This window comes from Acinonyx jubatus, chromosome F2, assembly GCF_027475565.1.
Source record: "Acinonyx jubatus isolate Ajub_Pintada_27869175 chromosome F2, VMU_Ajub_asm_v1.0, whole genome shotgun sequence".
In the NCBI taxonomy this organism is placed as follows: domain Eukaryota; kingdom Metazoa; phylum Chordata; class Mammalia; order Carnivora; family Felidae; genus Acinonyx; species Acinonyx jubatus.
The window spans coordinates 10,077,036-10,149,124 of NC_069394.1; the positions used below are offsets into that span (position 1 = coordinate 10,077,036).

At 44.9% G+C, this 72,089-nt stretch overlaps 1 long non-coding RNA gene and 1 pseudogene across 1 annotated transcript; both read left to right on the plus strand.

Annotated features, from left to right (window-relative positions):
• The first annotated feature begins 16,436 nt into the window (after window positions 1–16,436).
• LOC128312906 (60S ribosomal protein L12-like) lies at window positions 16,437–20,489 on the plus strand (annotated as a pseudogene).
• A 506-nt stretch (window positions 20,490–20,995) lies between these two features.
• Window positions 20,996–42,430, plus strand: LOC106976884 (uncharacterized). Its single transcript, XR_008292602.1, has 4 exons — window positions 20,996–21,789; window positions 25,863–25,940; window positions 32,120–40,984; window positions 41,071–42,430. It is a non-coding gene; the product is annotated as an uncharacterized LOC106976884 (long non-coding RNA).
• The last annotated feature ends 29,659 nt before the right edge of the window (window positions 42,431–72,089 follow it).

Consider the following 72,089-nt stretch of genomic DNA (forward strand, 5'->3'; position numbering starts at 1 on the left):
TCTCTCTTTCCCTCAAAATAAATAAGTACATTTTTTAAAAAACGCCTTTTTACGGTTCCTCTTACTGTCCTGTCCTCTATTCTTAGGCGGTTGCTTCATGCGCCCAGTGTCATCATGAACAACTCAAAATGATTTGGCACTTACTGCGAGCAGAAAATGTGAGTGGCAAGTGACTAAGGCATTGTCCTTGCCTTCTGAAACATTCAGCCCAGTGGGAAAGGCACAGGTCTCGAAGAAGGGAACCAGTGGTCCCTGTTGGCTAGCTCTGTGCCTGGCCTGGGCTACGTATGGTGTCTTCACTCTTCACCAGAGTGCTCTCGGGTCTGATTGTTGCCCTGATGCAGACGAATAGCTGCATTTACTTGTTCAAGGTCACGAATATGGAAAATAGGGTGCTGGGATTCAAAATCTGGTCCTTACATGTCACGCAGTTTCAGTTCAAATAAGCTGGGCTGGTTGAGAAGTCTACTGTGGTCTCGCCTGACTTGAACTCGTGCTGGTCGATTCAAGTCGAGCGGACGGATGCTACAAGTCGGGCAGACGGATGACCTCCAGTCATGAGCAGCAAGTCCAATTTTATCAGAAGGCTATTTTCCTGGGCATCCAAAGGTGGTCCTCTCGCCTCCCTGATAATTAGTAGCGGTCACTGCATCAGGAGGTGCCGTCACGTTATGCCCACTTGAGGACTTTGTCTCTCCCGTGACCTTGTGATCTGCAACGTCAGTGAACAGAACCTGAGGCCCAGCGGTGCAAAAAGAAGGCTTCCTCCCGTTCTCCTTCCCTTCTCTACCTCCTCCCCTGTTACCTCCCGTGACCGTCAAGTCCTAGTCACCGGGTATCCTACTCCAGTTATTTCTTCCTTCCATTTCATGGCCACTGGACTCATTCTTCCAAGGCTTATCTTTCTGGAGAAAGCACCCTCAGTGTGCACAGTCAGCCTTCCTCTGGATACTTTAGGCCAATGCATTATCTTGTAACACTTTTTGGAATCTGCTTTCTACCCAGGCTTTGTGTTTGACCACCAGCCTGGATGATCAGTCCGTCTTTTTTTTTCTATATTAAATATAATTTATTGTCAAATTGGTTTCCATACAACACCCAGGGCTCCTCCCAACAGGTGCCCTCCTCGATGCCCATCACCCACTTTCCCCTCTCCCCCACCCGCCATCAGCCCTCAGTTTGTTCTCAGTATTTAAGACTCTCTTCTGGTTTGCCTCCTTCCCTCTCTGTAATATCCCCCCCCCCCCTTCCCCATGGTCTTCAGTTAAGTTTCTCAGGATCCACATAGGAGTGAAAACATATGGTATCTGTCTTTCTCTCCCTGACTTATTTCACTTAGCATAACACTGTCCAGTTCCATCCATGTTGCTACAAATGGCAGGATTTCATTCCTTCTTTCGGTCCTTCTTATTCTCGGTTCAGCTTCCATCTCCTGAAACCATCTGGTCAACCCATAGTCTTCCATATCTACCCTTTCCCATTTATACAGAGGAGAACACATATCTGTACTACCTCTATCTCTATATCTACGGCTCTACCTATCCTCTATCTACCTGAAGCAGAACACCTGTGGACATACAGAGGTAAAGTTCCGCACTTCATAGAGAGGTATTGAGGGAACAGAAGAAACAGAATTCTGTGCATGATGATGCCTAAAAGTGCATCTGATAGTGGCCCCATACTTTAGGGACTCCAGCAAGATAATTCGCTCACGCCCTCATTGTTCTTCTCTCCTTCTCCAACTATCCCCTCCCTTATGGGGGGAAGTCACCTACTAGAAAACCTCGTTTCATATATTACCAGTTTTGTGACCTGAAAAGCTAGGCCTCATTTCTTCCAGTTCCAAACCAAAGGTTTGACTCTGGGCAACCCTAAGGAATGACTCTGATTAACTTTGCTTAAGTTACGTGTTTGCTCCTAGGCCCAAAACGGTGCTCAGGTGAACTGGGTCCTCTGCTTGGCTGCCCAAGCTCACGTGTCCTCCCTCGTACCCTCCTGGGTGCCAGGGAGTTAGAATGTTTCAGCGGGGATTGCAAGACTGGAAGGGTGGGGGGAGCAAAATGCCAAAGGAAGCCAGCCTCCTGAAAGTGGGACGAAAACAATTGCCACCCAGTGTCACACAACCGAGTGCGTCCGATTTTTGAAACGTAGGTATATTCGACTGCATCTCACTGCAGCCCTGTCCCCAAGAGACGAGGAATGTGACTGGAAGGTCTACAGGGCAGCTGTTAATGAAACCCTGGGCAAACACATTTCTCCTTCTTAAGAGATTTGAACTTTTCACTTGCATGGTTTGTTTTTGTTTAATTCGATAAAAAACCCGGTCACCTTAGCGTAGGTTGGAGGGTTGAATGCACTAATGGCCTATAGGGTTTCTTTTACACTTGTTGCACGAAGGTCTTCTAGGTTTGGGGGAAGCTGCCAATTTCTCTAGGTCGCCCCACCAGAGGTACAATTTTGTGTACATTTTCAGAGGTCACACCAATGTCACTGGCTACTTATCTGCTTAAACTTTTAAGGAATTTAGTGCCAGTGCCTGGGGCTTGAATGCCCTTCTCACCCAAGTGTGTTGGTGAGACTCTTTGGGTTGCCAGCCACACTCTTCCTTGGGCCACCATAAGAAAACGAGACCATTGAATGGGTTCCTGAAGGTTGGAAATTTGCCCACGTGCAATGGATGCTGCCGGGAGCCACCTGGATGCAGTGATTCCTATTTCTGTCTTGCTCATGAAGTAGATGGTCTGTCTCTAGGCACCTCCATGGCTCTTCCAGTCCTGCTCCATTCTCCTTTCTTTGGTGGCTGGCCAGTTCTCTCAATCACCTCCACCCTGAATTTCACAGGGGAGTTTTACTGTGGTTTTGCTAATGATTCTCCCTCTCGTTCAGTACTTTGCTCCGGGTGCCCCCAAGGATCGCTGACCAGGCTACTGATGGACTCTCTTGGGCCGGATTTCCTTCTTGATTCAATCAGAAGCCTTCCCTTATCAAAGACTCTGGAAGTGCTGCTTCCCTGAGCAGAGGATTACAGGCAGGCCAGTAGTTGAAGCCAGAAGGGGCTGACACCATGATTGGTGCATTTAGCACGCTGAAACAGAGACAAAGCAGAAATCTGAAGCCATGCTTTGTAGATCAAGTATCTGTGAAGCACAAAGAAGATATCTGTAGCCCCTGCCTCTTAGGTAGCTTACTTAGGTTTCTTTGTAAGAATGAAGGAATACGTGTCTTTTCACAACTCTGCTCCCTCTCATCGTTTATTTCTTGCTTGGCTCCCTCATCCTAAGGAAAGGCAGTATAATTGCTTATGGATAGGTGGCAGAAACTAAATTACAGGGAAACAAAATTGGCCAAATCCCTTTGCAACAACCTTACAATTAAAGCAACTCTAGAATTAGTTAATGGGATTTGTGCTTCTCCCTTTATAGATGAGAACATGGTGGCCCAGAAAGGAGAAATGGCCTACCCAAGGTCACAGTCAATTAGTGGCGAAGCTGTGAATCAAATCCAGGTCTGCTGACTCTTCAGGGTCCTTCGAACCTCACACTGTAGGCATATTTGGAGGGTTGGATGGCAGAGGTGAGGGAAGAATCCTGGCTCGAGCTATTTGCATTTGGCAGACTCTCTTGGTGTTTTCTGTTGACTCAGTTCCGGGACAAATTTCCTCCTGCCTTTCCTCAGCATTGGTTTGGGCCAGCTGCGGGTCCCCACTGTGAGGTGGCCACGTGGAGCAGGTGGGCCAGGCATTTTCATTTCATAGTCCATTAGCTCTTGGCAGAGTAACTTTTTTTTGTATCCTTGGCCTCCCAGGTCTTATATCACCTGCTAGGTTGGCGGAGGAGGCTATGGTCTGGGAATCTGATGCACAGATCCAGCTAATGGGGCTGGATTTGGCTTCGTAAAACTTTCCATCAGCTGCTGAGAACCTCACTCAAAGATACTTTGTCCTGGTTTTGATATTTTTCCCTCCTACAAGTTCTTGTTCACACACTATTCTTCAAGGTGAGAAAGATACAGGAGACAGAGGTAGACCGAGAGACGGGAAGGAGGTAGAGTTAGGGAAATATAGGGAGACAAAGAGAAACAGAATCAGTGAAACACAGGGACCGTGCAAGATGAGAGAAGAGCCAGAGGGGCCAGAAAGGCAGGGAAAAAAAAAAAAAAACCAGAACAATTCAGAGGGAAGAGAAAAGGAGAAGGAGGCATCAGTGGGAGAAATGCAGAAGAGAAGATGATGTTATAGAACACAGCTAAGAGAATCTAAGCAAACCCTTTCATGGTGTCGATAGGAGATAAATTTCCCCAAGGGACACACTGAGCTAAGTCTCAGAGCCAGTATCAGAACTCAAGCTGCCTAGTTCTTTCTCTGGAATGCACTTGGTTCCTTGCAACCAAAGATGCCCAACAAATATTGTATTGGCTAAATAAATGAGAGCTGAGATGGTCAAGGGACTGTAGCCATGTCAAATGAGACATATTTAAAATTGGTAATAGGCTGGAGGAGAGAAGTTTCCAGACCCCATGACCAGTGACATCAAATGTTTGAAGGGCTGCCATTTGAATAATGATTAGATTGGATATGTGTGTGCTTTCGGGATCAAACCAGGACCAGCGGGTGAAAGCCGCAGGTACATGGATTTGGGATCAAAATAAATGGTCTACGCCTCCAGAGAAGCACATGCTTCCTAGCGGAAGGCTTGTAAGAAACATCTGAACTACCATGTGGCAGGAATGTTACAGCTGGAATCGAAGCAGTAATATGCAGCGAAGGCAAATGGTTTTGTTGGGCAATTTCTACCCAATTCTGAAGACTCCAAATCAGTGATCATCTATGGACAGGCCCTCTGTACGTCTCCTGAAACGGGATACGGAAGGGTGTGTGTGTGTGTGTGTGTGTGTTGGACTGTGTGTGGTCAATGTGGCAGGCATCACAATCTCCTTCCTTGCACAGTTCTGGGTAGGTTTTTACCGGTGAGAGGAACTTGGGCAGCATTTGGAAGGCGGAAATGAAAAGGGCGTTGTTTTCTGGAGGCTGTGGTGGTCGTATTTGCTGGTTGTGCAGACTTCTGCAAGATCTCCCACTTCATAGCTCTGGGATAAAATGCAGATTCCTGAGCCCCACTCCAAACCTATTAAATCAGAATCTTAAAGTCTGAGAATTTCTTGGAAGGGAAGAGTCTAGATCCGGAATAGAATTCTGTTGTCTAGACCTTCTGTATTTAAGGTGTGGGAGAAAAGGCAACTCAGGAGTGGCTCAGGAGAATACTGATGGGCACCAGGTGCCTAAATTCTGGTGCAAAACAATCATCAGTCCTGACAAGAACCCCCCAGGCAGGGATGTCAGCCTATGAGGCCTAGGTTTGAATCCCGGATCCTCTGTTTGCTGTGTAAACTCGCACAATTCCTTAACCTCTCTGATCTTGTTTTCTCTGTAAAGTGAGGAGAGTAGTGTCCAGCTCATGGGATTGTTTACTCTGCCCCATTTATTCATCCATCAAACATTCATGGAGTACCTATGATGTGCCAGGCCCTGCAGTCTAAATTACAGGTACCATTGCCTTTTCATTTGGTCTACCATGGAGTGGTTCTAAAGTTGAAATATAACAGTATTTGTGTATTTCCAAATTCAGAATGCTATTCAGAATGATGAGCACTACAGATTGTTCGGCACATTTTCACATCCCCTTTCTTTTGGACATAGGTCCTGCACCCTGCAACCCAAGGGTAGGCGCATGATTCAGCCTTGGCTAATCCTCAGGTACCATTCCCTTGGTCGTAGTGATCGGGATTAGGGTGGACAGGTGACTCAAGCAAGACCAGTCAGATATATTCTCTGGGGTTGTTACATGGACATTGGGAGAAAGATGTTTCCATTCTCTTAGAGTTGCCAAGCTGTGAAGAAAGAAGTCTGGGATGTTAGTGCCATATTGTCACCACATAAAAAAAAAAAAGCTGGACCGTAGGATGTGTTGGAGGAAGGAATTTCCCCTGAATGTATGCGTGGCCTTTCTCCACCCTTTACTCATTCTGCTAGACTGAGTCATGTGACTGGTAGGTGTGGGAAGACTGAGCAAAAGAAATCCCGTTTTGAGGATAATTTTTTTTAAATTTTACTTATTTTGAGAGAGCGCACACACGCATGCACTCAAGAGCAGAGGAGGGGCAGAAAGGAGAGAAAGAGAGAGAATCCCACGGAGGCTCCTCGTGGTCAGTGGGGAGACCGACACGGGGCTCGAATCCAGAACAGTGAGATTGTGACCTGAGCCGAAACCGAGTGGGACGCTTACCCAACTGAGCCACCCAGGTGCCCCAGGCATAATTTTTTAACTCAGAGGCAGTTTTTAAAAAAGTATTTGCTAGTAAAAATTGATATGAAGTTTTTGGCGGACATTTAAATATAAAAGCTAGACATATTTTCTTTTATTTAAAAAGTTTTTTTAATGTTTATTTTTGAGAGAGAGAATGTGAGCAGGGGAGGGGAAAAGAGAGGGACACAGAGAATCCCAAGCACACTCCATGCTCAGTGAGGAGCCCAACACGAGGCTCGATCTCATGAACCATGAGATCATGACCTGAGCCAAAATGAAGAGTCTGACCCTTAGCCAATGAGCCATCCAGAAATTTGTGTTATAAAACAAATGCATGAAATTACATATGCACAACATTACCCTAAAATATTCAGAGTTCCAAAATTAAATCTTGTACGCCACTGGAGTTCTCATGATACAGTTTGCTCAGTTCCTTCTGTGCTTTATTCTACATAAACATCAAGGTCTTGATGCTTGTAAGCTCTGTTCTCAGCAATTACCTACCACTCTGAAATATGGACGTTTGGGCCCCCCATTTGTTAATGCTTGGACTGAACATTGCCAGGTTATTTTGAACAAAATCAACCAAAATTTAAAGGTCTTTCAAATTGCACAAAATCCAATTGATTGCACAAATAGTTCTGCTGAATTATTTTCCTTTTACATTTAATATTAACTCATGAAAAAAGCCCCTCTATCCTGGTCACTCTTCTTGTGGGTCTCTCAATTTTCTTAATTACAAAAGAAATTAAAGCCTTGTTGCATCACTATGTTGCACACCTGAAACTAAGGTAACATTGTGTGTCTACTATACTTCCGTTAAAAAAAAGACCTTGAAAGAATTCCAAGGTTTTTTTGTTGTGAAAACGTCTAAAAAGGAACACTGAGTTGAAAAAAAATGCATTATTTGGAAAAAACTGATTAAAGTACATGCGTATACATGAAATTATTTACTCTTTATCTGAATTTTCAACGTTTACATAATAGAGAAGTGATTTTAATGGACACGGTATAAATTACCTTATAAACTTATAAACTTATTTTCTGCAAATGAGTTTTCAAATAGAATCATTTAATGTCTAACGTTTTTTAATTCCTTTTTTTAAAAGTTTATTTATTTATTTTGAGAGAGAGCACATGAGTGGGGAGGGGCAGAGAAAGAAGGAGGGAGAGAATCCCAACCAGGCTCCACGCTATCAGCGCAGAGCCCGATGTGCCGCAGGTCTAACCTACGAACCCTGAGGTTATGACCTGAGCCAGAATCACGAGTCTGATGCTTAGGGGCACCTGGGTGGCTCACGGGGTTAAGCATCCGACTTTGGCAAAGTCACGAGTCAGGTCCCTGACTCAGAAGGCTAGGGAACTGACTTTGGAGCAGGAACGAGAACGACCCACATCTTCCCATTCATCCACCCAGTAAACATTATGGAATCCCCATGGTGATGGCGCGCTGTTGGAAAAGCTAAAGAAAGTAGCACAGAGGTTGCAAACTAGCAAGCCCCATGTTGTTTGTTCTGTAGGTTTGTTTTCCCTGGGCTACAGGGTGTTTTTTGTTTTGTTTTGTTTTGTTTAAATGCAAGCCAGTCTTTAGAACCAGACCAACTTTACATGCGAATACAGATGCCCAACTTCTTTTGAGGATTGAGGAATCGGGAGCCCTGGCAATGCTGGTCATAACTTCCCAGGAGATAGCAGTTGGCTGTTGTGGAGTAAGGCTACCCTGTGGAGTGTCAGTTTCACTGTGTTTCCCCCACATTCGATTGCTCCCAGGACTTAGGTCGAATATCAGCAGCCATTTGTCATTACATGTATATAGTTCATTTTATCAAAGAGAACTCATTCTGTATACCCATATCTCTGGGATAAGTGGGGAATGAAAGATAGTATGGGGACTCTGGACTTCCTTAGGGTCCCCTGCCTGGTCCCAGCATTTGACTTTCTGACCACGGAAATAGAAGCTGTGATTCCTGTCCTCTGATATTCTGAACGGAGCAAAAGATGGAGTTGGCCCCCAATTTGCCTGTGTCGCGAACGAAAGCATCAGGATGAAAGTCAGATTCTCGGCGGGAGGTCCGTCATCTCTCTTCCAGGTGCACCCTGACCCAGCCCCTTCTGATGCTGAGCGCCATCTTGGATTTCTAGTTCTAGCAAAATGGAGCTTCTTCTGCTGTCCCTCCAGCTGCAATGCCTGAGGCCTTATTGGATGATAGCCTTCATCCTTTAAGAGTAAACAGAGGTGTTACTACCTGGAGGGAAACTCCGACTCTCTCCCTCTTAATTCTTTGAAGTCTGACTTTAGAGGATCTGTCCTTTCTCCTGGAGGAGGGGTTATTACTCTGTAAACAAATGTGTTCTACAGAAAGGGAAAGGCAATAAGGCTAGTTGGTAGGGGAAAAAAAGTAGTTAAATTATTCAGAAAAAAAGACTGTGAAATAGCCAAACCTAAGAAAGGCAGAGCCCAACCAGGAGAGAAAGTGGCAGAACTATGGAATGCTTGACATTCCTTTGAACCCTAAGAGCGAAGACAGTCAAGATCACAATGGGGTCAGAACAAGTACAGGTAAGAGTTGTATTTTGTGGGGCGCCTGGGTGGCTCAGTGGGTTAAGCATCCGACTTTGGCTCAGGGCATGATCTCACAGTGTGAGTTCGAGACCCGCGTCAGGCTCTGTGCTGACAGCTCAGAGCCTGGAGCCTGCTTCCGATTCTGTGTCTCCCTCTCTCTGTGCCCTTCCCCTGCTCATGCTCTGTCTCTCTCTGTCTCAAAAATAAAAACAAAAACATTAAAAAAAAAAGTTGTATTTTGTGTGTGCATGTGTCACTCTTTCACTCCGTGTTGCCCTGACCATAAGGGGTCCACCTCATGTAATGATACTATGTGAGAAAAGCCAGGAAAAAAACACTTGCAAATGAACAAACTGGTAATTCAAGATGGAGATGCCTGTGGTCTAATTAGCCTTCTCTTGGGGGAAGGTCTGGGGAGGGGTTTGGAAAGGTCGTAGACAAAGAGCGAGATCATAGAGAAGAGACGATGACTTATGTGCCGAAGGGTCAAATGGGAAAGGGAGATGGGGGAGAGAGGGAAATAGACATACCAATATACTGTAAATCCGTGGGTTTTAATCTAGATTCCGGTCAGATTCAGTGTTAGTCCAAACCGTGTGGCCTAGCTCCTTCACTAGCCTCACTGCTTGGAAGGAAGAGCGTCACTACTGATCCCCAGCGGACGCTCATTTTCCTGGTATCAGAGCTCAGGACCAGGGGGACAGACTCTTTTGTGGATCGCTTGCTCCGCCTCCCTGCTGCAGAGGGGCGGGCCTACCAGAAAGGGGGAAGATCGGGGTTCTCCCTCCTATGCGCCTCTGCTACTTTGCAGCTCAGGCAGAAACCTCTGAGTAAGTGGTTACCTGGGGCTGGAGAGAGAAAAATTCAGACCTCAAGGAAATCACACTGGAAAATGTGCTTTGAAATTAATTTTGAGGGGCGCCTGGGTGGCGCAGTCAGTTCAGCGTCTGACTTGGGCTCGGGTCACGATCTCATGGTTGGTGAGTTCGGGCCCTGCATCAGGCTCTGTGTGGACAGCTCAGAGCCTGGAGCCTGCTTGGGATTCTGTGTCTGCCCCTCTCCCGCCGGCACTCTGTCTCTCTCAAAAGTCAGTAAACATGAAAATCAGAATAAAATTAATTTTGAAAAAAAAAAATTTCTTCCTTGGCTCGTGGGGACTCATTCTTCTATGAGTTAAATAAGTTAAAAAATATATGTGTATACAGTGCTTTCGAGTTGGTGACGCACTTACACGCATTTCGTTTTTATAAAATCCTTATGAGAAGCACATTATTTTGTAAGATGGAAGAGGAACCGAAGGCAAACGTTGCTCGACCCACTCCCACTGCTCTGCTTCTGACAGTTCTTTGTCCTTTTTCTCTTTTTTCCTAAAAGCAATTGCAATCTCCTTCCATCTCAAACCTTTGGCTCTCCTGTCCTCCCTTCGCATTCAACGATGGCCTTGTCTTCGCCTGTAGGAGACACGAGTGGATATCCGAGAAGGTCTTTAACTTCTTGCCACTGAGCTTGCACATTTCTCCTTGTCGGTGTGTCCCTTCCCTGACGTGTGGCCTCGGGGAGGACTCAGGCTTCTCTGTGTTCAGTTTCTTCACCTGTAAAAGTGGGCCGTAGGGGTAGTTACTTTGTGGAGTTTATTGGGACCAGATTAGTTAATTCGGATAATTCCTTTGTAGTTAATTGTTGCCCAATTATATCGCCTGCGAATTATTCTTCATGGAGATACGATTTGCATAGGGTACCCGGAACAAAATTGTGGAGGGGAACAATCTGATTAAGTCTGGCAAATGTATGTATCCAGGTAGCCATCACCCACGTCAAGATAAAGAATGTTCATTTGTTCCCCTTCAAAGTCACTTTTCCTCTGCCACACCCCCTCCCCTTCTTTAACCTGGTCCTCAGGCTGCCTCAGGCACCTGCTATCCTGCTTTCTATGCGCAGATGAGTTGTGTCTGTTTGTGAACTTCGTGTAAGTGGAATCACACAGCACACAATCTTTTGTGTCTGGTTTCTTTTGCTGAAGTGTAATCTTTGTAAGACTCATCCCTGTTGCTGCATGGGGCCGTGGTTCATCCGTTTTAATTGCCATGTAGCATTCTTTTATACAGATACGCCAAAGTTCACGTCCCATTCTGCTGGCTGACATTTAAGTTATTTTCAGGTTTTGGCTGTTACGAAAAATGTGGTCGTGGACATTCTTGAATAGGTCTTTTGTGGATCGTATTCATTCATTTCTCCTGAGTGTGTCCCCGGGAGAGGAACTGTCTGGCCAAGGTAAATGTCTTAATTCAGGCTGTTATAACAAAGTACTATGGGCAGGGGGCTTATCAACAAAATAACCTATATTTCTCACAGTTCTGGAAGCTGGGAGTCAGGGTGCCCATTCTGGGGAGGTCCCTCTTACATGGTGCAGATGGCCAACACCTCACTGTGTCCTCCCAGGGAGAAGGGGAGGGATCTCTCTGGGGTCTCGCTGGCAAGGGCACTCATCCTGTGCATGGGGGCTCCGCCCCCTACCCCCGACCATCTCCCAGAGGCCCCACCTCCAAATGCTGCCACCTTGAGGATTAGGTTTCAACAAAAGAAATTTGGGGGATACAGGCATTCAGTCTACAGCAGTCCGGGTATGATCACTTCATTGGAATTCCCAAATAGCTTTTTTTTCTTTTTAAATTAATCTATTTATTTTGAGAGAGAGAGAGAGAGAGAGAGAGAGAGAGAGAATCCCAGGCAGGCTCTGCACTGTCAGTGCAGAGCCCGACACGGGGCTCAAACCCATGAACTGTGAGATGACATGAGCCGAAACCAAGAGTCGGACGCTTAACTGACTGAGTCACCCAGGCGCCCTTTCCCAAATGGCTTTTCTAAAGTGGCTGCACCTCAGTAAGTTTTAGCCACTGTCAGCCCCCGCCTTTCTCTGTTCCCTTCTCTAAGAGTGGATGGAACGACTCTCCCTTTTGTGGTCATTCCTGTCTCCCCAGGACTCTGCCTCCCCAGTTCCTTGGGACTTCACCATCAGAAAATCATACATTCTCTGCTGTGTCACTGCCTCATTTCTTTATCTCTACCCAAGCCACACCGATCTGGGTTTCTCTTTTGCTACTTCTCCAAAAGTCCCCTTTCCAAGGCTAGCAGTGACTGCGGTAGGTACTAAGTCTCGACCTTTTATCAACGTTTGATGCTGACCATCATCCTCTCCTGGTTTTTTGACATCTTGGTTTTCTTCCTATCACACTCCTCCTCCTCCTCCTCCGCAGCTCCTCCCCCTCCTCCCCCTCTTCCATTTCTGTCCTCAAAATTGTCTTTGTCTTTTTCCCTCTTCTGTTCCATCTGCCTGCCAGCTGAATATTGCTGTTCCCATGTTCTGCTTTGGGCCTTTTTCTCCTTTGCTGGTGAGCTCCTCCTTGCTGCTGACTCCTAAGTCCGTGTCTCCAGCTGTCTCTTTCCCCGAGTACCAGATGTGCTGCTTACGAATCTGCAGGTGCTGTTTCACAGGCACCTGGAACCAAGCAGTATTGAGTCGTATTGTGAAGTATTGAGCACAGTGATGATTCATGAAGATTGTGGAAGGGTCAAGTTGCCCAGAGATGAATCCTAGCTCTTTCTCTCTCTCCCTTGCTGTTTAACCACGGTAAGTGACCGACAACATAACAATGAAACCGTGCGCTCTGAAGCCAGATCGCCAAGGTTCAAATCTCAGTTCTGTCCATTTGTCATGGTTTACCAGATTAAAGCCTTTGTCATGCTTCCTTATAATTCCTTATTTAATTAGTTTCCTAGCTACTTTGTTGGGAATGAAGATCAGTGAGGGAAGGGATCAGAACGGCCTGTTTACCATTATATTCCCAAGGTCAAGCAGAGTGTCTCTCACATAATAAGCTTTGAAATGTACTCGGTTGATGGAAAGGCTGAATGAACAAATAAATGGCTTGGGCTGGCAACAATGGACGTGCCGTGGAGATTTAGACAGTGACCCTTCTGCAAGTGACCTGACTGCTAATGAATATGCATCTACAGTGATATATTAATACTAGGTACTTGAATTATTTCCAGGTCTCTACAAATATAGAATAAGCTGATAGGGGCGTCTTTCTACCACGTTCAAACATTTTCCTTTTTTATTTCTTCTTTGGCATGGCGTCACCACGGTAGAATACTCAGCCAAGAATTCTAGGGTAATTTTAACCTCTGGTTATATAACAAAATACTTTTATGACAAGAAATGAGCCCATTTTTTCCCATGGACATTTGGGCCTTTGCCTCTAAGTAAGCATTGGCCTCCAAGGCCCATAGTCTCTTCCTTCAAGAACATGGAGATTTACACGCACGACCCTGAGAGTCTTTTTGTCCTTGTTGTCTCCAAGAATAAAAAGAAGGCCTTAAATTAAAGTGGTAGACATCTCTTTTGAACCAGAGGAGTACCGGCTTGATTGTAAAGGAAATAAAATATTAGATTTGTAGTTTGAGACCCCTAGAGAGAACTGAAATAATGAAAAGGAGATTACCGGGAAGTCTTCTGTATGAAAAAGCAGAACCGGATGCATTTTTAAGGTTCCTGAGAGTGACTTTGGGAAGATAAGGATAATGACTATAATTGATTGCCACTTATTATGTCCCAGGCACTGTGGTAAGTGCTTCTCATGCACTATTTTCTTAGTCCTCACAAAATGCAGCTGAAGTCAAGAGCATCAGCCAGCCATGTCTATCCACCTGGCTCTGCAGACCCTGTCCTGCCCATCTCTGTCTCCTGAAGGCACCCACCAGCACGTGGGCACCCATATTTGGATTATGGATGGGGGTAGGGAGTCCCTCTTCAGTCATAAGCCTACATCTCTTTCTGCAGTCCAGCTTTCACCAACACCTTGTTCAAGTTCCAGGCCTTTGTGTGGCCAGTAGTAATGTTTTCCGAATATACGGTTTTCCATTTGACTATATTTGCAAGTGTGCTCTCAGCATGGAACTCTGGGGAAAGTGGGTGAATGGCACGTTTTAGGCCTCAAAACCACACCCCGTCCCCCTCATATCCCTGGGAAGTTAGTTCTTTGACTGGGTACCTGTAGTTTGGTTGTTGGTTCCCAATTTAAAAATCAATTCAAAAAATGGGAAAAAAAACATCGAAGACAGTCCACCCCTAATTTCCTATTTTATGAGATGTGGAGATGTGCTTGAGACCATGCTCGTGGGTCCTCAGCAAAGCAGGGACCAGGTCACAAGCCCCCCACCTCAAATGCAGTATTCTTCCGGTCAAGTTCAGTCTTCTCAAGACCTCAGCCTTCCCAAGATTCTCAGTGCCCAGGCACCTCCCTCTCTTCCCCACGTGTCTAATCAGAAGCCAGTTCTGAGTGCGGAAGCAGCAAAGAATCTTTGTAAAGCATCTTGGACCACACCCTTGTTACATTAAACAGACACATAAGGTATTGCAGTGCTCCATGTACTGTTCTAAGCACATCGCAAAGGCTACTTTCTTAAATTCCCAAATAAGCCTCATGGAATAGACTTTATTATTGTCTCTGTTTTACAGATTAGGAAACTGAGGCACGGAGAGACTGAGTGTTGGCTCAGGGTTGTAGAGCTGGTAAGCAATGGAGTCAGGATATGTACCCCGAGACCGGTGACACCAGAACCCCTCAGCTGGATCACGGATTCTGCTGCTCTCATGTTATAGGTTAGGAAACACTTCCAGGCTGTGGAAGTGGCTTCCAGAATCCATTGGTGAGTTGGGGGCACGGCAGAACCCTCACCTCCTGATCCAGAGCTCTATCTTTGCAGACCTTCTCAGGTTATCTTCTCTGACTGTTCTGTTTCTATTGTTTAAATTTTTTTTTTAATGTTTTTCTTTATTTATTTTTTTTGGAAGAGAGAGACAAAGCATGAGCAGGGGAGGGGCAGAGAGAGAGGGAGACACAGAATCCAAAGCAGCCTCCGGGCTCCGAGCTGTCAGCACAGGGCCCGACGCAGGGCTCGAACTCACGGACCGTGAGATCGTGACCTGAGCCGAAGTTGGATGCTAACCGACTGAGCCACCCGGGCACCCCAGTGTTTTTATTCTTTAAATTACAAGTGGGATTCAACCACCAGGAAACTCAGGATCGTTTTTCAATGTCTCACCTTTATTTATGTTTTTAGGGAAGGAGAGTTAAAAAGAAAGTCAGCAGTTTGCAAAATGAAACATTCTGCCCTTGCCTCCCGAACACGACCAGGCCGAGCTGTAACTCAAATCACTCTTTGTACTGCTTGGTCATCAATCCCTCCCAACTGAGTTTGTGTTAAAATTAATGGGAGAGCGGCATCTGGTCTTGAACCACAGCGAACCAACCAATCTGACCGCTGAAAGCACCTCCCGCCCTTCATCTCTGATGCTGACACAGAGAGAGATGATTTATTGCCGCCGAGAGGTCCTATACATCCCGCGCCATGCAGCAGGCTCCTTTGCTCCAGAACGTTAACAGGTTGTTTTGCCTTCCTTATTCTTTGCTTCCTTCTGATGCCGTGGGTCAAACAGAGAAGGGCATCCTGCATATGAAGGAGAGGGAGAGGGCCTGGACCGAGAGGCCAAAGGCCCACGCTCTCCCCTGGGCTCTGCCACTAACTTACTGTGTAACCAGAGCTGAGGCATTTTATCACCTGCAGCCTTGGTTTTCTCACTCATAAACCCAGGAGTATAACACTGCAGCCACATTTACGGGCACCCTTAGGATTGCTCCCTTGGTGTTTCCTGAGGTATGGCTCAGGTCTCGCTATTTCCACAACCCACAGACTCAAGGCTAATATGTGCTCTGACTGACCGCTGGAGCATAGCATACAAAGGCCTGTTGAAGCATCTTGGCCAAATCTACTAAGTGATATGGTGGTGGGGCTGGCAATGAATTGTGAGTTCCTAGGACGGCTGAAACATACTAACACGGACGGAGAGGCTTAAGACAACAGACACTTATGCTTTCACAGTTTGGATGTTAGACGTCTAAACTCAAGATCTGGGGAAGGCTACATTCTCTCCAAAGGCTCTGGGGGAGGATCTTTCCTTCCTCTTCCTCACTTCTGGTGGTTGCTGGCGATCACTGGTGTTCCTTGGCTTGTCGATACATCGCTTCGATCTCTTCCTCCAACGTCCGTGACTTTGTCCCTGCGTGTCTCCTCTTTGTCCGAATTTCCTCTATTAGGGGGACATCAGTCATCAGAATCGGGCACATCCCAATCCGGCATGATCTCATTTGATCTTTTTTACATCTGCAAAGAAAGTATTCATTTCCAAATAAGGTCACGTTCACAAGTACCAGGGCTGGGAGTTGAGTCTGTCTTTTCTGAGTGGTACAGTTTAACTCACAACAGAGGAGGACCCAGCGTTCCTGCTCCAGTATTTGTCAGGAGGGATGAAAAGGACGGCACAGAAACCTAAAACAAATACGTTAGAAGCGGTTTTGGGCCGAAAAGCAATCACAATGAATAATGTAGCTGATACTTACATGGTGCTTCTGATGGGTGTTTTTAAGGCATCTTTTCTTGTTGTTCTTTTTCCTTTTCGAAACCAAAACGAGGTCAGCAAGGCAGGTGTTATTGTATCCATTTTACAGGTGCGTGGATTTACTACGGACGTCTTCCGGGCACGTTTCTGCGTGGAGCTACTGGTGGGGAGAGCGAGAGTGAGAGGAGACGTGAGTGAGAGCTGAGGGAAAAATATAAAGTGATACCAGCGAAGGTCCTTGCCTGGACTAAAGATAAGGTATCCCCGGGGCTTTGGAATTATCCAGGAACCCAATGAGGTCAAGGGCAGTGTTGCCGCACCTGCACTTTTGCCTGCAGAGAGCTCGTGAGGTTTTTGAGACAAGTCTTCTGTGTCTGAGGCCGGTCCTCAGCCATTGCCACCAGCTTCTCTCTTGTACGGACTCCTATGCGGAAAAGATGAGATGCTATCTGTAGAGACATAGCTTGCAACGTTGCCCCTCCGTTGGTGTCTTGGAACATAGCTGGTAAACAGTCTCTACGTGGATAGGAAACTTTCCAGAAAGGAAAGAATGGCTCATTGTGCCTAACTGGTCTGTACAGGAAGTGGGTTTATGCTGAACACCTGCTTGCTTTCTGGGAGTCTGGAATTCTGGGATGTGCCGGGCAGAGGATGCCTGTGTGACCAACGTTGGTCACTGAACTTCCAATGAGCGTCCGTGGAAGACAGCGCTTCTCATGTGTTGTCACATGCCTCCTACTTGTCTCTGGAGAAATTAAGCATGTCTTGTGCCACCCCACTGGGAAAGGGCTCTTGGAGGCTTGCAAGGGATTTTCCTTTTGACTTTGCACCGTGCGCTTTCTCTTTTTTTGGCCAGCTTTGCGTTGTATCCTTTCACTGTAATAAATCTTCGACGGGAGTACACTTTTGGCCTTCGGCTTGGAGGAGGTGAAGGTGCAACTGTCTTCGGTCGTCCAGAATCTGGGTTCATCCGACACCAGCGGCCTCCACCATGCCGCCTGAGTTCGACCCCGATGAAATCAAAGTTGTTTACCTGATGTGCACTGGTGGTGAAGTAGGTGCTGCATCTGCCCTGGCTCTGAAGATCGATCGGCTCACTGGTTCTGTCTCCAAAAAAGGTTGGTGATGACACCGCCAAGGCAACCGGCGATTGGGAGGGTCTGAGGATTATGGTAAAACTGACCATTCAGCACAGGCCGGCTTGGATTGAAGTGGTGCCTTCTGCCTCTGCCCTGATTGTCAAAGCCCTCAAGTTACCGCCGAGAGACAGAAAGAAGCAGAAAAACATTAAGGCAGTGGAAATACTGCTTTTGATGAGATTGTCAACATTGCCCAACAGAGGCAGCACTGATCTCTAGCCAGGGAACTCTCTGGAAACATTAAAGAGTTCCGGGGCACCGCCCAGTCTGTGGGCTGCAACGTTGATGGCCGCCCCCCTCATGACATCACAGATGACATCAGTAGTGGTGCCGTGGAATGCTCAGCTAGTGAAGGAAAATATTTCGGTAAAGGATCATTTGGCAAGAAAAGAAAAGAAAAAGAAAAAGAAAAGAAAAGAAAAGAAAAGAAAAGAAAAGAAAAGAAAAGAAAAGAAAAGAAAGAAAAGAAAAGAGAAGAGAAAAGAAAAGAAAAAAGAAAAGAAAAGAAAAGAAGAGAAGAGAAGGAAGAAAGGAAGGAAAGAGAAAGAAAGAAAGAAAGAAAGAAAGAAAGAAAGAAAGAAAGAAAGAAAGAAAGAAAGAAAGAAAGAGGAAGGAAAGGAAAGGAAAGGGAAGGGAAGGGAAGGGAAGGAAAAGGAAAAGGAAAAGGAATTATACCTGTTTGCTGAGTCTGCGGGTCTTTTCAGTCAATCGCTGAACCTAGGCATAGCCTTGGGATCTCCAACACAATTCCCTCCATCTTCGTGCCTAGGACAGTCTCTTCTCCCTCCCTACCACTCTGTCTTTCTGCAAGATCTTTGAGGAAAAAATGGCTCCAGCTGGAAGTCCGTCACTACAGATGGTACCTGACAAACACTAGCTTGTTAGCTCTTCTGGCCAACGATGCATCCAGGGTTTGGGGTGGTTTTGTCACGTGTTTTGTTTTTTTATGAATTAATGCAGGGAAATGTCTTTCTGAGGAAAGACGAGCTGCTCTTTGCTCTGGTTTTAGTTTGGCTGAGAAGAAATCTTTCTATTTTTTTTTTAAGCTTATTTATTTATTTTGAGAGAGAGAGAGCAAGAGAGGGGCAGAGAGAGAGAGAAATTGAGAATCCCAAGCAGGCTCTGCGTTGTCGGGAGTATGGAGCCGGATGCAGGGCTCAAACTCACGAACCACGAGATCATGACCTGAGCCGAAATCAAGAGCTGGATGCTTCACCGACTGAGCCACCCAGGCACCCCCGAGAAGAGAAGTCTTAAAACGGTTTGGTGAACAAAATTGTGTGAGAAACATTATATGCGTGTGTGTGCGCACAGACGGGCACACACAGGCTTATAGACGTGTGTATATTTCACGTACATTTCTCTATCACCACCTATGTGTCTCCCCACTGCTACACTTGCCACCATCTCTGCATTCATGACCGACCATCACTTGCACCAACAAACTGGCTCCATCATCAGCCTCCGGCTCTCAGGGCCAAGGTCTCACATCGTTCCTGCTGTGCAATCTCCCCCACAGCTGCCGCCATGTCCGTTAACACAACCGATACCCCTCCCCCTGCCACCGTCATTGCCAGGGCCATCTCCCCCACGTGCCCCCACTGTCACCACCTGTGCCAACGCCCCTCTTCAGCCGCAGCATTTCCTCTGCCACTGTCTTGTCGCCACCACCCCCCTCCCTGGCCCTCCGGTAGCACGGTTCACGCCGCATTGTTCTTGCTCACTCCTTCGGCCACTATTTAACAATCGAATCGCCACTACCACCTTTGCGAACAAAGCCACCGCCATGACAACCGTAAAAACCGTTCACAAAAGTACCAGCAGGGTTTTATTCTCAGAAAAAATTGTGAATTCTTTATGGTGATCACAACTGGGCCAGTGCTTCTGTGTGATAGTAGGGGCAAGCTGGCCTCCGGTAACTGGTGCAGGAATGGAAAAGTACTGGAGGAAACAGAAAGAAGGAATTAACAGTTTCTCTCAGAATAGAAATCAGGCCCCATAATCAGCACAGTGTCCCTGTACTTGGACGTCAAAGGCACTGGTCGGGAATGTGTTGAAAATCTCGTAACAGCTGGCAGGGAATTTAAATCAAAACTCCTTTCATTCCCCAGACCTTGTTGGGTTTTCATGAAAACCTACACGTGTGAAGGAAACTTTAGCACTGTTGCTATTAAAAGGCAGTTTGGGACGCCTGGGTGGCTCGGTCGGTTAAGCGTCTGACTTCTTGATTTCAGCTCAGGTCGTGATCTCGCGGTCCGTGAGTTCGAGCCCCGTGTCGGGCTCTGTGCTGGCAGCATGGAGCCTGCTTGGGATTCTCTCTCTCTCTCTCTCTGTCTCTCCCCCCACTCTCAAAATGAATAAATAAACTTTAAAAAAAAAACATAAAAAAATTAAAAGGCGATTTAGCCAGTAGATGGGGAGGTAGGGTCCTGGAGGGAATGGTAGCTGTGGGACAGCTTCTGGCTAACACACACCTGTCAGGCAAATAACATGCCTTGGCTCTAGCTTTCTCCCTGGCTGGACGGCCCCCTTTAGATAAGGGTGGTCCTTTGCTTTCCTGAGACAGACAGAGCAGGTCTGGTGTCCAGAATCTATTTAATTATTTAATTAATTTTAATTATTAAATTTAATTATCCCTGTTCCCACTAACATAGCGGACTCAGCCTTGCCTACAGCTCCAAGAAGCATTTACAAGGGTCTCGGGCAGGCCACGCCCTTTTCCACCACACAACGTCCACTCGGTTCTACTTACCCCGTTCTTCCCCATCCCACAAAGAAGCAGCTGGTTGTTCTTGGGAGACAGGAGCTGAGAGGAGACGGCTGCAGGGGTGGGCAGTGCTCCAAAATCCAGAGATGTTTCTTCCAGGGCTCTTGTCTGGATTTACAGCTGCTTCTGCAGACTATGAGAACCTCAGCCCAGGGCCACTGGAGCCTCGTTCCAAAGAGATCAAAAAGATCCATCTGGCATGCTACCCTTCCCCATCCCCTTTCACCTTCCTTCCCCTCTTCATGCTGCAGGATCTTGAGTGTTGGATTGTCAAGAGGGGAGGTTTTGGTTTTTTTTTAAGTTTATTTATTTATTGTGAGAGAGTGAGAGCAGGGGAGGGGCAAAGAGAGAAGAGAGAGAGAATCCCAAGCAGGCTCCACACTGTCGGCATGGAGCCCGACGTGGGGCTCGAGCCCGTGAACTGTGAGATCATGACCCGAGCCGAAATCAAGACTCAGACGCTTCACCAACTGAGCCACCCAGGTGCCCCAGGAGGAGAGGTTTTAGGAGAAACTCTTTGGCTTCCAGGTTCCCAGGGGACTGAGTTTAAGATTCCAGGTTTGACCGACATTTGTCCTGACTGCTCAGGCCCAGACTCCCTCTTGTGCATCATTTCACACCCTCGTGGGGACCTGAGTCCCGATGCGGCTACCAAACCACACTTTCAATCATTTTCATACCGGTGATGGCTCATCTCTTCAAGATTCCGGGTCTTACCCTCTACCAGGATGCATTAGTTGGGTAACACGTTAAGCTATTTAAAAAAATAAATAAATAAAACGCAAAGGATTTAAAACAAGACAAGACATTTATTCTTTTCTTATGGAACAGACAGAGGTGCGTGGTCCTGAGTCAGTGGGCAGTTCGGCTCCACAGGAACCTCTGCTCCCAGGGAACCTTCTGCCCTACCGACCTGCGGTTTCCCAGCTGCTGTCATTGCCCGGGGTGGACGTCGTCTCCTCCTCCTCCTCCTCCTCCTCCTCTACGTTCCAGTTCAAGGGCTTTTGTCTTCCAGGAGATGACCTGGAAGTTGTGCACATCACTTGGGCTCCCCTCTTGTTGTCACAGGGCCACACCTCGTTGCCAGGGAGGCGGGGAACGTAAACTTCCGGGTAGTCCTATTCCCAGCGGGGACCTAGGAGGTCCTCTCCCGAAGAGGAAGGGAAGGAGAATGCGCACAGACCAGGGGGTGCGGGTGCTACTTGGCAGAATCTGCCCCATCACAGGGGTCTTTCCTCCATCTCTCTCTCTTGCTTTCCATCCTGCTGAGATGTCGCTTTGATCAAATGAAGCTTCCTCCGACCACTCCCAGGCAGACCTTCCACCCCCCACCCCCTCGCTACCTCCGCTCCTGCGCTGCTCTGGTTCTACCCCTGAGACAGCAGTTTCTAAACCGGCTCAGAACTCATCTGTCTGTTGCCTCGCTCTCCCTCTGCACCGTGAACAGCTTTGAGAACAGAGACCTCGCCTGATTCATCTCCGTGTTCCTATTCCTCTCACAGCGCTTGGCTTCTGGACGTGGTCAGCGGATTTATACGAGACAGAATGAATAATTCAAGGTGAGCCGAGGAACATCATTAAACAATACCACTGTAGGATTGCAAACAATAAAATGTTCGTTCAGATGGACTTGGGATAATTACCACTCACATCCATACAGTGTTTCAGTGGTTACCAGGCAATTGCCTCCAAGTGGTGTTTCATTTGGATTCCCATCTTCCTATCAATCACACGGTGAGGCTGACAGAGCATGTAATATTTCTGCCAATGTACAGCTCAAGGAACCAAGGGTTGGAAAGTTCGAGACAGGTCTGTGCAAGCCACACATCCAGCAAGCGGTGGGCCTAGAGGAGGAGCCAGATTTTCGCATTCGTAACCCAGTGTCTTTTATCGCTGAGGGTCACTTTCTTGCCTAGGTCCATGGGACCCCAAGGCCCAGAGAGTTTCAGTCACCTCGGCAAGGCCAAAAGGCTCCCAGAACAATGCTTCGCATTCCTCCGAGGCACTATGGATAGCTGTGGACTTTCAATGGAAGCGCTCTGGATTCAAGATCGTTAGCTTTGTGTCCTTAGGTCGGCTCTGTCATCTGACCCTGAATTCACTTTTCTCTAAAGTAAGGATAGGATTCTCAATTATTGCGAGGATGAAGTGGGATTGAGGGAAGTGCCTTGGCATGCATAGTGTATTCAATTAAGGACTGGCTATCCATCACATAAGTACTGTTTTCCGAGAGCTGCAATCCAATTTTGATTCTCTTCAAAATAGTAATAATCTCTTGTATAGACAATTATAAGCCAGGCATTTTACATGCCCCATTATAACAGCCTTTCCACTGGTGTACTTGGAAGATAGATTGTGTGGTTCCTTCCACACCCACATTTCCTGAGGAAGGAATTGATCCTTAGTCGTTCCTCGAGCAAGAGGGACTGAATTCGGAACGCTGTTACCCCTTTCCTGACTACAGTGGAGATGATATCTAATCAGATTCTCCTTCTCAGGAGGTTACCCTGCAAAGTTCAGGGAGAACCAGCAGTTGGTCATGGGGGAAAGGGAAGATGTGACACAGGGGCAGGTAGAGGCCACTGTAGCTGAGATACGCTATTGTGTCCCTGGAGTGAAGAGTCACGTGCTCTTGCTCTGGGGGTGACCACAGCCACGCGGACCCTAGGGACCCTAGGGAATTAGGACGACAGAGCTTCCGTGGATTCTGAATGGTCTCCCCATTCTGGTCTTAAAGAAACCCCGGGATCCACAGTTATTCTCAGTCTCCTCCAGAAAGCTGCCTTCCTCCACCCCAGTTTTCTAAGCTTCCCTTTATCTGAAGCAAACTGAGGACATCTTTAGTTATTTTTTTTTTTTTAACGTTTATTTGTTTTTGAGACAGAGACAGAGCATGAACGGGGGAGGGTCAGAGAGAGAGGGAGACGCAGAATTCGAAACAGGCTCCAGGCTCTGAGCTGGCAGCACAGAACCCGACGCGGGGCTTGAACCCACGAACTGCGAGATCATGACCTGAGCCGAAGTTGGACGCTTAATCGACTGAGCCACCCAGGCGCCCCATCTTAGTTATTTTTTAATGAAGACACAAACACAGCCATTATGATTCTTTAAAGATCAGGGAAAATGCGATTCAGAGAGATTGGCTGTTGTCCTAGGGCCGTAAAGCCAGCTAGAGGCTGAGCTGGGATTCAGTCCAAGGCTCTTCTGGGATCATGATCTATTCTCTTCAAACTGCACCATAAAACTTCCACTTGTGCAGTATCCCTGGATTATACATGGCCTGTGTTTTCCTTCTTGGAGAATTTTTAGAACGATAGCACTCATTTTCCCACTGATCAGAAAGGATATGAGATGAGATATGTGTGGGGTAGACTTTAACATAAGAAAAGTACAGGGGGGCGCCTGGCTGGCTCAGTCGGTGGAGCGTCCGATTTCGGCTCAGGTCATGATCGCACAGCTTGTGAGTTCAAGCCCCACATCAGGCTCTGTGCTGACAGCTCAGAGCCTGGAGCCTGCTTCAGATTCTGTCTCCCTCTCTCTCTTCCCCTCCCCCACTCACGCTCTGTCTCTCTCTCTCTCTCTCTCAAAAATAAATACACACTAAAAAAAAAAGTGCAGGAATGTGTCCCATGTACTCTGAGGGTGCACTTGCCCCTTCAAATACAGAAGCTGAGAAAGCATCATCAGCTGTAGTACACCTTATTTGAAGAAACTTCCAGAATTCATGGAGCATAAAGGTGCTTTGACAGGGGTGTGGGGACGGACTCCTGCAGAAATGGTGGATAAGTAGATGGTTGTACACAAAATCTCTTTGGTCAGGACAGCATGTGGTCCATTTTTAGAGAATTCACTTCTTAAAGAAATGGATTAACAATTTGATGGGAAGAATTTTCACGTACAACTAAGATAAAAATGATGGAAAATCAGACTATATTCAGAAAGCAATTTTATCAGTAAAAGCACAGCATCACTGGGGGTAAATAGATAGGTCTTTTCACATTGGCTGGGAGTGGTGGGGGTGGGGAGCCATTTCCACTGCGGTTGAGAGAGAAGGTTTGGAATAGGGCTGCCTAGGGTTGGGTCTCAGCTTTGCCTCTTAATTGTATGACTTAGGAAAACGATTTAACATCTCTAAACCTCATTTCTCTCGTAAGTGAAGTGTGAACAATCACGGTAAGTACCATATAGGTGATGAAAAAAAGTGCTTAGCTCGGTGCCTCATACAAAGTGCTGTATAGATCACTAGTGAAGCTGTTTTATCTTTGCATTTTAATCATTTCTTCATGAACGCTATTCTCAGAAAATTATACGAAAACAAGCCTTCCTGGAGACCGTAGTGGCTGTGTCTTCCTTTTATTTTTATTCCTTTTTTTTTTACATTTTATTTATTTTTGAGAGAGAGAGAGAGCGAGCACAAGTCAGGGAGGGGCAGAGAGAGGGAGACACAGAATCCGAAACAGGCTCCAGGCTCTGAGCTGTCAGCACAGAGCCCCATGCGGGGCTCAAACTCACAGTGAGGTCGTGACCTGAGCCGAAGTCCAACGCTTACCAGACTGAGCCACCCAGGCGCCCCATGTCTGTGTCTTCTTTATGGTCCCTTCCCATTCCTCTCCCTCTCTCTCCCTCTTACCTTCCCTCCGTCTCTCTCTCTCTCCCCCTCCCTTCCTTTCTCTGTCTTTGTCTCTCTCTCTCTCTCTCTGTCTCTCCCCCTCCCTCCCTCCATTCTCTTCAGTCATTTTCTTCTCCTTGCCTCTACCTTCTATTCAACTGGCTCAAATTTCCAGGGAGTCGTTCATGTCTTAGTGTGAAAAATGGTCCTTGGTCAGCAATGCTCTGCTGTAGCCTCTCATTTCACTCTTCCTAAAGTAGCTTAAGGCTTCCACCACCAGGAAATAAGAATTTAAGATTGTCTCCGAGAGTTGAACTGGGAAATCAATACGTAATTAACAAGAGAACACATTCAAAGCCATTTTACAGGGACAGATTGTCAATCAGACCAAAAGATCTTGACTCTTAACAATTGAAAGCATGAAGGTAGCATCACAGAGACCCTGAAATTGTGTGACCTTTAACCCGTGCCTCCATTTCCCCTCCCCCAGGCCCCAGTAAACATGCTTCTAGTTGGTTTTTATGAGTCTGGCTATTAAAGCAAGTGGGAGAGAGCAAAAGAAACATAATTGTTCCGTTACTCGAGGCAAACAAAAGGGAGGGGCGCCTGGGTGGCTCAGTCTGTTGAGCGAGAGAGGCTTGATTTCAGCTCTCAGGTCAGGATCTCAAGGCTCTTGAGTTCCAGTCCTGTGTGGGGCTCTGTGCTGACAGTGAGGAGCCTGCTTGGGATTCTCTCTCTCCCTCTCTCTCTTCCCCTTACCTGCTTGTGCTGTCTCACGTTCTCTCCAAATAAATAAATAAACTTTAAAAAAAAGAAGAGGGAGAATGAAGGAAGAAGCTGCAGGCGTTACCGGTCCAAACCCTGATCGGAAGAGAGGGAGGGCTCGGGTCCTGGGATTCTTTCTGCTTATACAAGGATCTCAGGCTATCCTCGTTGCAAAGAGGAATGCACGAGGGTCTTATTTAATGCCATTAACCGTTCAGGCATATGAAAAATGACTTGATACGGTTTTTTGGTCCTCAGGCAATGTTATTTGACTTTGCATGTGGCTTGCTTATGGAAGGACAGTGCTTCACCTCCCAAGTGTGTATCATTTGCATAGTAGGTAAGTGAATGCATATGTGTGCTGGTTTTAGAGTGTGAGAGGAAGAGCATGTTCCACTGGGAGGGAAGGTGGGAGGGGCGTGTCCCTCCACGCTTGGTTCAGGGGCTTGCGTATCCCAGGTATAGGAGACCCAGAGTTACGTGGTAGTCAATGGTTCAGCGCCTGTACCAAATTCAGAGAACCGTAGCTACCCCACACAGTGTTGTTCCTCAGATAGGGCCTCAGCTAAGCATCCAACACACACACACACACACACACACACACACACACACACACACATATATATGTATATACACACATATACATGTATATTTTTTTTTTCAGAGTCAAGACAAATAAATTGAATAGGATATAGGTGACCACTTTTTCTGGCTCTTTCTTTGGAGGATGGTACCATTTGCTGTGCTTCCCCTAGGAACACAGTATTGCTTTTGAGGCACGGTCTTGGCATGGAAAGGGAGCAGTTTCAGGATCTTCCATTTGGATATTTATACCATAATGGGTCATAATGGGTCAGAAGACCAGTAGGAGGGTTTTGCCAGCTGCCAAATATGTATAACCCGGTTGTATATTTGGGACTCAGGGCAATGACAACCTGGATCCATTTGGCCAAATTTCACTGAACACCTGAATCGCCATAAATCTTGACGTTACCCTGTGAAGCATGTTGATGTTTGGGCCTGGTATCGGTGTCTGGACAGATATTTTGTCCAATAGTTATGGATATTCTTTCCTCAAAGCATGGCTACTTTGGCAAATGGCTGCAGGTTCCCTCAGGGAGAGGGTTGGGGAATAGTTACTTAACATATATGTGGTAGTGAAAGGGCGGGCCTACACCGGCCGACTCCATCTTGTTCTGTGTCCTTCACCTAGACCACACCTCCTCCCCTTGAGTAACCTCCCGCTTACCCGCTCAAACTTCCTGATCAAAACACGCCCAGCGACCTGCGTAACAGGACTCCGACCCTTCCCCAGCCAATCGGCTAAGGCCACAGCCATTACCTCACCAATTGCCCCTAGACCCCTATAAAACCTTTGTGCTTTTGAAACTCGCTCTCTCTCCCTGGTATCTCACCGCTGCGTCGGTGCAGGTAGGGGATTGAGCTCGAGCTAGCTCCAATAAAGGCTCTTTTGCTTTTGCATCGGACTCGGCTCCCTGGCAGTCTTTGGGGATCACGAATTCTGGGCATAACAGTAGAGTTGTAGAGTCCTTTCTCCATGAGACTCCGCTTCCCTCTTGCATCAGTGGGCTCTGTGCCTTGAGTTAATTTAGATTGAGAAACTGGCTGAGGTGGGCAATTTTTCATATCAGGAGCTGTTGTTAGCTTTTGGGTCTCCATCTCTTGATTTTTCTGCTGAGAGATATATATATATATATATATATAATATCATGCATAACATATACATGTACATGTGTAACATATACATGATATATATATAATTTGACAACACATGATATTATATATATTTTTATATTTATATATAAATTTATATGTATAAATTGATAACATGCTAGTCAGCACTCCATCTATCCACCTTGTAGGAAAAGCGTGAGTCTTACAAGTCAGGCACTCTGAAGGCCACTCAGCCTTGCTACTTGGCCTACAAGCATTAAGTACTGCCTCTTGGCCTCTTCCTTTCTGGGCTTCCATCATCCCCACTGATGTTAAGGAGCTCAGTTCCATGGGGCCACAGCCCCAGTGGGCAGCCGTGACCTCCAGCAGACAGCCACTGCCTGGTTTCCCGTCAGTGCATTGCTTACCTCCCTAACGAAGGAAGTGCACTCTGGGTTCTCCTGAGGAACAGTCAGATGTGGGCTTGCAGGCTTTATATAATAATTCCATTCTAGTGATCCTCCCTTCCTGAGCCTTTTCATTGTGTCTTCAATGCTGTGGCAAGGATGTTCCGGTTTCTCCACATCATTTACTAGAGTTTATCGTTAAGTCCAGGCTTTAAGACGCTCCCCTGTCCAACTGTTAGGACTCATTTCTAGCATCTTTCTGAAACATTAAAAATTTTGAGAAAAGCGTGATGGCCCCCAGGCCAATACTTTTTTTCTGTCGTGTCTTATATTTTTTCCCACAAGGTAGGTACAGCTGCCACAACGTTCACTGTGTTCCTTGGGATGTTGTGGATATACTTTGGAGACTTATTGCAATTCTTTCAGTGTGTAGGGAATGTATTCCAGGAGTAGGGCTCACGGTTGTTGTTGGCTTTGAGGATCTCAGCAAAGCTGATGGTATTGTCTGGGGCACAGGACTCCCTATTGGGGGAAGAAAAGAGGGACTCTGAACAGGTGCATGAAGTTTCTGTCTGATATATTTGATAGAGTCTATGTTTTTTTCCCAATACAAGGCAAGCATCATTTAGGTTACCAAAACCAGAGAGTATATCCTTAAATCCAACAAAGGTAGAAGACGAAAGTTAAACCCAACAATTTATTTTTATTGCCATTTCATGCTTTTGCATGATCAAAATATAACATCTATAAGGATTTTGAGGCAACTTGGTCCAAACCTCCTTCAAATCACACAACTGTCATTGCTCTAGAATATTCCGTGTCATTGATACAAACCTATAGGTATCTTCTGGGTTGCCATTTTTCCAAAGAGATCTTTCTTCCATGACCGGGGCAGGTCCAGGTTTTGTGGATGTTGAAACTTATACAAAACTAGAACCACTCTTGGTATTAGCCAGGGTTCTCCAGAGAAATGGAACCAATAGGAATCCTATTGGTTCTTACAAGTACACACGCACACACACACACACACTTATTTATTTGTTTTAGGAATTGCTCGTGCAACACGAAGACTGAGAAGTGCCACAGTCTTCCATATTCATAGAGAACCAGGGAATCTGGTGGCATAGTTCAGTCTGGGTCTGAGAACCTAGGAGCACCAACATCTGTCTGAGGACAGAAGATGGATGTCCCAGCTCAAGCAAACAAAGGAAATTCACCTTCCTCCACTCGTTCCATTTTGGCCTCAACAGGTTGGATGATGCCCACCCACCCTGGTGAGCATGGTCTATATTACTCTGTCTGAACATTGAAATGCTAATGTCTTCCAGAAACACCTTCACAGACACACCCAGAAATGATGTTTTACCAGCTCCTGGGCATCCTGTAGGCCTGTCAACTGTCACCTTCTTTAAGGAAAGGAAAACTAAATTATCAATATAAAATTAGGTATAGGGCCTTGGAAGGAGCCTTTCAGGTGAGGAATCCTAAAGCTTCAACTTCATCAGCTCCGTGGTTATCCACTTCTGGCCCCATCATTATGGAAGAGGGCACCTCTCAGATTCTCAGGACAGTACCTACGTCTATGAATTCCGTGTATGTGGTTGATGGTACATTAAAATTTGGAGCAATTCCATCACTATAGGCTGAGTAAGTGTTCTTGCTTACCTTCATAATATTTAATCCTGGACTATAACAATATTGCCAGGGGACTGCTTTTCAGTGAAGGGAATTTGTAACCCAACAGACAAGTGTTTGGAGACAGTTTCCTGGACACTGACATGATTCATCTCAGAATCCAGGATGTTGGATTATCGTTCAAATGGAAACGTGTTTATAGATTCATGTCTTAATATTTCCCGACTCCTGCAACCCTTGTTTAGAGGGTAGGGATTCTTTATTGTAGATTCAGCCCCTGTGGGTCTACAGCTTCTGTCACGGTTTTCTATGGCTTGGGCAACTTGTGATGGTTTTAAGTACAAGAGGCACTTTGCGAAGACCTTATTTTCTAACAGTCATTATCCCGACCACTATTCTTGTGTGTTCTTCTCTTCCAACCTCTGATTGGCAACCACGTGATGTAACCTGCTTAATGAAAATCGTCATGTACTTGGCATCACTGGGGCTGCTGCACGGACCGTGTCCTTCATGATGGCAGCCTTCGGGCTTTGAGAGAACATGATGCAGACTCCTTGCTCTGCACGCCCGCGTCGCTCGCCAGCACCGTGTCTCTCTGCAAGTGGGAATCAGTTCCTCTGTCTCACGTGGCTGAGGTTGTTGAGTGGCTCTTCTAGACTGCTCACGCTCAAGTGGGAGCTGCAGGCACGTCCATCGCTCCGTTTCCTCCATGGCGGTCCGGGATGGACAAGGCACCAGGCTCAGGTCCCCATCACTTCATTGTTACTTCCATGTCCATGCTGTGCTGATGGACGCTTCTGTTGTGGGGCTCAGTTGCCTGGGTCTTTCTTGATCTTCCTAGATCCAATCTTACTACTCGCTTACCAGGTGGTATCATAAAAAGGTTTCAGACAACAGCCAGGAGTCATGTCCTCAAAGTGATCATCAAATGATTTGTTGACCGAAATGTTAGGGACTGTGGTTGTGTCATAACAGTTTCAGGCAGTGATGCCTATGTCACGCCTACTGTCTGGATCTCAGACATAGTAAGACTGCTGCGTTCATGTGATAAAGTATGGGCCGGGTTTTCTTTCATGTATATATTTTTTAAATTTAAACTTTAGTTGGTTAGCATACAGCGCAGTATTGGCTTCAGGAGTAGAATTCAGTGGTTCGTCACTTGCATACAACACTCAGTGCTCATCACAAGCGCCCTCCTTAATCCCCATCACCCATCTAGCCCCCCTCCCACCCACCTCCCTCCATCAACCCTCAGTTTGTTCTCTATCATTAAGAGTCTCTTGTGGTTGTTTCCCTCTGTCCTCTTCCCCCACCCCCTTCCCACATGTTCATCTGTTCTGTTTCTTAAATTCCACATAGGAGTGAAATCATATGGTATTCGTCTTCCTCTGGCTGACATACTTCGCTTAGCCTAACACCTTCTGGCTCCATCCACATCATCGCAAATGGCAAGATTTCCTTTTCTTTTTTTTGATAGGTGAGTGATATTCCATTGTCTCTGCGTATTCTCTTTTCATTACTCTGAAACATCTGTTTAAAAAAACTTCTGGAAGACATCAGCAGTGGGTGCTCTGGGTATCTGGAGTAGAGGGGAGAGTTTTTGGCAGGTGAGCTCAGGGAAGACTTTCCCAGTGGGCTCAGTGATACTGTGCTACCTGGACCTTTGGCCTTTGGTCATTTGCTAGTTAAGTTAAAGCCCAGAGATCCCCAACCCGTCATACCAAAATGGTACGCGCCTGTTTCTCTGAAACCCAGTGTTCTCATTTCTGCTCGTAAGTGCACAAATCCCAGTGTGGCAAAGGCAAATATATTACTGGGTTCCTCTTTTCCTTGCGTGTGTAGTCGACACACAATGTTGTGTTCGTTTCAAGTGTACCTATTACCATGTTCTGATTATGATGGAGTTAATGTAGGAGGTGGAAAATGGCAGCGTTATTGTTTTGATGACAGTCCTGAGGGAGAGCCAGAAGATATAATACTGCATATACTTTGACTTGTGTGCAATTTTAGATGCCTTAATAAGTCTCTAATATTTTTATCCAAATGACATTTTCACTGGGAGTCATTTGACTCTGTGTTGAGAGAGCGGGAAAGGAGGGAGAGACACTTGTGCCCTGTGAGATGTGAGACGTGGCCTTCTGTCGGACTCAGTGGGAACCTGGATCCCAGTGGAGCCCCATGTCCTTGGATTCACCCCCTTTGAGCTGCTCGCTAACTGCAGAGACCTCGAGAAAGTGCCTTCACCCCGCAACCTTTGGTCTCCCACACCGGAAGCTGGTTCTTACGCAGGTTATTGTTAGGTTGGTCCTCTCTGCTCTTTTTAGGTAAAAAATAAATAACAGAAGGTAGATCTGTTTGTTTGCTGCATTACTTCAGGATTTAAGGAAAAGAAAACTTGCCATTTGACTTATTGATGTCTTGAGACATACCCAAAGAGCCATATTCAACCCTGAAAGTCTACGCAAAGGTTTATTTGTTCAGGAGACATTCCCCCCCCCCCCCCCACTCTAAACCCTCCTGAGACAGCTCGCTGTTGTTGGGATTCCCGTTTCCTGGGTCCTTAGTGATATTGAGGCTGGTTTTGGTGCATTCCAGTCCTTTCTATTTCCCTGGGAGCCAGTTCTGCTCCATCTAGCAGACCTTCTTGATGGGGTTGTTTTAAATGAGGGGGCGGGGCTCTGTTCAGAAAACAGGAGCAGGGGGTGGGGGGGGTGTGTGTGGAGGAGGAGAGAGGGGATCTGAGGAGGTTTAATTCCCAGCCTTTTCTTTGGGCCCTGGCCACTCACTTCCTTCTTCCAGGGCTGTGTTGCTTTCCTGCAGGGCTGAGTCTCTGTGCTCCCAGGATGAGCTATCTGAACCAGCGCTTGTCCCAGCTCATCCTGCCTGCAGCTTCTCCAGCCTGAAGTACAGAGCATCCTCTGCCTGCAGCGCAGCCCCCTCTTGGCCTCTGAAGACAGGATGTAGCCCATGATGGCAGCTTCGTCTCACTTTGCTTGGGATCTGGGAGGCCCATTACATGCCTGCTGAGCCACTGAGCCACGATCTCCGCTAATCTTCACTCGACTTCTGTGTGAGCCTCGCTTCAACACCGGCTTTCACAGACATGGCGCGCCTGACACTCAGATCAAGCAGCTTACCTGGGGTCCCAAGTATAAGGACTAGGACTTGAACTCAGTCTTGGCCTTTCCCGAAGCCTGTCTCTTTGTGCTAAGCCAGAGGGACTAGACTTACCTTCGCCACACGGCCAACAGGGAGGGTGGGCAGAGCTCATCCCTTCTTTCCAATGTCCCCGCGAGACAGAAACTTCTCTCAACACTTCTGCCTTTTCAGGAAAGTGCCGGCACACGGCATTTTCACTCCTCTCAACTCTCCTTATGGGCATGAGATCTTACGGAGGGTGAAAAACTTGGGGGTGGGTTGGCGATCAGGTCTATAAAGTATTTGTTTCAGGGGGCAGAGAGTTGAACGAAGGGGAAGCTGCCAGTGAATTTCTGGGGCAGATTTATACATGGGGGTCTTGGCCAGGTGCCAGTCCTTAACGATGTAAACGCTCCTGTCCATTTTGCATGCGGAAACTGCGTCAGGCAAATTGCCGAGAACCTAAAGCTCCAGAGCAAATAAACCGAGAGTTTTCTCTTTGGTTGGGAAGGGGACGAACAAGAATGTACACGTGAGAAGGCAGCATTACTCTTAACAGGTGCCTGCTCTTTCCCAAGTGACTGTAATTTCCCTGTGTCTTAATTCCCTAGCCGCAAAATAGACACAGTTATTCTTTACGAATTGCACCAGGCTTTGGCCAAGACAGGTGGGGAATATATATGAGAAAGGGCCTTATATCCTTAGGAAGAAAGGCAGCTTGTACTCCAAGGTATTTATGTTATTAATTTTATTCAAAAATTAAAAATGGATTAGGGAGACCACAAAGGCATTTTATGGCTCTAAGGTGTCAGAAAGTTCCAGCTGAATGGACTCATCCAAGGTTTTCTTCAAATGAACAGGATTAAGCTATTATTTTTGTCAATCTGGATGGTTTCTTCACCCTGCACAATTCTTAAAACCTCATTGTGATTCATTTCAACTCTCAAAACTTGGGCTGAACACGTTTTAGTAGTTAGGCAGACTGGTTTATAAAGCACGCAGAAAATAGGGGTGGAGGCTAATTTGGTTGGGATTTGAGGTTTGTGGCAGGAGAGTCAAGGGTTTGCCTCCTTTAGGAAACAAACTCCTCCTCAAAGAATAAGAAAATTATAATCTGAAGGCTTGTGTGTTTTAAACATATATTAATAGAACTTTATGTATATTTTTCTTGTTCATTTTCAATGTGGTTTATGGAAAAGAGCACAGACAGTAAGTCGGGAGCTTGTCGGCTTTTTAGGGACCAGCTATTTCCACTTCCCTAGATGGCTTTACTCAAGTTCAGGTTCTGCATTGGAGTCATTAGCACCACCTCCATTAGGTTTTCATGGAATGCAGCAGAAACTCTTACGTGCCTTCCTAAAATATCCCCCCTCACACCCCAGGGGGAAGAAACTTGCTTATTTTTTTAGGAAAAGCAAGTGCCCAGCTAAATACTCACATTTTCACAGCGTCCCCATACTGGAGTTGGCAAGGAGGACCTAAGTGGAGTTGTACTTTGGGTCTCTGGAGTAGTTTTTGGTTTCCTGAAAAAAACGGGGCGGAAAGGACTGGTGTCTCTTCCCCACTTCCTTCTGCTTGGAATGTAGAAGTGTTGCTTGGAGCTGTGGCAGCCATCTTGTAAACGTGAGAACAAAGCTGAAGACAGCAGAGCAGAAAGATCGCACACTCCAGGCTCCAGATGGCAACGAGTAAACGAGTAGAAGCCAAACCTAAAATTTCCCGCCTAGGAAGTGGGCGGAAAATAAACCCTGTTTGTAGAAGCCACTCCTAGCTGGCTTATACATGTACCTGAATGTATTCCTGACTGATGAGGAAAGAGACTTCCTAGCACGAAGTTTGGCATGCTGAGTTACCTGGCGAGTGCTTTGAGCAAGGTCGGGTTAATAGTCCTTCTTTTTCATTAGCCTAACACACATTCAGCCTCCCTGTTGTGCTGGATACTTTGTAGAGCTCTCCAGAGCTTCTCACACAAATGAGACCGAGCCTTTGCCCTTGAGGTAGTCGGAATCTCAATAGGAAGACAAAGAACTATAATTCAAGGCCATGAATGAGTACTGTGTGGAAAATGTACAGCATGCTTTGGGACACGGGGTAGAACACCGAGGGTCAAAAAATGCAAGACAAAGGGGAAAGACCCGTCTTCCATCTGGGGAGCACGGGGCCATCGGAAACCCTTCCCAGAGAGGTTGCTGTAGCTGCCTACGTCACGGCATTGAGTGGCCCGAGAATTTGAATCCGAGTCCCTGAAATAAACAGTAACGATAAACACGGCTAACACTTAAGGATCATTTCCTTGATGTCCGGCCCTCGACAAGTATTACCTCATTTAACAGCCACAACAGCTCTCCGAGCTAAGAACGATTACCACTTCCCGTTTTACAGATGAAGACACTGAGACTCAGTGAGGTAAATGACTTGCCCCAAATCACATAAATGGTATAAAACTGAGGCTAGGATTGGAGCCACGTAGCTCTGACTTTATACTCTGAGCATGGAACCGTCTTGAAACCTGTCCCGTTAAATACCGTGGCAGTATCGATGGAATAGGGTCCTCCGGTTCCCAAGTGGTACTTACGGTCTCATTTTGATATTATGACTCTCTTTGTAAAGGGCCGCTTTCTGGAAGCCCCACCTGCACAAGGTATATTAAGTGGAGGCTAATAATACATTTTCACTTCAACTTGTTCTGTTCTGGCCTGTTTGTTTTTATGTCTCCAAGTTACTAGTCACCTTCAGGGACAGCTGGAATCCTAGGGAGGCTAGGGCGGGGGGCAAATTCGGAGGAGGATGCGAAGGCGTCCAGAGTCTTGCTGTTGGGTGGTTTGGGAGGCAGTTTGAATCAGAGAAGACTTCAGGGAAGAGACGGCATTTGAGCTTTGTGTAATTGGATTGGTTCATATTACTACTTCCTCTAGCCCGGCATCCAATCTAGCATGGTGACTTGAGGCCTGGCTTTGAGAAGCTATTTCAGGGATCATAGATTCCCGTGGGAGAAGCTGGTTGACCTGAAGAATGAATCATATCGGACGTCCCTTGGGAGACTGGAGAGGTGTCAAGGGGGGCCGAGGACGCAGCGTTCTTGGACTGCCATCGAAAGCGTGCAGTCTCTTCATCTACAGCGCTTTTTGCACAGTGAGCTTGGACTCCACGTGTACCCACAGGTAGCACGTTGTTCGTAAGACGCCACACGTGCCGAGATGCGGTATTCACCGAGGCTTACCGCGACGCACATGAATTAGACAGGGGTGGTCCTGTGTATGGTACGGCTGAGGAAACGGAGGCTCAAAGCAGTAAAACGACTTGCCCCTGGTCTCCCAGTGAAATGGACTGAGGTAGCATGTGCGAGCTTCAAGTCCATTGTCCGTTCCGGGACGCCATGATGCTTGCCTGTCCAGAGCACAGGAACCAGGACCCAACCCCGTGTCTTGAGGCAGGGGTATATGGATTCCCTTCACCCGTCACCCCCCGTCAAACTGGCATCTGTGAGAAAGGCAGCAGAGGTGAGGTTGGGGAGCCAGGTTTGGTGATTCACAAGGCCCAGGGAAGCTGGTGAGGGCGAGCAGAGAGTGGGGTCTGAGCGGTGAGAGAGCTTGCAAGGAAAGCCAGAGGGCACCAGCAGCCCGGTGGTGAACTCGAGTCCCAGAGCAACGGCACCCTCGGTGGTGTGCAGGCTTTGGTGGCAGAGAGTTCTGGGCTCAAGTTCATTCCGCGTCCACCGGTGGAATGCCAGGCAAACTGTATGCACTAGAGGCAACGTGGTGAGGGGCCTGGCCTGGGGGAGCTTGCCGTCTAGTGGGAGAGACAGACAAATAAACAGGTGCCCACCGTCCCGTGTGAGAGGGAGGCATGCAGGCGGCTAACGTCGCTTGTGGGAGGGAAATTCACTCCCGAGCGGAAGGTTTAGGGACACCTGGGTGGCTCCATCAGTTAAGCGTCTGCCTCTTCCTTCCGACTCAGGTCGTGATCTTGCAGTTTGCCGGACCCAGCCCCGCGCAGGGCTCCGTGCTGGGCTTGGAGCCTTCTTGAGGTTCTCTCTCTCCCTCTCTCTGCCCCTCCTCCCCTGCTCGTGCTCTCTCTCTTTCTCTCTCAAAATAAATAAAGACATATAAAAATTTTGTAAAAAAGAAGTGGAAGGTTTAAAATCAGGATTTTATCTTGAGAGAGGCTACGCCTAGAGTGGGATCTCCTGAACAGGAGTTAGCCAGGAAAGGAGCAGGTGGTGAGGGAGGAAGACAGCATTTGGAGACCAGCCATACTCCCTTTCAGCACAGAAATTTCACCGACCCCCTTCCCCACGTGTTCCCCTGTCATTCCCCACACCCTGCTCCGCACATTTCTGCGGATTAGTGGACGTGGGCCCTCCACCCCCTGTAAAGTCACAGCCCTTTATCTGAGCATCCCTAGATTCGAGAAAGTTCTTTCCTTTTACTCCAGGGGACTTCGTATTGCCGAGACCACAGCAATATCTTCTGCCATTGTGCATTCTGCATTTGTATCAAAGTGACTGGTGAGGTAGGGCTTAAAATAATATTAATTCCCGTTTTTTAAAAATTCCAGAGAGTCTGTCCTTGGAGGTCTGTCTCCTACTTCCAGCGGTAGAAGCAGTGGCTTACTACAGAATGAATCTCCTGTGTTCTGGGAAGAATCTCTGGGTACGCCTCTCTCATTTACGATAATGACACGCAGTTGTAAAGTTCGATGGGACCCCTTGATGGCTTAGTCAAGCTACCCTTTTCAGTCCCCTGGGTCTGAAGCTCTAAGTTTCCGGGCATGAAGGGGCAGCTGAGTATTCTCCCCGGGGAAGAGCACTCAGGCTCTCTGAAGCCTGTCGCGTTGATAGTCAGCCAGCAAATCTTACTTCCTGGCTGGAGATCATCTCCATCGGGTCCTGCCTAGACAGAAAGCGCCAAGGAGAAAGGGAGGTTGGTATAGTTACCTGTGGGTGCCACTGGGGACTGCAGCGATTGTCTCACGGGGGGACAGCTGGTCCTGGCACAATGTGTGGCTGGGGTTGGATGTCAGTGTTGTGCCGGCAAATGTTCAACAGCCGGCCCTTGTCAAAAGGTGCGCACATATCAACGTTCGTAAGTTTTAGATCATTTCTACTGACGTGAAAGACGTATAGCACACATTGTGTCAGTAATAATAAAAACAGATAATCCTCTTTATTGTAAATCCCATACAGCCAGTTAATTCTCAGAAAATGTTTTGGGTTGATTGTGTCCGAGCTCTTGACCCTGCAATTTATGGATGAGTGTCAGCTCTCCACGTGAGTAGGTACATATATTTTCCTTTATGTTCATGGGTACAATGAAAGTATAATGACTAAATAAATGATAAGAGTCTTCTTTACTGGTAGTAGTTTTTGAACCCTGGAAGAATAGTTCCTTAATTTGTTATTTGTAATTGGCAACAGATATGACCCACTTTTAATTTTAACTTACATAGTTATTTTCTTTATCACCTTCTTTTTTGGTAATGTTTATTTATTTTTGAGAGAAAGAGGGGGAGGAGGGGCAGAGAGAGACGGGGGGAAAGAAGATCCAAAGCAGGCTCCATGTTGACCACAGCACTAACCGCGAACTTGAACTCACTAACCGCGAGACCATGACCTGAGCTGAAGCCGTCTGCTCAACCGACGGAGACGCCCAGGCGCCCCTCTTCATCACCTTCTGAAGCCTAGACAATCAACAATAGGACCTTCCAATTTCTGTGGTGTAAATGCTCCCACCCTCGTCACCGATTCGGGCTACCGATATGATGTCCCTGAATGCAGGGTTCCAAAGAGATGTCCAGGAGTCCATCAGTATGCACTGATTCCATTCTACAGGTGCACAAATAGCTCTAAGAGATGTATAGACAATACTAAACTGGAGTAAAATGGTTAGAAAGTGGTGCTTCTTGAATATTTATTACCTTTGAGTATAATTGAATTACACATTATCTAACTTAATGTTTAATAACGTCTGTGGTTTTACAATAGGGTGGAACATTCCTGACTATCCAACCATCAGTTCTCCCACATCCGTGTAGCTGGCTGCAGCACACCCTTGTTGGAAACCCCACCCGGTCAGAGTGCCCCGGTGTGGTAGCTGCGATTTTTAGTAAGAGCCGAGCAGGAAAAAGCAGAACAAGGAGCCACAACTTTCAGAGCATCTGGGAGGTTTCGGGAGGGTGAACTGTTTGTCCCAATCTGCACAGAAAGTACTACATCCTGAGAACCGCCTCGGTCCAAGGCAAACCATGTTACCTATCGCCCTTTGTGGGGGATGCATCTTTTATGTGCTTTGGAAAAGCCCCCGGGTCGAGAACGCGCCGGTGTTGGAAGGGCAGGAGGCTAGGCCTGCCCGTGGTGGAGCGAGACAACCACAGCCAATTGTCACCTGGCTGTGGGCAGAGCACCGCTGGTCTCCGTACATGCCCTCTGAGGGGGCACCACCCCACCAGCCAGGTTTTACCCTCTACGGGCAGGGATGGCTTCCCACTTGAAGATCATTTGTCTACACTGAATCTAGTGCCGGCAACAGAAGCAAAGGCCACAGAAATGTTGGTTCTCTTCGGGCATTTGGAAGTAGACTACTAGTCCGTATTTAATGAACAAGGCTTGAGATTCCTGAAGACTTCGGGGGACAGAAGGTGTGTTCCTTTCCTTGGGGTGCCGTAACAAATTAACAAACATTGGGCGCTGAAGGAAGAGAAGAGAGTTGTTGCACGGTTGTGGAGACCAGAAGTCCAAAGTCAAGGTGTTAACAGGCTTGTTTCCTTCTGAGGGCTGGGAGGGAGGGATCTGTCCTAGGCCCATATCCGGCTTCTGGCTTGTGGAAGCAAAATTCCGGTCTTCACATGCTGTACTGTTAGCACGTGTCTGTCCCCAAAGCTCCCCTTTATATAAGGACACCGGTCGTACTGGGGTAGGGCTCACCCTGATGACCTCACTGTACTTAATGACCTCTGCCAAGCCCTATCTCCAAAGAGCGTCACTGTTGGGAGTCCTAGGGGTTATGAGCTCAACATACGAATTTTTAGGGTTCACAATTCGATCGACAACAGGAGGCATCCCCAGCAAACATACCCATTTCCGCCAATGTGGTCGTGAGAGTGGGTGAGTGATCCATTGGAAAATTACAGCTGAGATGTCATTTCTGCCACAAGTCCCCTCCTGACTCCCTCCATTGCCAACACTAGCCCGAGCCTCCTGCTGTGTGGCCCCACGCTTCCTGCACAGTCATTTGTCCTATTATACTAGCCTCTCTTGACACATCTGTACCTGTTGTCAGATGGTAACCTCTCTGAAGGCAGGACGTCTTGCTATTTACTGTAATCCTAAACACGGTCCTTGGAACAGAGTAGTTCTCAATGAATGCATGTTGAACACATTTTTTTAAATTAAATTAAATTAGATTAGATTCGATTTGATTTAATAATTGTTTTTAATCCTTGTAATAGACCCTGTTGATGACTTTCCCCTATTCCTTGAACACACAGTTCTTGCTGCTTCTTGCCTGAGGGCCCTTTCTGGCCACCCGAGCAGGGCAGCCTGCAGCTGCCAAGGCATTGCATCCTATGGGTGCAGTCCTTGGTCAAAGGCTGATGGAACTAAGTGGATAGACACCTCGGGTGGTCTAAGTCCAAGGCATGTGTATGTTGTATCACTGTTGACCCAGGGGGATTCAGTTTCAGTTGCCTAGAATGACAATTCGTTGGACAATGCTCCTTTGGCTTACTTCCTTCTCATCCTTGCTATCTGCCATTTCCCTCTGCCGTGCGCAATACCTGAAAAATGCTCAAAAGATGTTATCAATATATTCCACAAAGTCCTCAAGAGAAGAGCCTCGGGGGGTTACCCCAGGAGAGTTGGGGGCAATGCTCCTCCCCTGGTTCCCTGCTATTCAACACAAGCGGGTGCCTGTGTGGCTGACGTGCAACCGAGTATCAGGTTTCTGTATGGAATTTAATCGGACAAAATATCCCACTACGGAGAAATTTGAACATCTCTCCATTTTTTTAAAGAGAAGTTGAGGCTCTAAGGAGAGGAAAGGCTGGTGTTACTCAGCTTTTTAAAGATCTTTTTTTAATGTTTATTTATTTTTGAGAGAGAGAGAATGCGAGCGGGCTAGGGGCAGAGAGAGAAGGAGACGCGGAATCCGAAGCAGGCTCCAGGCTCCGAGCTGTCAGCACAGAGCCCGACGCGGGGCTCGAACCCACGAGCCGTGAGATCATGACCTGAGCTGAAGTCGGACGCTCAACAGACTGAACCACCCGGGGAACCCCGGTGTTACTCAGCTTTTTAATGGCAGGGTCAGGAATAGACGTCAGCTGCGACTGGGAACTCCTTCAGGAAAGGAAAGTTCTTATTACACGAATGGTGTATACATGTGTTGTTTTGTCCACCTAAAGTATGTCCCCCTTCCACTGGAAAAGCACCTTAACTTTCCTTAGGGAAGCTACCCTTCTTTTACAGAATTATGGGTGAATTCTGTCATCTGATTTCATCCCCGGGTACCCAGTGGGGCACCAGCATGAGCGGTAAGTGTACCTCAGCACCCTTGCTCAGGTCATTGAGCATCTGACCCGTGTCAGTTCAGTTAGAGCTAATCTTGAATCCCTTGCAGGAGTCACACTCTACATGAACTACAAGTGTGAAAGCCTAGACTCCCGGGGAACTCCGAGGAAAATCTTCCCACGATGGGACCCAAAGAGAGAAAGAGCAGAGAAATGCAGCCAGCGACACAGTTTGGTGACATTGCTTTGGCCCCCGGATCCAGCCGTGCCTGAAGACAACTCTTGAGTTCTGTTACATGAATCAAAAAATTTATTTGTTTCCGTTAATCTAACCTGAGTTGTGTTTCTCTTATTGTTGACTCCAGGAGACCTAATTAGTACATTATGCCTTCTTCCAACCCTTGAGGATTTGGTTGAGGAGCTTGGACTTGGAAACTCAGCGCTCAGTGATGCATTGCCGATCATTGGGTCTCCAGTGCCAAGTTCATGGCCTACCATTTTGTTGGCCCTAATTAAATATTTGGTGTCTGAATGCCTGAATGTCTTCTTTTTTTTTAAATTTCAGGCCCCACTTGCTTTTTCATGTTCAGTGAGAAATCTGGCTTCTGAATCTAATCGGTCTATTTTCTCTTTTGCCTAGGACCTTAGAATGATATTTAAAAAAATTTTAAAGGCCTCTGGGGATGCTCAACGTGGTCCCAGGTGAGACATGCCCCATCCGCTGGTCATGGGTAACACACAGGATGGAGCTTCTTCTGACCTATAGTGAATTTGTCAGTTTCCAGTGCTCCCAATTTGCTTCTACCTGAGGTTTTTCTTTCACTTCCCCAGGAACCTTCTGGAGCAGACAGGGATTATTTTTGGCTCAGACCTATCTTGTCAAGCTCACTGCCATCTCCAATTCACAGGCTGGCACATGTGGGGCAGCTACTGAAGCCTCATGCCCAGTGGGCAGCTATTTTGGGTTGTTTGTGCCTGACACTGGGGAGGGCTTCCTGCCTGACTCACTGCCCGGTTGAGCCCCCATTGTGCTGGGCCGGGGTGGCTCAGCGGTCTGTTCCTATGCCCTCATCAAAGAGCAGCATCCCCGGATCTTGCAGTCAGCCACGCAGACTGGCCTGAGCAGCAACTGTGGGATGCTAAATTTAACCACAGCCTCTTTAGGAAACGAGATGCTGGGAGATTTTGAGACGGAAAGTGGGGGTATTGTTTTTGTCTCGTATTTTTTTCTTCTGGCATTGGAATAGACTGAGTTAAATCCTGGTTGAACTATTCCTTGTTAGCCGTGTGATCTTGGGAAATTTACGTTACTACTCTCAGCCCCAGCCCCTGCCCCCTCCCATCAGATGGTAAGGATAAGATCCATTGAGTGGGGTTAATTAAGGATTAGAAGTGATTAACTTCTTTAAAAGGGTCTGATATAGTGCCTGGCCTCCAATTGAAAACCATGATATTCTAGTTTCTCATTAAAATTTCTGCACCTAGGACGGGGGTCAACTACCTACTAGTTGTGCTAACTACTAGTGCTAAAGGAATAAATAAAAGGAGGAAAGCAAGAATGAGTGAGTGTTGACATCACAACACTTGTCCCTTTTGTTCTGCCCAAGTTTAACCCTCCAGATGTCCATATAAATGCATACGGAGGACATTGGACAATCATTCTAAAGGGCCTGTGAACTTTACTGTGTTTTTGCTTAATTTTTTCTGTATTTACATTTTGTCTCCCTGAAGGGCGATGAACTACTTCCCATCAAAGAACACAGCCCAGGTCTTAATCATTGTTTCTCATGGGCCTCAGTTTCCCTCTCTGGAACAACAGGGTTGGTATTTCCCTAAGTCCCTTTGAACAATGACATTCTCTGATTCCATTATGTCATTTATTCCGTCCTCCCGTATGGCCCATGACACTCCATCTCGCACACAGTGATCACTTAATAAATATGAGCTGAATTATTAACATCCAGAGGTGAGGTCTCAGGCATAGGGGAGGTTCTTTGCTTTTGGCTTGGGAGAAGAAGGAGGAAAGACGTGACTGAGCTTCAAGGCATATGACATTGGATGCCTAGAGATCTCAGCTGAGGGAATTGGAAACTGGGGCATTTCGAGTTGTAGAAATGGGGCGAGCTTTGAAAAATCAGGAAACTGCTTTCCCAAGGGGCGCCTGGCTTTTACTGTCCTCTCTTTGCGGCCAGTTCTGCAAATGCTTCTGCATTGGGATTTACTTACCAGTCCCGCTGGCTGGGAGGGAAAGAAGGGGGGAGGGAGGGAAAGTGAGTTCAATGTAGCGAGCCTGTGCGAGGCCCCAGGCAGAGACTGTAAGCAGCAAATACTTACTTAGCCTCTCTTGGGATTAGGAATAAAGTCTTCCAGAAAAGAGGATAAGGGAAGGGGGAGAGTGGTGGCCTGTGAGAGATACGCCAGCTTCCTGCTTTCACTCCCTGTCTTAGTTGAGATCTGCAGGCAGCTTCAGTCCACGACTGTTCGACAAGGATTTATTGAGCACCAGCTCTGAGCCACGTCCCACACGAGATCCTGGGATACAAAAATGAGCAGCACACAGTTTCTGCCTGCGAGCGTCACCATTTGGTAGGGCAGACATACACGTAAGTAGTCATCAGAATATATCGCGATGTGTCATCAGAATATATCGCGACGTGTCATCAGAATATATCGCGTAAGTAGTCATCAGAATATATCGCGACGTGTCATAGGATGGAGTCATCAGAATATATCGCGACGTGTCATAGGATGGAGTTGTGCGCACTAAGTGCCAGCATCGACTCCAGCAAACGACTCCGTCTGGGGCAGGGGTGATGGAGGGACAGGAGAGGGGCTCGCTGGGAAGAGAACATCTAAATTGGTTCTTGGATCAGTGGGAGTTTCAGGGCCAGAGGTGGTGTGCAAAGCATTACCGGCAGAGGGAACAGTGTGTGAAGAAGCACGGAGGTGAGAAAGGTCATGACGGCTTAAATGAGGGGCCTCCGTGGGGACTATGAGCTTTCTACTCCTCTGGGAAGAAGCTGTGTTACTGGAATAAAGGTTTTCTTGTGCTCCCGTGTTTGCTCATTTCCTTCTCCTCTTCTTCCTCTTCCTTTCCCCGGATTACTTGGCGGCTAATTGCTGTCCTTCCTGGTTACAGCTCTGTGAAGTCAGGGCCCATGGCTGCCTTGCTCATGTTTGTGTTCCGTACCCAGCACATATCATGGGGCCTCAGTAAATGCTCCTTGAATGGGGTCAGAGGGAGAACGAGATTCCCCAAAGGGAGGTCAAAGACAGAAAAGAGTACAAGAGGGAAATAACTTCCAGTGGTCAAGAAATTCCAGAAGAAGTCACTGTGAGAAGAAACGAAGACTTTATGTCACCAAAGTCTCCCCTCTGATGCCCTACCCCATCCCCCACTCCATCCACCCAGGTCTGTTGTTCTAAATGCCCTCCTTTTCAGCAAAGGAAACCATCAACAAAACAAAAAGGCAACCTACCGAGTGGGAAAGGTATTTGCAAATGACATTTCTGGTAAGGATTTAATATCCAAAATATATAAAGAGCTTATGTAACTCAGCAGCAAAAAAACAAACAAACAAAACAAAACAAAAAAAAACAAGCCAATTAAAAAATGGGCAGAGGACCTGAATAGACACTTTTCCAAAGAAGACATCCAGATGGCTAACAGACCCATGAAAAGATGCTCAACATCGCTCATCATCAGGGAAATACAAATCAAAAGCACACTGAGATACCACCTCACATCAGTCAGAGTGGCTAAAATGAACAACTCAAGAAACAACAGATGTTGGAGAGGATGCACTTTTGCACGGCTGGTAGGTGTGCAAACGTGTGCAGCCACTCTGGGAAACAGTGTGGAGGTTCCTCAAAAAATTAAAAATAGAACTACCCTACGACCCAGCAATTGCACTACTAGGTATTTATCCAAAGGATACAAAAATGCTGATTCAAAGAGGGTACATGCACCCCCATATTTATAGCAGAGCTATCAACAATAGCCAAAGTATGGAAAGAGCCCAAATGTCCATCCACTGAAGAATGGATAAAAAAGATGTGATCTTATACACACACACACACACACACACACACACACACACACACACACACAATGGAATATTACTCAGTGATCAAGAAGAATGAAATCTTGCCATTTGAAAGAACATGGATGGAACTAGAATGTACTATGCTAAGTGAAGTAGGTCCATCAGAGAAAGACAAATACCATATGATTTCACTCATATGTGGAATTTAAGAAAAAACAGATGAACATAGGGGAAGGGAAGGAAAAAATAAAATAAGATAAAAACAGAGAGGAGGCAAACCATAAGAGACTCTTAAGTATAGAGAATAAACTGAGGGTTGCTGGAGGGCAGGTGCATGGAGGGATGGGCTAAATGGGTGAGGGCATTAAGGAGGGCACTTGTGATGAGCACTGAGTATTATATGTAAGTGATGAATCATTAAGTTCTACTCTTGAAACCAATGCTACACTAGATGTTAACTAACTTGAATGTTTCTATCTATCATCTGTCTATTTATTTATAAATAAATATTTATTTTGAGAATGAGAACGAGAGTGTGTGAAAAGGGGAGGGGCAGAGAGAGAGAGAGAGAGAGAGAATCCCAAGTAGGCTCTGCACTGTCAGCACAGAGCCTGAGGCAGGGCTCCAACTCACAAACCATGCGATCATGACCTGAGCCAAAATCAAGAATACTGGGTATTCATCCCAAGAAAATAAAAAGCATTAATTCAAAAAGACACATGTACCTCTATGGACACTTAACCAACTGAGCTATCCAGGTGCCTCTAACTTGAATTTAAATTTAAAAAAATGGGCCGAGGACCTGAATAGACATTTTTCCAAAGAAGACACCCAGATATCCAGCAGACACACGAAAAAATACTCGACATCACTAATCATTAGGGAAATGCAAATCAATGAGGTATCATCTCATACCACTCAGAATGGCTACAATTGAAAAAAAAAAGCAAGAAATAAATATTGATGAGGATGTGGAGAAAAAGGACCCCTCGTGCACTGTTGGTGGGAATGCAAATGGTACAACCACTGGGGAAAACAGTACGGAAATTCCTCAAAAAATTAAAAATAGAATTACCCATATGATTCAATAGTTCCACTACTGGGTATTCATCCCAAGAAAATAAAAACATTAATTCAAAAAGACACATGTACCTCTATGTTTATTGCAGCATTATTTACAAATTGAAGCAACTTAGGCGTCCGTCAATAGATGAATAGATAAGGAAGAGGTGGTGTGCAAATATATACATAATGGAATATTATACAGCCATAAAAAGGACGTGATCTTGCCATTTGGGAGAACATGGACGGACATAGAGGATAGAGGATATTATGCTACGTGAAATAAGTCAGACAGAGAAAGACGAATACCATATAATTTCACTCATACGTGAAATCTAAAAAAAAAAACGAAAAAAGCAAAAATCGGTATCAGACCTATAAATGCAGAGAACAAACTGATGGTTACCAGAGGGAAGGCGGGTGTGGGGATGGGCAAAATGGGCGAAGGGGAGTGGGAAATATAGGCTTTTAGTTATGGAATGAATAAGTCACAGGAATAAAAGGCACAGCATAGAGAATATAGTCAACGAGATCGTAATAGGCCGGTATGGGGACAGACGGTAGCCACCCTTGTGGTGAGCACGGCACAAGGTATAAAGAAGTTGAATCATTATGTGGTACACCTGAAACTAATGTAGCATTGTATATTAATTATACTCCAATACATTTTTTTTTTAAAAAAGTAAAAGCCTTAAGTGTTTGCGGTCTGAACCCAAATTTACACTCCTCGTCTCAGGCGGAGGGGTCGGTGAAATGTCCTCAGAGAGCCACCAGGGTTAGGGATGCACCTCTTTCTTGGCCACACATATCTTCTCAGCCCTGGGACACCTGGAAAGCTAACTCTCACAATGGAGTTAATTCGAATGTACGGCGATTACTTGGCCCAAATAAATAAGAGCATCTTTGACTTCATTCAAAGAATTGACAACTAGGATTTCAGAAGCTGGAAGGTCACGGAAGGAACCATCTTTTGCCAAGCAGGGTCGTTGGAAAACTCCCGCAAATGCGGCCATTTGGGCAGCCACGCTGGTGGGCTTGTCCTTTAGAGAAGCAAGCCCGTGGAGAGCTAAATGAGCCTCAAGCCCAAACTGCTTCCTTCAATTTTCCCTTGTGTCAGATAAGCTATATAATTATCGATAACGATGAGTGTCCAAATATTTATTTAAAGAGCAATTGAAAGTCTCTGATTTATATTCATGGGTTATTAAGTAGCTGCAGAGTTCCTATGTACTTTTTTTCCCCTTGGCATAATGATTAATTGAAGTCTTAATGCAGATTTAAGAGATATTTTTCCAATTTTGCCTGGGATGCTTTCTTCTTCTCTCCCGAAATAACAATTATCCTCTGTTGGATTTTGTTGTGGGGGGGGGGGGGGCCTGGGGGAGGAGTCCTGGGTGTCTGACCTCATTTTTTTTTTGATGTAACTGTATGGGGCCAGGCAAATAAAGTTGGGAAACACTGTCATCTGGCTTCTTATCGGAAGAAATCCGATTCATGTCCTGGTGGTGGACTTTTAAATACTCCGTGAGGGTATGTGAAGTGCCTGGAAGGCGGGGGACGGGGCGGGGGGGGGAAGCATACACGCACATACATGCACACAGCTGTATGCACAGAGACACGTCTTTGCCATTATACGCTCTTTTTTTAAATAATTTTTTTAAAAATGTTTCTTTCTTTTTGGGAGACAGAGAGACGGAGTGGGGGAGGGGCAGAGAGCGAGGGAGACACAGAATGTGAAGCAGGCTGAGTTCCAGCCACAGAAGATGGAAAGAAAGTCTACACTCCTGCTCCACAGCACCGTGCTTAAGGTTAACAATACCGCACACTTCAAAATTTGCGAAGAGGGCAGATCTCATGGCGTGTGTGTATGTGTGTGTGTGTGTGTGTGTGTGTGTGTAGCACATTGCAAAACGACGACAACAAAACAGGCTTATAACCATAATTAAAGCCTGGAGTTCATCCTTTCCAACCTGTCAATCGATCGCTGCAGTATATGATGTAACAGCTCAGCTTTACAAAGCATCACATCTCCAGAGAGCCGGGCTTATGAATCGTTTACTTGAGTTCAGTTGTAGTTTTAGAGTCGACCATTGTGCAAGTATCAGGAATAAGTTGACAGTGAAGCTTTTAAGATTTGTAACACTGTGGGGCTGTAGGGATTCCATCAGAGTGAACTAAGTGAGTCCGCTTGACTAAAGAGGATTTTCTATTTTTAAAAGCTTAAACAATTTTTGAAGGTGAGAATTCACCTAAAATCAATAAAGCATATTTAAAAAGTTTCAATCGTAGAAAAACAAACCCCATCTTACGTACATTATGATGTTGCATTAAATCACTTTCACGTGTCATCAAAATCCGGGAAAGGACAGAGCTGGTTTACAATAAAAATTTTTAAGCCTCTCTAATTTGTGCAAAAAATCATCATGAGAGGAACAGTCAAATGAATTTTTAAAAAGTGTCATGTTTATACCACTTCATCTATAAACCATTATTGTATATGTGTTTCTGTCCTCAAATTTATTAAAACACACTTGACAAAAATTGTATATATTTGGGGTGCCTGGGTGGCTCAGTCAGTTAAGCGTCTGACTTCGGCTCAGGTCATGATCTTAGGGTTTGTGGATTCGAGCCCCACATCAGGGTCTGTGCTGACACTCAGAGCCTGGAGCCTGCTTCAGATCTGTGATTCACTCTCTCTCTCTCTGCCCCTCCCTCACTTGTGCTCTCTCTCTCTCAAAAATAAAAATAAAAAAATAAAAAAATTGTATATATTTAAGGTGTACAATGTGATGTTCTGATATATACACCCATTGTGAAATGAGCACCATATTCGAGTTAATTAACACATCATCCCCTGACATAGTTACGATTTGTGTGTGTGCTGAGAACACTTAAGATCATCTCTGTTAGCAAATTTCAACCATAGAGTCTCTTAAAATCACCGTTAACCTAGTAACCAAAGCCTCTAAACTAACTCAGAGTCAACATATTTTCCTAGTTGTGGTCAGAAAAATGTGTTTTCTAGAGTATCTGAAACAATTAAAGCGTCAGGAGTTATTGTTTTGGAAATTTAAATTAGTCTTTAATTCATTACTATTATCTATAAAGCCCATTGGAGCACGTTTTTGCTCCATGAAACTTGAACACTTTATAATCTGATTTATTCTTGTTAGAAACGTTCGTCTGGTTTAAATATTTCTGGAGTGCCCACATGACGAACATTTTTAATGGTCAATTTACAAGTTTTACAAAGCGAGGGAGAGAAAGACGCAGAGAGGGAGGAAAAAGGAGTCAGCTGCTGTCAGCTATGGAGAGTCAGGTTGCAGGTTGGTTTCCAGGGTAATTGTAAGAGCCTTAGTGATCACCAGCCCCGAGGAATCTGTGACCCTGAGGGTAAACTGTGGAGATGGTTGTAGGATTTATAGTCGGTGGGGGACTGTCGGTGTCGGTTAGGAAAGGATTGGTTCCCTTCTGTCATTGGCAATTAGGCATTTCACCTTCCTTAAAGCCAACTTCGGAATTCCTCAGGGACAGTTAGTGCTTTCTTCTTCATTGCCTTGGACGGGACAATTAAATTCCTCGTGATCCTTTGGCTTATATTATTAACAAGTGTCGTGGCAGGACTGACTCCATTTCAAATTCATTTTGCCTCAAACCCTTCTCCCTGCCTCCTTGTTCCGTATTAGACCTATTGCAATCATTACATATTGTAAGCCTGCTGGGGAACTAGTTGACTTTTAGATTTTAATGGGAGCGTTGAAGACACACAGGACGCTTTGCACAAAACAAGCTAATCAGCACACTCTTACATGTCAACCCCCATGCATGTGACAAGCTCATGATGATCAATTCTGTTTAAGGTTTTTAGGGAACTTGAAGAACCTGATCAGTGTTATTTGAACACATCTGACCCATTGCTCAAGCCTACAAGTGGCAGCTTCAGCCAGTTCTTTTTCTTTTTCTTTTCCTTTTTCTTTCTCTTTCTTTTTCTTTTTTCTTTCTTCCTTTCTTTCATCTCTTTCTTCCTTTCTTTCATCTCTTCCTTCCTTTCTTCTCTTTTTCTCTTTTCTTTTTCTTCTTTTTTCTTTCTTTCTCTTTCTTTCATCTCTCCCTTCCTTCCTCTTTCTTTCTTTCTTTCTTTCTCTTTTTTCTTTCTTTCTTCTTTTTTCTTTCTTTCTCTTTCTTCCTTTCTTTCATCTCTTTCTTCCTTTCTTTCTTCTCTTTCTTTTTCTTTTTTCTTTCTTTCTCTTTCTTCCTCTTTCATCTCTTCCTTTCTTCTCTTTTCTTTCTTTTTCTTCTTTCTTTCTTTCTTTCTTTCTTTCTTTTTCTTTATTTCTTTCATCTCTCCCTTCCTTCCTCTTTCTTTCTTTCTTTCTTTCTTTCTTTCTTTCTTTCTTTCTTTCTTATTGGCTTCCCTTCCCTTTTAAAAGCCCCCACCTGCACTGAGATGGGGAAATAGTTTAGGGGACATTAGTCTGCCATCTTCTTGGTTAGCAGGCTTTCTTGAATAAAACCTATTACCTTGCCCCAACCCCTTGTCTCTTGACTAATTGGCCTGTCCTGCAGGGAGCAGAGCAGATCGGGCCCGGATCCTATTACAATTTCGGGAAGCCAGCCATCAGTGTGCTGTTCGTGGTGGGCCGGCTGCTGGGGAGAATTTGGGGATGTTCCCAGGCAACTGCAGGAACTACTTCCTTCTGGGGACAGTCCCTTGGTGTCAGACCATGGTGTGGGCTGCCCCCAGCACTTTCCATTGGAAGGAGAAGACCCCTTCTGGGCGAGTTGCTCTGGCTTGTACAACCTGGAAATCCTTTTTTGTGGCTCCAGGCTATTTGTTTTCTGTTGTTTGAGGCACCTGTTCAGGTGAGTGAGGATGGATGTTGGACTTTTTACCCAGTTTGGTTTTGGTTTGTCAGGAGAGCAGCTCTTTTGTGATTGTGTAGGACAGTCATGGGAAATCGATGTCTATTCCAGCAGACAGCCGTCTTGGAGCATTTTGAAGAAAAGGTCCAATTCCAGTCATTCCCCTGTGTCCGAGAGAACAATCTTCTATCGTAGCACAGTAGGCTTTGGATGGGCTTTAAACAGCTCCTCGAATCACATGCTATTTTGCAATCGCAGTTGTATTGCCAGAGAGCTGGCAAAGGGAAGGAGAGCCGTGCAGGCCTTTATGCTCCTCTGACCGGAGAGACTGACCGGGAGGGATCTAAGCTGATGCTACAGAGACCAGAGTACAAGGCTCTTCCCTTGGTCCTACAAGATGATGGGGGAAGTTTAAGGGAGGAAGAAGACAGGATGTGTCACATGTTCTAAATCTTTTACCTCCCCTTTCACTCCCGCCTCTTCCTGCTGAAATGCTTGAGCCTCCAGAACCTTCCGCGACTTCAGCTCCTCCTCGGTTTGAGCCCCGTGCAGCACCAGGGCCTGGAGGAGTCTTTCCTTATAAGACCCCGCAAGGGACTCAATTTGGCCAGGTAGCAATTCCCGCCAGAGCAGGGCGGTTCCCTGCCTGTGATATAAACCAGCATGAACAACTGCTTTTCTACTGCAGAACTGTTCAATGGGAGGAACAATAACCCACCCCCTCCACCACCGAGATGACCCCCCTTAAAATGACTGAGCTATTATTGGCCTTAATATTTGCTACTCGCTGACCCTCTTGGGTGGAGATTCAAACTCTTTAAATATGCTTCTCATGGCAGATGAGAAATGATTCATGATAGAGCAGTCTTGGGAAGAGGCCCAGTGGCTCCATTTAGAAGATGCCAATCGGGGGGGGGCACGTGGGTGGCTCAGTCTGACTCTTGATTTTGGCTCAGGTCATGATCTCACAGTATGTGAGCTGACAGCGCAGCGCCTGCTTGGGATTCTCTCTCCCTCTCTCTCTCTGCCCCTCCCTCACTCGTGTTCTCTTTCAAACTAATTAAATAAACTTAAAAAAGAAAAAAAAAAAAAAGATAGGATGCCGGTGGAGCTCCCGTGCTGGTGTTATGGTTTCCCGTTGGAACCGAATTGGGATCCCCATGACAGGGTCATGTCTGGACTGAGTTACTACAAGGAGTGCATTTTGGTTGGTCTCAGGGAGGGGGGTCCTAAATAAAAGAGCCTTAATAAATTGCAACAACAACAACCTGATGGGGATTCCACTGAGTTCCTGGAGTACATTTACCAAATATACGGGAAGTATATGGACAGTGATCCTGCCTCACTGAAAATGTTTGGATGGCTACTATGACCTTTATCAGACAGAGTGTTCCCGACACTAAGAGAAAAGTGGAAAACTGGATGGAGCATGAAGGATGGACCCATGACAGGTGGCGGACACAGCAGTCAAGATGGGCGATGGCGGAGCACGAAGACAAAACACAAGGTGCAAAGAAACAGGCTCCTGCCTTTATGGAGCTAATGTCCAATCTGTTGAGGAGGAACTGTACTTCCTCCAACAGCTGTGCCAATGGGTGCCAAAGGAAGGGCAGAGGATGAAGCAGGGAGGGAACTTTTCCAACTGAGTAGATGATGTAATAACCACAGCAAAAGGATTGTTCTCAATTTCCATGGGAAAACCTCAGAGGCTTAAATAAATGAGTGCGGCAGAGAGAAAGGAGTCAGAAGAAAGAGAGCCAGAAATGTATTCATCTTGTTATTCTCAGTGCCAAGCATAGAGCCTGGCACATCAATAATTTCTTGCTGTATAAATACAGGAGTTATTGAATGAATGAATGCATGAATGCATGAATGATATTTAGTATAGAGCTGGCAGAAAAGAAGAAATGGGCTCATTACCAATCGAGTGCCTGTACTGGGCCAGATTCTATGGTAAACACCATGGAGACGGGATGGCCTTTAGTGCTTTGAGTAATTTTGTGGGGATCGGTATTATCTAACCCTCTAAGGGTGAGCCAACTGAGGTTGAAGGCTTCTTTCTTTCTTTTTTTTTTTTTTAGAGAGAGAGAGAGGGTGCACAAGCAGGGGAGGGGGAGAGAGAAAGCAAGAGAGAGGGTGGGAGAGAACCTTAAGAAGGCTCCACACTCAGAGCAGAGCCTGACACGGGGCTTGATCCCAAGACCCTGGGATCATGACCTGAGCTGAAATCAAGAGCTGGACGCTCAATTGACTGAGCCACCCTGAAACCTTTATTAGCTTCTTTCATAGGTATGTGGTGATGTGTTTTATGGGAGATGATTTTGCAAACTGTAAAGGACTACATACCTGTGGGGAAATAGTTGGCATTACTTAAGTCAGAACAAACTTAAAACACAGATATAATCAAAGCAGTAGCACTGTTGAATAGCTTAAACTTAACTGACTCTTAATGCCTATGCCTATTTATTGTAGGACTGGATATTTTCATTTAGAATCATAATTTTACTATTTTGCGAGTGTAGGTAGATCACCCAACCTTCTTTGTTACGGTATAGTTTATTTAAAAGGTCTGTAATATCAGCCAAATTGCATTTGTTGTTTTATTTAATTAATGAGGTTATTCAGCAGGAGTGGGTAGGTAACAAACAAGCCTACCATCTGGTGATTTCGTATTGGGCAAAATGAACCTGGAATTTTAATCTTTTTTGTCTTCAAAATTTTATTCTTAGTTGTTATAGAACTTTGCCTCATAACAAAGTAAAATATAGAACTTTGCCTCATAACAAAGTAAAATAAATAGGGGCCATCATATGAATGCTCATCAACTTCTAGGCACAATGCTTGACTCTCTTAGATCTTGACTAGGCACAATGCTTGACTCTCATAGATCTTTTAAAATTATGTGAATACTACTGGTTATCCACATTTTATGGAGGAGGTATCAGAGAGCCAAAGAAATCAAGTGTTTTGGGAACACTCAGCTGGGGTGGGGTTTGAATTTATATTTGTGAACAACAGTACAGAACAAATGGATCTAACGGGCATATACAGAATACTCCACTCAACCATGGAAGAATATACATTCTTCTCGTTTTTTAAATTTATTTTTAATATTTTTTAATGTTTATTTATTTTTGAGACAGAGCATGAATGGGGGAGGGTCAGAGAGAGAGGGAGACACAGAATCTGAAGCAGGTTCCAGGCTCTGAGGTGTCAGCACTGAGCCTGACACGGGGCTCGAACCCACAGACCGTGAGATCATGACCTGAGCCGAAGTCGGAGGCTCAACCGACTGAGCCACCCAGGCGCCCCTATATATTCTTTTCAAGCACACATGGAAACTCTCCAGGATAGATGATGTGTTAAAACAAGTCTCAACAAATTTGAGAAGATTGAAATCATATCAGGTGTCTTTTCTAACCACGGTGGAAAAAACCCAGAAATCTATAGCGAAAGGAAAACTGGATGGTTTACAAATATGTAGAAATTAAACAACACACTCCTGGACAGCAAATGAGTCAAAGAAGAAATGAAAATGGAAGTAAGCAAATATCTTGAGACCAATGAAAATGAAAACACAACATCCCCAAAACAATGGGAGGCAGCTAAAGCAGTTTGAGGGAGTTCACAGCAATAAATGACTATGTTAAAAAAAATCTCAAATAAACAACCTAGATGTTTGCCTCCAAGAACTAGAAAAAGAACAAACTAAGCCTGATGTTAGTGGAAGGTAGGAAATAAGAAAGGTTAGAGCAGAAATAAAAGAAATATGGGATAGAAATATAATAAAAGAAATCAACAAAACTAAGAGTTGGGTTTTTTAAAATTTTTTAACAATAAATGTTTATTTATTTTTGAGAGACAGAGAGAGACAGCATGAGCAGGGGGAGGGGCAGAGAGAGAAGGAGACACAGAACATGAAGCAGGCTCCAGCCTCTGAGCTGTCAGCACAGAGCCCGACGCGGGGTTTGAACTCATGTGCCATGAGATCGTGACCTGAGCCGAAGTGGGACGCTTAACCAACTGAGCCACCCAGGCGCCCCTAAGAGTTCATTTTTTTAAAAGATAAACGAAAGTGACAATTCTGTAGACTAACCAAGCAAAAAAGAGGGAAGACTCCATTGTTTCCCAATGGTGCCCCTTGAAACTGTAGGAGTCTTGCAAGGGTAGCTCATTAGTGTGCCTTGTTCCTGGGTCTCCACTAGGGAAGATGATCCTAGACTATTCTTTGGGTGAGTGGAATGTACTTGGCATTTGACTCCAGGACAATCAATCTAGATGATTTAGGAGAGGGCCTGAGCGCAAGGGTGGTGGTGGGGTGGGTTTGGGGTCGGATGGGGTGGACTCTAACAAAGAGATAATGAAAAACTTCCTCCATGAATTGGCTTTTTATTTGGAATTTGAGAAAATGTGGGGAGGAATCAGTAGTTAGTAGAGGTGTGATGAAAATGCCACAAGGAAAGTATTAGCCATGAACCCAGCAGAGGGCTATTGAAGGCAAAGCAATGGAAGGAAGAGGTATGAGCTGTTGCTGATAATAAAGCGAAAATGGCATCATGGATCCTGAATGTCCCTGAAATGTCTGCCTCCATGGCCCTTTAAGATAAACCCCAATTTCTTGAGGTACCTTGTGGTCGTTTTAGTTCTTGCAATCAGGATCCACAATTATGTACAAGGTGAGGTATTTAATAATGCGTAGCTCAAAACTCTTTTCATTGTTAAGAGACAAGTAGGAAATACCAAGAAATATCTTCCTCTTGGTCATAAGATCAAGGTGGCTGGGATTGTGGGACAGCTGTCCCAGACAGTCAGATGGACCCAAAGTAGACTTTGTATATGAGGAATAACACAGCTGTCTTAAGGCAATGAGAGCTGGGGGGTTGTCTGTTACTGTAGCATATTCTCTCATGTCCTGCAAATATAATTATTTAGGTTTTTCTGGTTGTTGCAAGCAAAAGAAATAAACTCTGGTTATTATAAGCAAAATATATTATATTATAAATATTTATATATTATAATTACATTAATTATATATTATAAGCAAATATAAATTCGTTGGAAGAATCTAGAGTATCTAACAGAATCACAAGGAAAGCTGAACAGCGAGGCCTCTGAAAGGCAACCCAGGTCAGCCCTGATGATTGGAGCAGAAAATACTGGGCAATATGAATCAATTCCAGCCACTTTCCATCCATTTTTCTGGCCTTAACACTCATATCCCCTGGTGAGAATGTTAGATTGGCTTCATTTTAGGTTACTTCTCCACCCCTTTGGCTAAAGGAAGGCTGGACAATGTGATGGACAGTCCCACTAAAAATTTGTGCAATCGGGAGTGATAACTCCCCAAAGGAAAATCAGGGTGCTATTACAAAACAGACAAGAACACAAACAGGAAAATCCTAGAGAGAAAACAACAGAAATTATCACACGATTCCTATTTCTGTACACACTGTTGTTCAGCCTTCACCCACTAGAGTGATGTTTATGCTTGCTTGCCCTGACATTGGACTCCTGACTTTCCTTGATTAGCATTGCTTCTGCCTCAGCTATCAGGAGCCTGGCAGGTACAGGATGAAACTCCTCATACGTTTATTTGACCTCCTCCTAATTGGCTTGTTCCTCTCACCTTCTCCTTAAAGATGGTGGACTGTGAATTTATACGAGATTGGATAGCTCAGTACTGTTTGTGAGGCAGAAATAATGCACTGGTTGGCTGCATTAGGAAGGAGCCCAGCCACAGTGTGTTGTAAGCTCCGGGCTTGAGAATTATTAACCTACAAATTAATGAACACAGAGAATTAGGATTTCTAGCCGCATAATCATGCCGCCCAGGAAAAATGTCCCCAAATAATTAGAATGAAAAATTAGTCTATTTGTATATTTGACAGCTGGCTGAGTGCGATGTTCCATTAGGAAGTTAGAAAATTGCTCTCTTTCTGCTTTCCAAGTTGGAAGTCTAAGTGCTACAGTGATTTTTGAGATGGTTTTTCTATCTGAATGCTTTCCCCTTTCGTCACGTGGCTAACTCCTCCCCGGAGGGTTTTGGCAAGTTCTCTTCGTGTTGCAGGTGCCCCTGAAATGCCCATCTCAGCAACTGAGAAAAGGGAGTTTTGAGAAAGAGCAAACACAGATGGGATAAAACCATTTTCTCCAGGCTTGCGGTTTTCAAGACCTCACCACCTGGGGGAGTTCGAAAAACTATTGGCTCGACCCTAGACCAATTGAATTAGAATGTTTAGGAATAGGGCCCAGGCACTGGTATTTTTAAAAGCTCTACAGGTGATTCTAATGTGTGGCAAGGTTAAACACTGACTCCAAAACAAAACAAAACCAAAAAAATCCCAAATACTAAAAGCCTGGAAAGGCTACTGCCCTTGGGAATCAGCTAAACTCTTCTGGGATTAATGGAGTCTTTGGGACCTATCAGCCTTTCGAAGGCATGGGCTAGGCTCATCAGTATGTATTAGTGAGCACTGCCCCAAAGAGAGGCACATACATCACAGGGAAAGGAAGAGGAACAGATCTACATTTACTAAACTATTATGGTATGCCCGGCACCATATTGTGTGTTTTTCCATGTGTTATCTGTAATCAGAATTTTGGCTCTGATTTGGCCATGGAAGCTAAGGGGAGGGAGATAATTCCTCTTGACAATGGACAAACGACCTAAGACTGGCAATTCAATGTGTCCTCTCAGAACTTGGAGTCTGGGAGGCGCCTGGTGGCTCAGTCGATTAAGCATCCAACTCTTCATCTCAGCTCAGGTCTTGACTCAGGATCTTGAGTTCAAGTCCTCTATTGGGCATGGAGTCTACTTAAAAAAAAAAAAAAAGAACTTTGGTCTGGGATAAGTGACTGAGAGGTAAATATTTAAAGTTTATTTCTACAGCAGTGGCTGCTGAGAGCCTAATGGTGGGTAGGGTGTCAGATTCCCTCCTGGCTTATCATGGATCCTAACCATCTTCTAAGCCATGTTATCCATTCTTCCTTTTGATTCTGTGGGCCCCCAGATAGTCTTCCAAAAAATTATTTTTCTACTTTTATCATAGAGTCTCTCTTTGCTTATACGTATTTATTTATTTTTTTTACTGTGAAGAACCTTGCTTAATATCTTATCTCAGTACCAATGATAATACAAATATTTTATAGCTGCTCGCTGGCTAACACAGGCTTCTATATCCTTATAATAACCCTATGAGAAGATATATATCTGTTTTTTTGATACATGTATCAAAAACACATCTGAACAATTTATTACCTTGTACTCACTTGGAGAGATGGAATTAAGAAGTCAGACAGTAACGAGGGTTGGTTGAGGGTGTGGAGAAATTGGAGCGCCCATCCACTGTTGGTAAGAATGCACAATGGTGAAGCCACCTTGGAAAACAGTTTGGCAGTTCCTCTAAAGAATTAAAACCTATGTCCACACCAAAACTTTCCCACACTTACGCGTAGCAATATTATTAATAACCAAAGAGTGACTATAATGCAAAAATGCATCAAGCGATGGATGGATCAGTAAAATGCGGTAAATCCAAACAATGGAATTTACTCAGCTGTGAAAGGGAAATGATATTCTGATACCTGCTTCGGTGAAGGTGAACACTGAGAGCACTATGTTAAACTTTATTTTTGAGAGAGAGAGAGAGAGAGAGAGAGCACACGCAGAGGAAGGGCAGAGAGAGAGGGAGACACAGAATCCGAAGCAAGCTCCAGACTCTGAGCTATCAGCACAGAGCCCAATGCAGGGCTCGGACCCATGAACCGTGAGACCATGAGCCTAAGTTGGACCCTCAACGGACTAAGTCACCCAGGTGCCCCCTAGAGCATTATGTTAAATGAAAGAAGCCAGGCATGAAAGGGCGCACATTGTCTCATTATGTCTATAAATGTCCAGAATAAGCAAATCTATCCAGCTAGAAGGTAGATTAGTAGTTTTCAGGGGCTGAGGGAGCAACTCTAAAAGTATGGATTTCTTTTTTGGAATAATGAAAATGTTCTCAATTTATATAGTGGTGGTCATTCCATAACTCAGTACATATACTAAAAACCACTGCCATTGAGTTGCATAATTTAACAGAGTGAGTTTTATGGTATGTTAATTATACCTCAACAAAGCCAATATATAAAACATGAAACCACGTGTAGAAGAGTTATCCCATATGCACCATTAACGTATTAGAATTAATTTACATATGCTGGGCAAAAAAAAAAAAAGGCAGTGAAGGCATTTTTTAATACCCTTGGCTCTAAAATATGAACTATTTTTCTGGTACTCAGTCAAAGAAACTGCAAACTGAGAAGCTGGCTCTGTATCGGGAAATGATAACAGCATCACAAAGCTATGTATACGATATTCTGTGCCTGATTTAAGAGGTTTTCAAGGGTAATTTTGTTTTTTTGTCTTATTTATAGACTACAGAAACTAACTACTTTATAAGATATGACTAGACTACTGTGTGTTCATATTTGACACTTTAAAGAGGAGGAAGTTGGGAGTTCATGGAGTATATGTAAATTGCTGAGGGTAATAGCCCTAGTCAGTACCTGAATTTTTAATCCCAAGCTTCTGAACTCCAAATCCTATGCCTTTTGCCTTCTACCAATGGCCTTTTATAAAAGGATTATATTTTATATTATGAACTAAGATAAGCAGTTGCCATTTGCAGTAAAAAAAAATCTATAATTATTAATTTAGCCATCGATCCGTCCATCCATCCGCCTAGCCGTGAACAAATGCTTGTTGGACAAAGGCTCAAGGCAGTACTACAAAAGCCATGGAGACTTTTGAGGAATTCACAGTCTAGCGGAGGAACTTAACTCCTCTACTGCCGCACCTCATGTGGGATATAAAATTGGTCTCAGTCAGTATTGGTTGGGAAAAACAGTGGGAACTTTTTTCAGTTCTGGATTTGAGTGGGTGGAAGGTACACATCTTTCCCTTGGCAGATCTTTTTTATACATTTTTATTTATTTATTTTTAAGAGAGAGAGAGAGAGGAGGGGAGGGGCAGAGAGAAAGGGGGACAGAGGATCTGAAGCAGGTTCTGCGCAGACAGCAGAGAGCCGGATGTGGGGCTGGAATCCATGCCCGAAGGCAGTCACTTAACCAACTGAGCCATTCAGGCGCCCCTCTCTTGGCAGTTCTAAACATGATGGCTGTCAAGGTTTAGAATTTACCCTCTTAATGAGGAATAATTGTTTGAAATAGAAATAACATGGTAGAAATCAAGAATTTTAACACATGGACTGCAGGGCTATTATCATATTAGATTTTAGAAGTTACCAGGTCTCTGTATCACTTCCAAAGGCCCCGCTCATTATTGGAAGACTTACTTACAGTCCCCCTTACCAGGGGCCTTGGCGGATTGAGTGTGGCTCTTTATTGTGATTCACTTGATCTTACCTAGGATAAAATACCTCCTGTAAAACGGGGAACACACCAATATTTATTTCATAAGTTTTTGATGTATAGTAAAGGAGATCATCTAAGCAAGCTAATGCTTGCTGTACCGTATACTATCCATTTTACAGATGATGAGATAAAAGGACTTGTCCAGAGCCTCAGATAATAGCTAGTATGTGGCAGCAGCTAGTAAGGGTAGGCTTCTGGCCTAAGGTGGCTGAACATTCCGCTCCAGACATTCTGCAAAACTTTGTTTCCTTGAGTGGAATTGAAACATTATGATAATACGTTGTTTTCTGCACAGGGAAATGATGGCTGTTCTTTATGGTTCCAGCATGGCGAGGCAGTGAGACTGGAGGTAGACTGACTTGTTTCAGAATCCAGACTCTACTCCTCATGATCCTCCCGGTAAAATGAGAACAGTATTAGTACTCATTCCATCCCTTCGTGACGAAGACCCAACGAGACCTCGTTCCATCCCTTCGTGACGAAGACCCAACGAGACCTCGTTCCATCCCTTCGTGACGAAGACCCAACGAGACCTCGTTCCATCCCTTCGTGACGAAGACCCAACGAGACCTCGTTCCATCCCTTCGTGATGAAGACCCAATGAGACCATGCATGCACAGGGCTTAGCAGAGGCCCTGGCTCACAGCATAACCCTTGCAATTGTTACTTGTCTAGAGGCCACAGTAACCTGTTGCACATCCTCCCTTCCGCTGGGATTAGGTTTCAGGGATGTCAAATGACTGAGCACAGATTTAGTCTAGGACAAGGGGCCCAAACCTGGCTTTGCATCAGAATTATCTGGGGCAGATTGTGTTCATCACTCTGGTTATTTTCTTTTAGGATTTAAATAAATATGAAACCACACATATGTGAAAATTCAGAGGGATACACAGCAAAAGTTAAATCTTTGTCTGTCAACACAGACCTTGGGTTTCCCCGATCCCTCTGAGAGGCAGTTACTATTCCCAGGGTCCGTTAGCTTTCCGAAATATGACTGATGCAAATGCATTTGACATATCGTATATGTTCATGCTGTGCACACTATTTTGCATCCTGTTTCTTTTCCTTAGCAATCTGATGCGGAGAACATTTCCTACCAATACCTACAGAATGTGATGGCAATATATTGCATTGTGTATGGATGTTGTCGGGATGTACTGAACCAATTCTCTCTTGATGGACATTTAGGTTATTTCCAGAATTCGCGAATACAGGCAACGCTGCAGTCAATGCTCTTCTACATGTTTCTTTGTGCCCATGACATTTGTAGGATAAATATCTCCAAATGGCATTGCTGAATTGGTGGGTTTAGGGAACTTTCATGTTACTGTGCATTTCCAACTTGCCTTTCAAAGGGATTATGCGGATTCACTTTCACCAGTCACCCCTCCCCCATGCCAATTGTATAATCTTCGTCAAACAGATAAGTACAAAATGACAGCTTATTGCTGTTTTGTTGCATTTCAAAATTAACGACAAACAGTAAGCATGTATGTGTTCATATGTTCAAAGGCAAAGTTTATTTACTTTTCTGTGAAATTTCTGTCCTTGTCCTGTGCCTATTTTTATGCTAATTTCTTATTTATTTAAAACTCTTCACTTACATAAATAGTACCTTGTATTATCTTGGAAATATTTTCTTTCCTGTTTGCCTTTTGTCTTTGACTTTATGGCAGTTTTTTAAAGTTTATTTATTTATTTTGAGAGAGACAGAGATAGCACGAGTAGGGGAGGGGCAGAGAGAGAGAGAGAGAGAGAGAGAGAGAATCCCAAGCAGGCCGATATGGGGCTCAAACTCCCGAAACTGTGAGATTGTGACCTGAGCCGAAACCAAGAGTCGGATGCTTAACGAGCTGAGCCACCCAGGTGCCCCCTTTATGGCAATTTTTATATGTGGAGATTTTTAACTCTAGTATAGTTGTAAGTATTAATTCCTTAATTGTCTCTGGGTTTTATGTGTTTCTTAGAAAGATCTGCACTCTAAGACTATTTAAAAACACCTCACTCTCTCTGTCATTAAAAAAGTTCCTTACACATTCCTCACCTTTCTTAGATTCATTATAATAAAATAAAATAAAAATATTTTGTAGTCTTTTCTCCTGAAACATTAATTTTTTTTTTTTTTTAATTTTAGAGCCAGCATGCACGTGCATGAGTGGGGAAGGGCAAAGAGAGAGATTCTCGAGCAGGCTGCAGGCTCAGCATGGAACCCAAGGTGGGGCTTGATCCCATGACCCTGGGATAATGACCTGAGCCAAAATCAAGAGTCAGACGCTCAACCAACTGAGCCACCCAGGTGCCCCCTGAAACATTATTTTTAAGGATTTTATTTTTAACTGATCTCTATACCCAACGTGGGGCTCAAACTCAAAACCCTGAGATCAAGAGTCACATGCTCCATTGACTAAGCCAGCCAGGCGCCTCACTCCTGAAGCATTTTAAATATATTTTTAATTATAGTCACCATGGTATACATTAGACGCCCAGAACTTACTCCTTTTCCTAGTTATGGGTTTGTACCCTTTGTCCATCACGTCCCCACGTCCAGTACCCCAGCCCTTGGCAACCACCTTTCAACTCTGTTTTTTTTAGTTCAGATTTTTTTGTATTGTGGCAATCCCTTCAGTCCTGTGATAATACACTCTCATGTATTAAATCATCATGTTACACATCTTAAGTAATATCAATAATATCTCAATAAAGATACTATACTTTTTTGTGTATGTTCTGTTCTGTCATGGTTGGAATCATCTGTAAAACAATATGGGCCTGATGCTTTATTGAGGGAGGGGGGTGATTGTTTTGACAAATGTCCTTATTTCTTCTATAATGATGGGTCTGTGCACATGCCCTATACCTTTTGAAGTGAGGGTTGGTGATATACCTTTCCTGAGAAAATTATTTATTTTTTCACCTGACAGAATGATCTTTTGTAATTCTTTGTTATTCACTGTATGTGTAAAAAAAAAAAAGGTCGTTGTTTTTGTATTTGTGTGTTTGCTTTCTCAATTTGATTTGGTTATGTTTTATCTGGTTCATTGTCTCTTCCCCCCTGCTCCCACTGCAAGAATGAGGTTTTTAAATGTATTGGTACTGCTTTTTAAAAGAATGTTTATTTATGTATTTTGAGAGAGAGTAGGAGAGGGAGAGAGAGAATCCCAAGCAGGCTCCATGCTGTCAGCACAGAGCCCAAGGTGAGGCTCAATCTCACAAACTGAGATCATGACCTGAGCCAAAATCAAGAGTTGAACACTTGACAGACTGAGCCACCCAGGTGCCCCAGTACTGTTTTTTTTAGTTCTCTGTTTTATTAACTTATTTAAATTTGTTAATTTCTTTTTTTCCCCCTTCCTTAGGTTAATGTTGCTGTTTATCTAACTTCTTCAGACTAATGCTTAATTTACTTAGTTACATTTTTTTCTTTATTTTGTATTGCGATAATGAATTTTCCTCCACTGTTGCTGTAACTAAATCCCACAGGTCTGCTGCATGTTTTTATTATTATAAATTTCTAGTCCTGTATTAATTTTTGTCAGTTTATTTTTTGATTTCCAACAGTTTCAGAAAGTTTTATACTTTTTGATGGGACGGGATGGGATATTTTGTCTAGTTTTGATATTAACTAAAAACCGTATTGTCCTGTGATCCAAGACTTTATCTATATTCTTATTCCTTTTGAAATTTATTAAAGTTTTCTTTGTTTCCTAATATATTACTGATTTTCATAAATGTTTCATAGACTCGTGAAGGGAAATGTTCTATTCTCTAAATGTGGGGCATTAAGTTAGTCATAAATAAATAGGCTCTATTTTTTTTTTTTTTAATTTAAGTCTTCTATAGACTCACTTAACTATTGGTCTCTGATCTAATTTGGGCTAAAGGAGATGAATTACGCCATTTAAGTTTTATTATATTTCTATCTTTACCCTTTATAGTCCCTTTAGGTTTTGCTTTGTGAATTTGGATGCCAAATAACTTGCTTAGTGAAAGACTGCTACATACTCTGCATATAGTGTAATAATTCTTTTTAAAAGAATTACTTTTTTTAAAAAATTTTTTAACGTTTATTTTATTTTTGAGACAGAGAGAGACAGAGCATGAACGGGGGAGGGTCAGAGAGAGAGGGAGACACAGAATCTGAAACAGGCTGCAGGCTCTGAGTTGTCGGCACAGAGCCCGATGCGGGGCTTGAACTCACGGACCGCGAGATCACGACCTGATCTGAAGTCTGACCCTTAAGTGGCTGAGCCACCCAGGAGCCCCTAAAATAATTATTCTTTATTTTAACAGAGTATTCCATTTTATCCAATTGGATGCTTTTTACTCAGAATTAAGCCTCGTCTATTACTATTTATAAGGGTTCTCCTGCCTTGTTCTTGGTCTGTGTTTGGTTATTTGTTGATCATGGATTTCATTTTGACATTTTTCCTTCTCTTCGTTTTAGAAGGGCTTGCGATATATAACATGTTAGCCCCTGTTTTGTGAACTAAAGCCTGTATTCTTTTCTCATAGCGAATTTATTCCAGCTGTAAATTTTCATTTGCCAATATGCTTTTTTTTAAAAGAAGATTTATTTATTTAAGTAACCTCTACACCTAATGTGGGGTTTGAAATCACGACCCTGAGATCAAGCCAGGTGCCCCCCAATATGGTTCTTTTTGTTCTGTCTTCTATATATCTTACCCAGTATTATCCTTTGTTTATAATGCATTTAAAAATACATGTAAACTAAATCTTTCTACAAAAATTTTTAATGTTCATTCTTTTTTTATATTAAATATAATTTATTGTCAAATTGGTTTCCATACAACACCCAGTGCTCATTCCAACAGGTGCCCTCCTCAATGCCCGTCCCACACTTTCCCCTCTCCCCCACCTCCCACAACCCTCAGTTTGTTCTCAGTATTTAAGAGTCTCTTATGGTTTGGCTCCCTCCCTCTCTGTAACTTTTTCCCCCTTCCCCTCCCCCATGGTCTTCTGTTAAGTTTCTCAGGATCCACATAGGAGTGAAAACATATGGTATCTTTCTCTGCCTGACGTATTTCACTTAGCATAATATTTTCCAGTTCCATCCACGTTGCTACAAATGGCCAGATTTCATTCTTTCTCACTGACAAGTAGTATTTCATTGTGTATATAAACCACATTTTCTTTATCCATTCGTCAGTTGATGGACATTTAGGCTCTTTCCATAATTTGGCTATTGTTCAAAGTGCTGCTACAAACATTGGGGTACAAGTGCCCCTATGCATCAGCACTCCCGTATCCCTTGGGTAAATTCCTAGCAGTGCTATTGCTGGGTCATAGGGTAGATCAGTATTTAATTTTTTGAGGAATCTCCACACTGTTTTCCAGAGCGGCTGCACCAGTTTGCATTCCCACCAACGGTGCAAGAGGGTTCCCATTTCTCCACATCCTCACCAGCATCTAGAGTCACGTGATTTGTTCATTTTAGCCACTCTGACCGGCATAAGGTGGTATGTGAGTGTGGTTTTGATTTGTATTTCCCTGATGAGGAGCGACGTTGAGCATCTTTTCATGTGCCTGTTGGCCATCTGGATGTCTTCTTTGGAAAAGTGTCTATTCATGTCTTCTGCCCATTTCTTCCCTGGATTATTTGTTTTTCGGTGTGGTTATTCATTTTTGAGAGACAGAGACAGAGCGCAAGTGGGTGTGGGGCAGAGAGAGAGGGAGACAGAGAACCCGAAGCAGGTTCCAGGCTCTGACCCTGAAGCGGGGTTCACGAACCATGAAGTCATGACCTGAGCCGAAGTTGGAAGCTTAACTGACTGAGCCACCCAGGCACCCCTGTTTCCCCCCGTTTTTGACGATTGCACATTAATTTGAGCAATGTTCTACATGTCTTTTTGTGCCGATGTGCACCGAGTCCATTTGTTATGTATCTAGGAATGACATTTCCGCATCATCGGGGTTATACCGTTCAACCATAACAAATAACGCTACCTTTCAAAGTGGTTCTAACTATATTCCCAACAGCAGACCGGAGTTTCCAAGCGCCCTTTCTACATCTTTACCAACACGGTGTCACAGAAGTTTTCCATTTTACTCGTTGTGGGAATATGAGGTGGTATCTTAGGATCTTCATCTCCGTTTCTCTCATCACTAATGGGGCTGAGCACACGTTCACGTTTATGGACCATTTGCATATATCTTTTTTTTTTTTTTTTGAAGTGCTTGTTCAAATCCTTTGCCCTGTTTTCTGTAAGATTATTTGCCTTTTTCTTACTGCTTTATAGGAGTTCTTCATATATTCTAGATATGAGCCCTTGGTACTGATATGCATAGGATCTTCCTCCAGTCCCTGGCTTGCCTTTTGCTTTCCTAATGGTATCTGTGAGGACCAGAAGTCTTTAATACAAACACAGTCGACATTTGTCTTTCTTTCCCCTATGGTTAGTGCTTTTCACACCCTGTTTAAGACATTTTCGCCCACCCAAAGATGATAAATATATTTTCTAGAAGCGTTATTGATTTATATTTCACTTGTAAATCTACAGTGGATCTGGAATTGATCATTTATATGTAAGAATTGAGATTTATATTTCCTGAGTAGATATTCAATGGATTAACACCTTTTATTTAAAAGAGTCTTTCTACGGGACGCCTGGGTGGCTCGGTTGGGTAAGTGTCTGACTTCACCTCAGGTCATGATCTTGTGGTTCACGGGTTCAAGCCCCGCATCGGGTTCTGTGCTGACAGCTCAGAGCCTGGAGCCTGCTTCGGATTCTGTGCCTCCCTCTCTCTCCGCCCCTACCTCCCCTCTCTCTCAAAAATAGATAAATGTTAAGAAAAAAATTTAAAAGCGTCCTGTCACTTTTGCCATAAATACGTAGAACTTCTGTTAAACCTCCTGTTTCAGTGCATTCGTCTATTTGTCTACCCTTGTGTCTCTATCACACTGTCCTATTTACTGCAGCTTTATAATAAGGCTTCACATCTAAGAGCGTAAACTGCTCTCATCTTGCGACTCCATACAATTTCGGAATCAGTTTATCAGTTTACACGTGGGTATACGCACAGCCGGTTTTAATTAGCATTGTCGTGGTTCCAGAAAGTGTGCTTTTGGTGCAGAGGCAGAAAAACAAAAAATCCACCCATGAAATGAGTAGAGGGCGCTGGAAACAGGTGGAAAGACCGTTATGGTTAAGAAAGAAGAGGAGTGATATGAATGGACTTCTCCACGTGCTACCGATGGTGCTTCATAACGCTATGGATGGCTGCTGTCGCTTTCGTCCTGCCGGGGACAATGAGGTAAGCATCTTGCAGAAGCCAGCAAGTGAAAGAGCTGGGATGAATCCAAGCACGCCCAGCTCTTATGTCGAAGTCTGTGACGTTTCTATCACACTGGTCCGTCAACAGAGGAAGGAGAAAAGTGGTTTAGAGTTCCCTGAAGCTCGACGCCTAACTCAGTGGCTCTCTGCTGAACGCGGTTTTCTCTACCCAGGTACATGTGCCGATGTCTGAGGACAGTTGTCGTGGGCACAGCTGGGGGGAAGGTGCTACTGATGTCTAGTGGGAGGCCAGAGAGCCTGCTAAATAGGCTACCTTGCAAAGGAATAGTCCCTCCCTTTCTAAAAAAATAAAAAAATACCCATCCAGTCCAAAATGTCCATAGAGCTGAGGGTGCTGTACCCTACGCCACTTTGTCCTCATTGAACTCAGTTCCGTCATCATCCTCTGGGGCAAGTGTGGGTTCCAATCTGGAACAGTGCAGAGTTTCACTTCAGTGAGTGTCTAAGTTAGCATTCCATACTGTGGACATGCCCTCACCTCTGGAATCTAGCTCCCCAAAGGCTAGATCATTCTTCTTAAAGATGATTGTATGATGATACGATGGTTAATTTTATGTCAGCTTGGCTGGGCCAGGGTACCAAGATATTTGGCCAAAAATTATTCTAGATGTTTTTGTAAAGCTATTTTTCCGATGAGACCAATATTTAAATCAATAGGGCCTGAGTAAAGCAGATTATCTTCCACAATGTAGGGGGGCCTCATCCACGCAGTTGAAAGCCTTAAGAGGAGAGAGATTGACCTCCCTCAAGAAACAGGGAACTCTGCTAGCAGATTGCCTTGGACTGGAACTATAACTTCAACTCTTCCCTGGGTCTCTAGCCTGGTGGCTTACTTCCAGATTTTGCCAGCCTCCACAATCTCATGAATCAATTCTTTAAAATTTCTCTCTGCCCATCCCTTTCTCTCTTTCACACACATACACACCCTCCATTAGTTCTGTTACTCTGGTGTTACAATCAGAATGTTTGTACCTCCCCCAAATTCGTATGATGGAATCCTAACACCCAATGTGCTGGCATTAAGAGGTAGGGGCCCGGGGCGCCGGGGTGGCCCAGTCAGTTAAGTATCAGACTTTGGCTCAGGTCATGATCTCACAGCTTGTGGGTTCGAACCCTGCATTGGGCTCTGTGCTGACAGCTCGGAGCCTGGAGTCTGCTTCGGATTCTATGTCTCCCTCTCTCTCTGCCCTTCCCCTGCTCGTGCTCTGTCTCTCCTTCTAAAATAAATAAACATTAAAAATTAAAAAAAAAAAAAGAGGTGGGGCCTTTGGGAGGTGCTTAAGTCATGAGTGTAGAACGCTCATGAGTGGGATTAGTGCCTCATTAAAGAGGGTCCAGAGAGGGGCGCCTGGCTGGCTCAGCTGGTTAAGAGTCTGACTCTTGGTTTTGGCTCACGTCATGGTCTCATGGTTGGTACGTTCCCCGCACCGGGCTCTGCGCTGACAGTGGGGAGTCTGCTTGGAATTCTCTCTCTTTTCCTCTTTCTTTGCCCCTCCCCTGCTCGCTTTTTCTGTCTCTCTTGAAATGAATGAACTTAAAAACAATTTTTAAAAAAGAGGCTCAAGAGAAGTATCTAGCCCCTTGCGCTGTGTAGGATACAATCGAAAGTCTACAAAGTCCCCAGAAGGGGGCCCTTACACCACGCTGGCACTCTGATCTTGAACTTCCGTGGTCCAGAACTATGAGAAATAAATTTGTGTTGTTTCCACCACACCGTTGTGGCACTTTGCTATGGCAGGAACTGAGATACCCGGAGCCCCCTGACTAATAAGGTACAGTATAGATGTTATGAATACTATCTTAATGACTTACTAGCTATGTGTCTTTACACTAGTCCCTTAAATCCCTATGTTCAGAAAGTGGAGAATCTACTGAGGAGAGGCTGCCACTGTAGATGGTTCTTAAATATGTCTTCCCCTTCCAATTGATTCAATAAATATGCATTGAGCACCTGCCATGTCCCAGGTCCCAGGTCCTGTGTCACACGTGAGTAGAAAAGGAGATACGAGACCTAGCATCCCTGCCCTCAAGTCTCTGACACCCTAGTGGGAGGGACATATCAGAAACACGTAATCATCCCACAGAATGATTCGTGCAGTCCCAGCACTATTCCTTAAGGACAAAGAAGCCCAGAGAGGGTCACCGTAAGCAGCCAGTGGTTGCGTTATTTCCCAGAAAATCGTAGACCCCAGCTGCACCTTGAGAGAGGAACAGAGAGTGGACAGGAAAGGCAGGAGAAAGGAGGAGGGCGCACTAGGCTTCAGGGGCCGATGAGCAAAGGAGTGGGCTGGATGCTGCGAATCCCATGACGACAGGCTGACGCCCAGAATTAACCTCTGTCAACTGGAGCCTTCCCTGAGTGAGTCTCCTGAAAACACCTTTTCCTCAATTTCCTTGTGCCCAACTCACAGGGCTGTTGGGAGCAGATAAAGCTAGTGGGTGTCAATGTGTAAAGTGCAGAGCAAAATAAAAATGAAGCTTTTGACTTTTTGATGCAGTTAGTGACAACAGAGAAGCACGCTTTAGCATTAGTGAATGGAGCGAGTTCAGGCCATTGGTGATTTAAGGGCTGAATTATCTTGGGGGAAAGTAACGTTTCAGAGCCTTGTCTGCAAAGTAGTGACCACCTTCACAAGGAAAAATATATGCGTGTGTTCTTTCTAAACTATGAGGCGTTATAAGAATATTTGGTAACTTCGTCATCTCTCTGTTCCCTTTTTTTTCACAGGCCCTAAAATGTTTCAAAGATAAATTAGAGCCACCCTCACACTGGTTATAGAGTCTGACTAATGTGTATTTGGCTTCAGTGTTTCAGTCCTATGTATATTCATGAAAATAAGAGAGGAGAAAATTAGCTCCTGCCCAATAGATTCTAATGAGGATTTTGATAAGCAGAACAATCATTTAATTGGTACATTTCTATTTCTACCACTGTCAGGCTGGGACAAGAGGCTCCTTATGCAAATCAAGAGGAATGGGAAAGTGGAGGCTGATTTATGGATTACTAGTGATAAGTCCACATATTTTCCTGACCTTGAGAACTCAGCTCAAAGAGCAAGGTCAAAGACACCAGCTCCAAAATGAGACTCCATAGAAGAGGTTGGGGGCAGGTTGACTTCAGGATATTTTAACTGCTTACTACTGCTCTACATGAATATAATAGAACATGCTATTATACATTTCCAAGGAATGAATTATGTACTCCACCCAGATTCAAATGTTGTAGCCCTAATCTTCAGTGTAATTATATTTGGCGATAGGGCTTTCAGGAAATAATTAAAGTTACATTAAGTCAAGGGAGTGGAGTCCTAATCGGATAGGGTTGGTGGTCTTATAAGAAGAGGATATTTCTCTATCACTTTCTCTTTTTTTAAGTTTATTTTTGAGAGAGAGAAAGAGAGAGAGAGAGAGCTTGCAAGAGCCTGAATACATCATTTCATTGCTTTTTCAGCCATCATGGTTTCTGGTGAGAAATAAACTGTTTACCTTATGCAGGATTCCCTGTATGTCACGACATGTTTCTGTCTTGATGCTTTCGGGGTTCTCTCGTTGTCTTTGTCTCTTGACAATTTGACTATGATGTGTCCACCTGTGGTTCTCTGAACTTCTCTACTTGGGTTTGAGTTTCTTGGGTGTAGAGGTTAGTATTTTTCATCAAATTTGGGAAGTTTTCAGCCATTATTTCTTTAAATAATCTTTCTCCCTTTTCTGCTCTCTTCTCTTTTTGTGACTCCCATTTTGCAGTATCCACATGCTAATATGATGCTGTCCCACGGACGTCCTAGGTTCTGTTAACTTTTTCTTATTGATTTTTTTTCCTTCTGTTTCTTGAATTTTTTTTTAATGTTTTTATTTATTTTTGAGACAGAGAGAGACAGAGCATGGGCACGGGAGGGGCAGAGAGAGAGGGAGACACAGACTTCGACTGAAGCAGGCTCCAGGCTCTGAGCTGTCAGCCCAGAGCCCGACGCGGGGCTCGAACTCACGGACCGCGAGATCATGACCTGAGCTGAAGTCGGACGCCCAACCGACTGAGCCACCCAGGTGCCCCTTTTCCTTCTGTCTCTTACACTGGATAATCTCAATTGACCAATCTTCACATTCACTAATTTTTCCCTCTGCCAGCTCAAACATTCTGATAAATTTTTCATTTCAGTTACTGTATTTTTCAACTCTATAATTTCTGTTGGGTTCTTTTTTTTTTTAATGTTTATTTATCTTGAGAGAGAGAGCATGCACATGCAAGAGAGGGGAAGGGGCAGAGTGAGGGAGACAGAGAATCCCAAGCAGTTTCCTTGCTGTTAGTGCCAAACCCCATATGGGGCTCGGTTTCACAAATCACAAGATCATGATCTGAGCCGAAATCAAGAGTCTGGATGCTTTACCCAGGCACCCCTCTCTTTGGTTCTTTTTTATGACTCTGTCTCTCTA